General features: G+C 42.6%; 1 protein-coding gene across 2 annotated transcripts; it reads right to left on the bottom strand.

The window, feature by feature from the left end:
- Positions 1 to 19466: 19466 nt before the first annotated feature.
- On the bottom strand, positions 19467 to 48189 carry LOC149435825 (sodium-dependent phosphate transport protein 2B-like). 2 transcript variants are annotated; one of them, XM_089662390.1, is made up of 14 exons: positions 47974 to 48189; positions 44559 to 44591; positions 38418 to 38523; positions 35767 to 35904; positions 35524 to 35652; positions 34970 to 35113; positions 33037 to 33148; positions 30814 to 31009; positions 30626 to 30712; positions 29011 to 29125; positions 25531 to 25698; positions 24848 to 24964; positions 24625 to 24749; positions 19467 to 22012 (listed from the first exon to the last, which is right to left on the bottom strand). In XM_089662390.1, the coding sequence occupies exons 2-14, from the start codon at positions 44568 to 44570 to the stop codon at positions 21440 to 21442; spliced, it is 2022 nt and encodes a 673-aa protein (XP_089518516.1). In that variant the 5' UTR covers positions 44571 to 44591; positions 47974 to 48189; the 3' UTR covers positions 19467 to 21439. The 2 variants fall into 2 exon arrangements, with proteins under 2 accessions (XP_089518516.1, XP_089518517.1); XM_089662391.1 differs by lacking the exon at positions 44559 to 44591.
- Positions 48190 to 69915: the final 21726 nt, after the last annotated feature.

The following is a 69915-nucleotide window of genomic DNA, read 5'->3' as shown; positions in this document are numbered from 1 at the left end:
GATGCCTGCACCCACAGGCCCCGTGTGGGGTCTGTGCGATGCCTGCACCCACAGGCCCCGTGTGTGGTCTGTGCGATGCCTGCACCCACAGGCCCCGTGTGGGGTCTGTGCGATGCCTGCACCCACAGGCCCCGTGTGGGGTCTGTGCGATGCCTGCACCCACAGGCCCCGTGAGGGGTCTGTGCGATGCCTGCACCCACAGGCCCCGTGAGGGGTCTGTGCGATGCCTGCACCCACAGGCCCCGTGAGGGGTCTGTGCGATGCCTGCACCCACAGGCCCCGAGAGGGGTCTGTGCGATGCCTGCACCCACAGGCCCCGAGAGGGGTCTGTGCGATGCCTGCACCCACAGGCCCCGAGAGGGGTCTGTGCGATGCCTGCACCCACAGGCCCCGAGAGGGGTCTGTGCGATGCCTGCACCCACAGGCCCCGAGAGGGGTCTGTGCGATGCCTGCACCCACAGGCCCCGAGAGGGGTCTGTGCGATGCCTGCACCCACAGGCCCCGAGAGGGGTCTGTGCGATGCCTGCACCCACAGGCCCCGTGTGGGGTCTGTGCGAAGCCTGCACCCACAGGCCCCGAGAGGGGTCTGTGCGATGCCTGCACCCACAGGCCCCGTGTGGGGTCTGTGCGAAGCCTGCACCCACAGGCCCCGAGAGGGGTCTGTGCGAAGCCCCGTGTGGGTCCTGAAGCCCGCCCCCTCAGGCCCCGTGAGGGTCCTGAAGCCCGCCCCCTCAGGCCCCGTGAGCGTCCTGAAGCCCGCCCCCTCAGGCCCCGTGAGCGTCCTGAAGCCCGCCCCCTCAGGCCCCGTGAGCGTCCTGAAGCCCGCCCCCTCAGGCCCCGTGAGCGTCCTGAAGCCCGCCCCCTCAGGCCCCGTGAGCGTCCTGAAGCCCGCCCCCTCAGGCCCCGTGAGCGCCCTGAAGCCCGTCCCCTCAGGCCCCGTGAGCGTCCTGAAGCCCGCCCCCTCAGGCCCCGAGAGGGTCCTCTGCGATTCCCGAACCCACAGGCCCCGAGAGGGTCCTCTGCGATGCCCGAACCCACAGGCCCCGAGAGGGTCCTCTGCGATGCCCGAACCCACAGGCCCCGAGAGGGTCCTCTGCGATGCCCGCACCCACAGGCCCCGAGAGGGTCCTCTGCGATGCCCGCACCCACAGTCCCCGAGAGGGTCCTCTGCGATGCCCGCACCCACAGGCCCCGAGAGGGTCCTCTGCGATGCCCGCACCCACAGGCCCCGAGAGGGTCCTCCGCGATGCCCGCACCCACAGGCCCCGAGAGGGTCCTCCGCGATGCCCGCACCCACAGGCCCCGAGAGGGTCCTCCGCGATGCCCGCACCCACAGGCCCCGAGAGGGTCCTCCGCGATGCCCGCACCCACAGGCCCCGAGAGGGTCCTCCGCGATGCCCGCACCCACAGGCCCCGAGAGGGTCCTCCGCGATGCCCGCACCCACAGGCCCCGAGAGGGTCCTCTGCGATGCCTGCAGCGTTAGAGATCATGTGGGTCCCAATGCCGTTGTAGCGGCAAGATGAGTTCCCCCACGATGAGTGTGTCTCTGATACATCTGCGCATGTCATGGTTTTCGGCAGCAGTAGACGATCGCCGATCACCATCCATAGCACAGAACTACCACATTTAAGAAATTATTAGACCCCAGTGGTGGAGGTGGGGCTTAGTGTTGTGGTAGGTGTGGCAAAGCAGCAAGTCAGAATGAAGTCAAAGCCATATGCCCAGTGTGGTGCTGGGATATCTACTACCGATTACATTGTACTAGGCCCCACAGTCGGCTTGTCTGTGGACATCGGCGATTTGACAGCTTTGGTCAATAGGTGATTTATTAACCAATCACTGCACTATGGCAGATATATTGCTACAGGGCGGCTGCTCTGCGCAAAATCACATGAATAGACGCGATTTTGCAGTTCTGGGTACAGAACAGCCCCGTCCGAAGCGCCAGCTCTCATCTTCTGCAGGGAGAACCATACAGGGCGCTCCCAGTAATTCTACTGTCTTTTCCCGCCTCCGTTCCGCAATCCGTTCCCATCCACCCAGAGACCAGATCAACCCCCGCTCATATGTTCGTGGCTCCTCCTACCTGTGCAGGCTTCGTAGTCCATTGGTCTGTCTGTATGACACTCCACTACGCCACATACGTGTTGATCCCAGCAGTGTCAGCACTCCACTGAGCGAAAGCGACGCAGAGCCCTGAAAGACACTGATTGGTTGCTAGGGACGTGACGTCATTAGCAACACATACCACGCCCCTTTCCACACGTAAAGTAACGCCCATTTCCCTACGTCAAGCCACGCCCCTGCCGAGTGTATTAGGCCACGCCCCTTACCCTTGCTTGCCCGTTTGTGCTGACTATCTGTAAAATCATTGTAATTGTAGATGATCAGTGTGTCACCAATAGTGCCGCTGATCTGAATAGGAGGGAGGGACTGCTAATGACTGCTCCTCCTTTTCAGTCAGCACAGCACTGTAACCCGCCCCTTTCCCAGCCCGCCATATTTGACTCTTAAGACGCTGGTCTCCAAAGTGTGGCTGGAGGGAGAGTAAACAGGAAGTGCAGGATCCCTAGAAGGAGTAAACGAATCACAGCACTGTACACAAGGAGCTCTGTACAGACAGCTGACAATCATCATCAACACACTGACATGTTACCTGCAGCATCTTCAAGAAGGCCGCTGATCAGTGTGTTCCCCCTTCCAGCCTGCAGTGTGCAGCTCAGGTAATGATCACTGATTAGGGAACATCTCCCCTGGCTCTTGTCCCGCTGGGTTCCTTGTTTCTGTGTGTACACTAGCACTGCACACCGGAGGGGGACTACCGATCAGGAGACTTGTGGAAGACGCTGCAGCTGGCATTCCATGTGAGGGGGTCACACATCTCTACTGATGACCTTCAGCTGTTTATGATCAGAGTCCTGTGTGAGCCCTCCATGATTTATTTCATGCTTTCCTTTATGTTGCCTTTGCACGATTTAGACTGGTCAGGCTGGCAGCTTCACATATGTGTTAACCATTTACTGCCCTCCAAAATGTACTTGAGCAATTGACCGAAAGATAGAAATTTCAACTGCTGCGGATTTCTGCCACTTTTTTGTATTTTGTAAAACTGTCCACATATGCGCTGACTGGTGTTTTTCTAACACTGGGAGAACACCGGTCACTGCTAGGACACACTTGCAGCATGCTTGCAGTCTCCCGCGCCGTGTCCGCAGCCCCTGGCCGTCTCCCGCGCCGTGTCCGCAGCCCCTGGCGGTTTCCCGCGCCATGTCCGCAGCCCCTGGCGGTTTCCCGCGCCGTGTCCGCAGCCCCTGGCGGTTTCCCGCGCCGTGTCCGCAGCCCCTGGCGGTCTCCCGCGCCGTGTCCGCAGCCCCTGGCGGTCTCCCGCGCCGTGTCCGCAGCCCCTGGCGGTCTCCCGCGCCGTGTCCGCAGCCCCTGGCGGTCTCCCGCGCCGTGTCCGCAGCCCCTGGCGGTCTCCCGCGCCGTGTCCGCAGCCTCTGAATGTCTCCTATACTGTAACATGTCCGTAGTCCCTGACCATCTCTTGTACCGTGTCCGCAGCCTCTGAATGTCTCCTATATCACAGTATGTTGCAGTTCTGACCTGTGAAACTCCTAGGTCGGATCACTAGCGCAGTAGCCAGCTATACACTGTGCAGAAAGTGGCTGTGTAAGGGAATCCAATTTTAGCTATCTGCTTTGTAGGGAGGAGGAGATCTGTTGCATATACTCTGGCTCTGCCCTGTCATCAGTGACCCCTGTTTGCGACTCTGATGAACCCTGTACACTGCTCTTCTGAACACTGTCCTCTGCCCTATGGGCCCCTGTACATTGCCCTACTGATTCCTATACACTCTTCTGCTGACTTTCCATCCTTTTGCCCTTCTGCCCCGTCCTCTGCCCTGCTGACCCCTGTACAGTAACCTGCAAACTGCTGACCGTTTCTTCTGCCCTGCTAACATTTTTTACTGCACCCCCACATCAGACCAGCTACATCCGGCCCTGCTGCAGACTGGAGCTTCACTTCACAGGAAACGTGGCTTCTTGTTTTTTACGTTATTTAAAAAATGTTGGAATGGAGGTCATGTTGAGTGGAGCTCCAGTCTGCAGCCATTGGTTGTTTGTTACATTAAAGTTCTTTAAAAAAAAAAAAAAAAGTGGACTGGAGGTCATGTGTTTCCTGTTGAAAGTGGAGCGCCAGTCTGCAGTCAGACCCTCTTGGGTTAACGAAAACGTACACTAGTGGCTACACATGTGTGGGCTTCAGGGACACCACTTCCGGGGTAGCTGTGTTTTTCTGGTTTTGACTTGTGCTGTTACCATGGAGACTTAAAGGATGCTGTACAGGGGCTCAGAGAAGAAGAGCTCAACATCCCATATAGCCAGTCTAGAATACCATTGCAGACATCTGCCTGAGCCTCTCATTCACATTAGGATCCATTCACACTTCATCATGTTAATGACTGCAGGTCTCCGGGTTATGATTCTGAGGCATAGAAATAACCTGGACTTACTGAGGATGCAGTTGCTTTGTTCCTTCGCTGTCATCCAGTTTAACCACTTGCCTGCCGGGCACTTCTGGGTCAATCAAAGGGTTAACTATGTGCTGTTTTACTATGCGTGCTGTGTGTTTTACTAGGGAAGCATGCTGCTTTGTATTGCTCTGCTATGCAGAGCAATACAAAGCAGCATGTTTGTACTGACGGGTGAGACCTGTGTTGTTTACATACAGACCTCTCACCTGTCAGTGTTTCTTGGTGATCGCCAGGTGCTGGTGGGGAATCTCCGTCCAGGACCCGGTGATCGACAATTGTAGCTGCCAATGGCGGCGCAGGTAGGGTGTGGCGCACGTGCATGCCCCCTACCCAGAAATTCAAAATCACGTATATATACGTGATTTTGCGCAGCCCTGCAGCAGTAGTTTTGCTTAAGGGCGGCGGGGAAGCCGTTAACAGACCCTCATCAAATGTATGAGGTTTCTTTTGATATTTCCAATTTAATGAATAGATATGCACCACTGTAACCATCAAAAACCATTCCTTTGGTAAAGCAAAAGGAGAATGATATTTATGAAGCACCCTAAGACAGATATAAGTATATAGGTTAGGGGTCAATGTAGTAAAATAAAGGTGCTGTGTTGTCCCAAGTGAATGGCAGTAGTGTTTTCAAATTTCCATGTGTGTAACTTGAAATTTATCATCCAGAATGTTTCTGTGGCCAACTGATGTTACAATCATTTCTACAGACTGCATTATACTGAACACGTTTATGGTTTTTAATGTCATGGAAGGACAATCCCACAAGGTTTGAAAAAGAGTGTGAAGAACATCTCAGGTAAGACTTTAAGAATGAAGACAGGTAAGTATGTAGCCTACGTAAGATCACCGAGCCAATAATTATTTGCAGCAGATTGTGGTAAATGTCATCTCCAGCAATTGCCACCCAGAATAGCATTTTAATCTTCCGTTAACATATACCTCTATGATTCTCCACCAACTCTAAACCACCTTGAGGACCAATACCAAAATGTCAGTAGTTTCCATCAGTCACCAGAAAAAATGTCAGTATCCTTAACATCTGCCAGCAGTCAGCAACAACATTTTAGCATCTTTAACATCTTCCAGCAGTCTCCATCAGTCACCAGCAAAATCTCTGCATTGTTAACATCTGCCAGCAGTCTCCAACCATCGCCAGCAAAATTTCAGCATCCTTAACATCTTCCAGCAGTCATCAGTCACCAGCAAAATCTCAGTATCCATAACATCTTCCAGCAGTCATCAGTCACCAGCCAGATCTCAGTATCCATAACATTTTCCAGCAGTCATCAGTCACCAGCAAAATCTCAGTATCCATAACATCTTGGCAACCTCTGGGAACATGCCAGCACCCACAAAAACTCTAAGCAAGATTTGAATAGTCCCTAAAAATCCTATGTCAACACAGCACTGCTTCTAGGGACAAGCCAGCAACAATTTTATACATGTTAGTGATTACATCAACAATTTACTGGCTGCCTGGCTGTGCAGAGTAATGTAGTATAGTGTAGTGTAGCAATGTGTAGTGTAGAACAGAGCATAGTAGTGAAACGTAGAGTAGTGTAGTATACTGTAGAGGAGTAGAGTAGTGTGGTACAGTTGTGTAGAGTAGAGAAGTGTGGAATAAAGTAGAGTAGTGTAGAGAAGAGTAGAACAGAATAGAGTATTTGCAGTATAGTGTAGAGTTATATGCAGTAGAGAAGTGTAAAGTAGAGTAGTAAAGAGTAGAGCAGAGTATTGTAGTGTAGAGTAATGTAAAGTAGTGTAGGACCTGGCCAGAAAGGGATTACTTTGACGCAGTAGGCCAGCTTAAATATGTATTGCAATGCATGCAAACTAAAAATCCCCGTTTGTATTCAGAAGTTACTAGAAAGGGCATATATTGGTGTCTATTGTATGGTGCAGCTCTGTGACCAGATCTGAACCTGTAGCTCTCCTACACTATATCCAGTGAAGTACACTATAAGTAAGTATTTTGAATTGTGCAGAACAGATTAAGGACTGGGCAGAAAGGGATTACTGTGATGCATTTGGTCATCTTAAACATGTATGGCAATGTATGTGAACTAAAAATCCCTGTTTTTATGCATAGTTTGATAGGCTGTATAGCAGTGTTCAGAGGGTGCTTTAACAAATGTTAGTGCTAACATGCAGTCACATCCTTTTATGATTTGAGAAAATGTCTATCTTATTTCTATTGTATGGATTTCCTAGAGGGCAGCACACTTAGTTTGTCTGCATGAGGTACCCCAGTAAACTTCATACTGGACTCAAAGCATCCGGTATGGATTTTGGGTGGACTTTTATGCAAATGCTTTATCATGCTTGCCATAGAACATGCTACAGCTAAAGTGACATTTACAAGAAAATAAATGGTACAGTTCAAATTGCTGGCATTTTCCTTTTAAAGAAAATAACACAGCACACAAACCACTCCAAAGTTCCCCATAATACTTAACAGACCCTAAAGGGTCTGCTATGTACAGTGAAGGAAATAAGCATTTGATCCCCTGTTGATTTTGAATGTTTGCCCAATCACAAAGAAATGATCAGTTTAAAAATCGAATGGTAGGTGTATTGTAACACTGAGAGACAGAATAGCAACAAAAAAATTCAAAAGAAATGCATGTCTAACAAATGATGCACTGATTTGCATGTTCATTAGGGAAATAAGTATTTGACCCCCTACCATTCAACAGGATTTCTGGCTACCAGGTGTCTTTCATAGAGGTAACAAGCTGAGATTAGAAGCAGTCTCTTAAAAGGAGTTTTGCTAATCTCATTTTGTTGCCTGTATAAAAGACACCTGTCCACAGGAGCAATCAAACAATCAGATTCCAAACTCTCCACCATGGCAAAGACCAAAGAGCTGTCCAAGGATGTCAGGGACAAGATTGTAGACCTATACAAGGCTGGACTGGGCTACCAAATTATCGCCAAGCAGCTTAGTGAGAAGGTGACAACAGTTGGTGCAATCATTCGCAAATGGAAGGAACACAAAACAATTGTCAGTCTCCCTAGGTCTGGTGCACCATACAAGATCTCACCTTGTGGAGTGTCAATGATCATGGGAACAGTGAGGAATCATCCCAGAACTACACGTGAGGATCTTGTCAATGATCTCCAGGCAACTGGGACCACAGTCACCAAGAAAACAATTGGTAACACACTACGCCGACAAGGATTGAAATCCTGCAGTGCCCGCAATGTCCATCTGCTCAAGAAAGCACATGTCCAGGCCCATCTGAAGTTTGCCACTGAACATCTGAATGATGCAGAACAGGACTGGTTGAAAGTGTTGTGGTCAGATGAGACCAAAATCGAGCATCAACTCGACTCGCTGTGTTTGGAGGAGGAATGCTGCCTATGACTCCAAGAAAACCATCCCAACTGTCAAACATGGTGGTAGAAACATTCTGCTTTGGGGGTGTTTTTCTGCTAAGAGGACAGGACAACTATACCACATCAAAGGGACGAGGCAATGTACCGTCAAATCTTGGGTGAGAACCTTCTTCCCTCAGCCAGGGCATTGAAAATGGGTCGTGGATGGACCCATTCCAGCATGACAATGACCCAAAACACACGTCCAAGGCAACAAAAGAGTGGCTCAAGAAGAACCACATTAAGGTCCTGGAGTTGCCTAGTCAGTCTCCAGACCTTAATCTGATTGAAAATCTGTGGAGGGAGCTGAAAGTTTGAGTTGCCAAACATCAGCCACCAAACCTTAAGGACTTGGAGAGGATCTGCCAAGAGGAGTGGGCCAAAATCCTTCCTGAGATGTGTGTAAACCTGGTGGCCAACTCCAGGAAACGTTTGACCTCTGTGATTGCCAACAAGGGATTTGCCACCAAGTACGAAGTCATGTTTTGTGAAGGGGATCAAATACTTATTTCCCTCATGAACATGCAAATCCGTGCATAATTTGTTAGATATGCATTTCTTTTGAATTTTTTGCTTTTCTGTTTCTGTTACAATACACTTCCCATTCGTTTTTAGACTGATCATTTCTTTGTGAGTGGGCAAACTTCAAAATCAGCAGGTCATCCAATACTTATTTCCTTCACTGTAGATCAGGGGATTAGACCTACAGATATCAGTTGTTTGTTTACATGCAGGGCTTTTTTTTCTCAGAATAGGTGCAGGAATTCCCCACCTTTTGAGTCACCCCTTGTCTACACTCCCAAGCACCGTCCCTTGGTTCCACCTCCTACCCACCTCCCAGTACTGCCCCTTTTAGAGAATACAGAACCAAGTATAATTTTTTGGTGCTACGTAATTTGAATGTAATGTGTCAATGATAACATAACAAGAAAAGCAGTAAAATACAGTAGACCCCTTGCAGCCAGCAACAATTAATCCCCCACTCAATAGACCCCCCCCAGCAACAATGGACCCCCCACAACAAAATACCACCCCAGTATTTATAGACCCCCAGCAACAACAACAGATCTCCCAGCAGCTAGAAACAATAGACTCCTCCCTCAACAGGAGATTTCACCCAGCAACAACTGACCCTCCAGCAACAATAGTCCCCAATGCATAAATACATTCCTATCAGTAACAATAGATCCCCTAGCAGCCAACATCAACAGACACTCCAGCATACCTCAGCACTCCTTGCCATTACATACATTCAGTGCTGGAACTGTGTTCCCGCTTAAAAAATCCCTATTTACCTGTTAAGGCCAGTTGTGGCAGAAGTGTGTGACAATACAAGTCCCAGCTGACACTCATGACTTAGATCAGGGGATTAGACCTCCAGGCGTCAGATGTTTGTTTACATGTTTAGGCAAGTTGTGGCTGGAGAGTGTGGGACTACAAGTCCCAGGCCGTACTCAGTATTTTGATCAGGGGATTACACCTACAGGTAGCAGCTGTTTACATATATAGGCCACCTGTGGCTGGAGAGTGCGAGACTACAAGTCCCAGCCAGGACTCACTACTTACTGGCCTCCAGGCTGTGCAGCTCCGGTGTCCCAGCAGTGGTGAGATCTTCGGCTCGTAGATTGACCAAACAGATTTTGGCTGGTAAGTTCATCAGGATCACCCAAGTGCTGTGACGTGTGAAGGGCTGGCTGATTGTGTATAACTCTGATCAGTTATCCAGGTCCTCACTCTGTATGTTGGTACATTTATCAGACAAATACAAATCTGTATTACCAATTTTAAGATCTGTAACACTTTTTCATCAGCTATTACCAGCTTTACATGACAGTTTTTAAAGCCTATTCACAGTAATTTTTTTTAGTTTTGGACATAATAGGGAAAGTTAAAGTGTATCTACTACCAATCTTTATTTTTTCTAGTTGGAATAGAGTGGAGAAGGTTAGATTCCCTGTCAGGTTTTTACTGCTGTCTGGGGCTCTACTAGAGAGATTTCCCTTCACTTCCTGTCCTGGGGACACCTTCTCCTCCTTCTCCTTCTCTCCTTCTCCCCTTATCCTTTTTTTTTTTTTTTTTTTTTTTTTTTTTTTTTTACTAGACAGGAAGTGAGGGAAAATCTACAACATGGAAACAGACCGCAATAAAAATCTGACAGGGGTTCTAGCACTCTCCTACGTAATTAAAAAAAAAAAAAAAAAATCATTTTTGCTACTGTCTATTTGGCTAGCTCTCACTTCCTCACACAGTAAACTGTGTCACCTGAATAGTAGGTGAGGGGAAGTCTCTCTAACAGTGGCCCATATAGCAGTAAGTCATCGGTCATACCGTTGCGATTTGTGTGCAATTTCAGCGCCATTTCTGAAGACTTTATTGCTACTTTTGCAACAATTTCTTGCAATTAGCAGTGCAATTTCCATTATATTCTATGTATGTGAAATCTCAACAAAACTGTAGAAAAAGTAATGCAAGAACTACTTTAGAAATTGCACTGCAGCAAATCGCAAACATGAAGACACTGACATTCTCTAGATGCGATTTCAATTCCCAAATCACACCGGTATATCTGGGCACTAAGGTGAGCGTGCACACCTGATGGTGAAGGAGCACAGTGGTGTAGTATACTGAAGATATATTGAGAAGTGGGATTATCTTATGTACTTGGATACAACACATAGGAATGGACTCACTGTCTTTGGACTTTTTTATTATTTATTTCAGGTACTTATATAGCGCTGTCAATTTACACAGCACTTTACATATATATTGTACATTCACATCAGTCCCTAACCCTCAAGGGGTGTACAATCTAAGGTCCCTAACTTACATTCATACATATATTAGGGCCAATTTAGATAGGAGCCAAGTAACCTACCAGCATGTTTTGGAGTGTAGGAGGAAACCAGAGTACCCAGAGGAAACCCACAGGGAGAACATGCAAACTGCAGGCAGGTGGTGACGTGGTTGGGATTTGAACCAGCGACCCTAGCACTGCCAGGCAAAAATGCTAACCATTTAGCCACTGTGTTGCCCCTTTTTAACTATATGTGCTATATACATTTATTTTCTACTTATTCTAGCACACCTTTTGTTTTTATTTGCATGTGTGTTAGTAGGACAGCACGTGTTTATTTATGTGTCTTCGATTTACGTATACATACGTATGCTTTATATAGTAGGGTGGCACTATGTTGATATACATACTTTTGCATAACTGGTATTAGTGATTATATTGTGTCACATTGTTATACTGTGCTAGTAGGGCAGCAAGTTGTTTGTTAGTTTTCAGTGAAACTTCACTCACAGCCACCTGAAATTTTAAGGGACATTTTTAAACTGCGACTGTGCCTCCATTTTTAATATTTCAGAGACATACTATACATCAAAATGTAGGTGTGGTTCTTGTGATTATCACAATATAAAGCTTTTCACTGTAGGATTTATAAACTTTTTTTAAAACTACAACCATTTGAAGATGGCAACCGCCAGTGAAGTTAGCAAGTTGGAGCAGTGTGTTTATAAAAGCTCGTCTCAGCTTGCTCTGACTGAGTGAGTTGCCATAGCAACCGAAGGTGAGTCACCAGGCAGCTGAGTCACCAAGGCTGGACTGTGAGCTGCAAAATACAAGTTGAAATGCATTTCTCACTCTATCAGGCTTGCCATGTGCACTGCTTACATTTCATCAATCACTTGGTTAGGGTTGGATGCAAGAACACTTTACACAATTTCCCCAGAAATTGTAGATTTTTCTTATTCCGTTTCTTATTAAGTGTTCTTGCATAGCAAGAGCACTTATTGTTATCTCACAAGTATATTCTTATTCTTATTATAGCCAAATTTGCCACGCTAACTCCTCCCACAGTTTTTACACTACAAAGACAAAAAGTAATATATCAAAACGTGCGGATTGTTCCCGATCGGATTGCTGTTACTTTGTGGAACATTTCGCCAAATGGTTCACGAAATATCGCGGTTTTTGTGGTGAAATTTTCCCATAGGAATGAATGGAGCAACTAGAGTGGCAGCAGAGAAAAGCTACAGTGTGGAAGGAAAAATCAGAACATGATTTCTAAACTGCCATCACTCTGTCATTTTCAAGCCCACCTACACAAATCTTATATCAAAACGTTCAGCTATCCCTGCTGTCACTAAAAATGTTCACGGCTAAGCCATAGTCCTGATAGTTTTCACAATATGACCATTTGTTTGCAACTCACCCCTCCCATTGACTTTCAGTGAAACTTCACTCACAGCCACCTGAAATTTGAAGGGACATTTTTAAACTGCGACTGTACCTTCATTTTTAATATTTCAGAGACATACTATACATCAAAATGTAGCTGTGGTTCTTGTGACTCTCACAATATCAAGCTCTTCGCAGTAGCATTTATACTTTTAAAACTACAAGTGTGTGAAGATGGCAATCGCCAGTTAAGTTGGCAAGTTGGAGCAGTGTGTTTACAAAAGCCTGTCAGCTTCCTGTCACTGAGTGAGTTGCTATAGCAACCAAACATGACTCACGAGGCAGCTGAGTCACCAAGTTGAAATGCATTTCTCACTCTATCAGGCTTGCCATGTGCACTGCTTACATTTCATCAATCATTTGGTTAGGGTTGGATGCAAGAACACTTCACACAATTTCCCCAGAAATTGTAGATTTTCTAGTTTTTTTATGTTTTACATAGCTATGCTTGCAAAAGGGGCCAGACTGATGTGATCTAGCAAGCTTTAGCTTTTTGACTAAAGTTCCACTTTACCAAGGAAGATTGCTATAGCACCATGCAAAGCAGAGCAGCCTTACCTTACCTTTCATCAATTTACATTGCTGGATCTTTCTTTAATAATAAAGGCTGAAAGGGTGTGCACAGTGAAAATATAATTTGTATATAAAATGAAAGAGACAGAAACTCTCCCTGTTATTATTCATAATTGTTCAGCGATTAATAACAGTCACATTTTAATGGTGTTAACTAATTATGTAGTAATGCAAAAAGATTGCTCCGTGATTTGGCTTGAACCCAACACCTTTAAAACGTGTAAAAAATATAAAATATATGAGCCGCACTCCAAAACGTAGTCCTTCCTTCTGATTTCTCTCTCTTACGGTGATGTCAGGTGGAGACATCAATGTATGCAGTTTCATTCTTTGATAAATGATATACAGAAAGAAGAGCTGGGTTTTGGAGTAGGGCCTATTTTTTTTTTTTTTTAGACTTTTGAGTAAGTGGAGATGGGGTGTGGTAGCCAGCACCTGAGTCGTCTCTATGGGATGAAAGGAGCAAGTCTGGAGCACAGCCATGGGTTTAGGTATGTTACATTTAAAATGAGGCTGTTATTAATTTTTGAGCAAAACAAACAAGAAAATGGCAGACTCGATGGCCAAATTGCTCTTTTTTTTCTGCCATCACTCTAACATAATATTTCTAGAAAAGAAAACATTTTTGAATAACTGTTTATTTTTATAAAATGAATTGTGGTTGATCTGTAACTGCAAGGCATTTTGTTGCAGCATCCCTTCTGCAGACTACATTTTAAATTAAAATATTTAATATACCACCATAAAAAGTCAGTACTGTATTTAAAGGAGATCTATAGCCACAGTATACAATTTAATTTTATAACATCAGCATTGTATTTGAAACACAAACAATAATTATTTCTACCAATCCAATATAATCTTATTTGAAAACTCTCCTTTTATGCTGTGAGTTCTGCCTGTCTATTGGTCATCTCTTTCCATAACTGCCACAGATCTGGTGAGCTTGTTCCATCATCCAACCAAATAGGTTGACATTGAAATTTCTCAAATCAACCATTCTTCATCTAGTCACTGACATTGTTCAGTTCACACATGTTGAGGCCCAGTTCACCAAACCTATTAGCAAACACATCTTCAGCATAATCCAGTCATCAGAGCCTACTGAAGTGTCCGCCTTCTGCAGGCTAAGCCACTGCTTCACTTGTATTTGGCCCTCATTCATCAAGGGGCACTTGTCATAGTTGCCATTTGCTATTGCAGCCTAGAGAAGAATTAACCCTTACCAACAAGTGCTTCTGCCAACCCCTAAAACCTCTTGCTTAAAATCTGCATCACTGACCTTGTGTTCTAAAGGGGTACTGCTCAAGTTAAATACTGCTTAAAAGGGTAGTACCTGTCCTTGCATTAATCCTTCAGGGGCTTCCACCTAGGAGATCTGAATTCTTGTAGTGCACCAACTGGGCCCCATCGAGCGGGCAGAATATCTTTCACTGCAGTTAAATGGACATTAAACTTCCTAATTAAAGAGCTCTTTCCTTACCTCAGACTTGAACCTTGTGAACAGCTTCTTAGGGCCCAAAGTGAGCTAGCCTTTAGTAGTCTTCCTTTGCTCATTGGGGACAGAAACATCTCAGAGCTGAGGTTCTTGGTTAAATTCTGAATTTCAGGACATCCAGAACTGGTTGAGATTCTTGCTGTGTGTGTTGACCTTTGCTTAAAGCCATGGTAGTGATAACTGCTATTATTTCTATACCTATCACTTTATGCTGTTTTACTGAGCTCACATACAACTCAAACATAAACAAATATAATTTCACTCTAACTTGTGTGTGTCTATTTTCTGGTAATAAACAGAGAGTTTTTCCTGGCCAGACGTGTACGGTGGTGTCAGCAGGGGTTGGGCTTATAGAGTGGAGTCAAGAGAGCGACAGGGAACCCAAAAATTCAGCGACTCCTAAGGGAGCAGTGCTACACTTCCACCCACACTCTGATGACGGAGACAGGGAGGTGTTGTTTGCAGTGATTCTGGACTCTGTAGTGGTAATCTCTCACAAAATCAGTGACGTTTTTCTCCTCCAGTGCATTAGATCATATTGATAGCTATGGCCTTGGTGCTACTGCAGCAGCACAGACTCGCTCCAACACTGCCGTGAGCTCTGGAAACCGCAGCATCTCTGACTCAATGGCACCCTCAGTCACCTCTCTTACCCCATGTATGACTGCCCTGAGCCCTGGACTCTCCTTCCTTTTTCTCCTTTTTGCAGCACACTGTCCTCCTGGGACTTGTAGTCCCATACAGTTCTCCACTTAATAGAGGCTGTCTCCTGGGGACTACATCCCCACAGTTCCAAGAGGCTCCCAGTAGTATTTCATAGTCCCCAGGCTGTGCTGCAGTCAATCATAATTTCCTCTGTACACTGGATGGGGGTGGCTCTCCTCCAGTGGCTGTGGCTGCACTAGCAGCCTTATGACAGTGCCTGTGTCCTCTGGCCAGTTCTCTCTTGTTTGTGTTCTGTCACCCTCATATATGAGCAGTCTGTTCCCTGTATAAAGATATCTTTGTACAACTGCCAGACTGGAGTCTACCTCTTCCCAACCAGCCACTCTTCCCTTCACTTGCAGCCAAGTGGAGGTGACAGCTATTGTGTGATATGCCACAGCCTGGACTGTGCGATTGTGGCTTCAGAATACTACGTACCCGGCGCTATATATATATATATATATATATATATATATATATATATATATATATTTTTTTTTTTGTTTTGTTTTATTTTCCCTTCATTATTATTTATTTATTATATATTTATATTTCATTGTTAATTATACAAACTATAACTTACCTTAAAATGCCTCTAATTTCTGCCAAGAATATTATTTGTTTATATTGGTACTTGGAAGAGAAAGCAAAAACAATGACACTTTGGCACTAAGCTCTGACATAATTCCTGTGATAATAAGGCTCCTGTGTTTTTTTTAAAGCTGAACCCCAGGCAAACAGCTAACTACTCAGATGAAACATATATAGAGGAGTTGTTTTACTTGTCATAGTATTTGTATTTCTGTTAGCCACCAGTTCTGGGATTTACACAGCCCTTCCACACAGCCAGATGGATGACAGCACTCTGTTAGTGTTGTAGTCTGTAGAAGGGATATAGTGAGTATATTGAGGTCATTTGTTTGCTAATTCTGCTCTAATCTTTTGTTAGCATTCTTCTTGCCAGCCTATCTGTATGCAGCACCCCTGAGCAGCTCCCAGTTCTGCCACTTCCTCTTCCAGTCTGAGTGCTGCTGTATTTGGGATTCCAAGTGGCTGAAATCAAGTGAAATTGAGAAACTTACAGTAGCTGCATTTAAAAATACATTTATAAATCTATTAATGAATACAGTGTTTATGGTTTTTTATCTCCTAGATTGTAAACTCTAATGAGCAGGGCCCTCTGTTTCCTCTTGTATCAAATTGTATTGTAACTGTAATGTCTACCTTCATTTTGTAAAGCACTGCGCAAACTGTTGGCGCTATATATATCCTGTATAATAATAATAATTATCTTCTTACAACGGGTAAAAAGCAACATAACTGACTTGCATTGGGTGAAGAAACTGTCAGACAAGTGTTTGTACAAAATGACTCAGCTCAAGACCCTGAAACAACCCTCATCCCCCATCTCTACACCTATGTACATGCATTTTCAAGAGGTGGACCCCATGACACTGCAGACTCATAAATTCACTTTACTGAACATAGCACATGTAGCACCCCTCAAGTTTAGTTAGGGGGAGCTAGTTAGTTTTTTATGCAGAGGCTGAGCCTGGGATAAATCAGCCAGGTTACTCTGGGTCCGGTCTGGGAGATCTGCAGGTCAGTTCCCTGATACCTCCTGCTCTAGAAGCTGGAGAAGTTTCTAGAAGGCAGTGGGTGTATGTGAGTAGGGGCTGATCTGCATACTCAGGGGACTCTGACCAATCCCCAAGCAAGAGGCTTGGCATGGGTTCAGGGAGGCCCTTACATATGAGAGAGCTTGATCAGGAGGGGGACAGTGTCAGGTGGAAGATGGAGTGAAGGCTGGACTGTGGAGCCTGGGAGGGGGCCCAGGGACTGTGCCTGCCTACAGGCAGATGCTGTAAAGGAGGATCTCTCTGCCTCATCATCCCCTGAGAGATGACTACCTGTGGAGCAGAGAAGGAGCCAGCTCAGTGCAAGGCCTGAAGGCAGCCGCCAACCTATCGAGCTCACAGGAGAGACAGAGTGAGTAATCCTACACCCTGTGGGCCAGATAAGGGGAGAGGGCAGTCATGCAGAAAACCCTACTAGAATCTCATCTGGGGCTGCTTTGCTTAGTGGTAGTTGTAGCTGGCCAGCTGAGACCAGTCCTAGGTTGTTAATATGGTTCACATATATGTGTATACCAAACCTGCCAATAACCTCAGTACAGTATATATGTGCATATGTTAAAGCCAAAAGCAGAATTATTGCTGTGATTTATGTCTTTGATTGTTATATGACATTTATATATTCATTGTGTTAGCAGAAGCAGAAAAGGAAAATATGCCTTTAAGAGTTAGTATAAGGTGATCCAATCACAGACAGCCTCACACTGTACAGAGCCTTAACCAATCCCAGCCAGTTTCACATTTATGTCTGTGTAAAACTCCCTGCTAGGATTTTCTAGAGACACATGCTCACCAGACAGAAGAGGAAACAGACAAAGTTCCAATCAGAAAAGCTTTATGGAAAGAGAGAAGGCCAAATAGGTATTTAATGCACTTGTGTTTTCCTCTATTGTTTAACAGTGCAGGTAGATCTGTGTGTAAAAACTGTTGTGTGTGTGTTTACTTGTAGTTCCACCGAACTTACGAATTTATCGAATTTACGAACTTACGAATCAAGTCACTGTAGAGTAATCATAATCTAACGAATTTATCAATCTATCGAATCAACCCAATGTAATGCGAATTAAACCATTGTAATCTGAAACAAAACAAGCCATTGTAAGCAGTGTTATATGAAGAAGATAGAAGTTAACTAAAGTATTCGGTGTGCTCTTTAAACCTACTGCATCCATAGAGCGGCATTGGAGGAATTACAGAGTAAAGTCAGTCTAATCAAACAAAGAAACAGCAATTGCATAATTTTTCTAATGCCACAGCGCACAAGGCACCAAAGGGTGCTGCGCCTGCCACAGTAGTTTCTGAGTTCCCTTGCCCAGGGATACCCACAGTCAGCTGGGTGAAGAGACAGATTCATCTGGGGTCTGAGGTGGTAAACCAGAAGGGCTGGAGAGCTCTTCAAAGGAGATACCTTTTGTCTACAGACTTGTACATAGTTGCTAAGGAGTTTGTCCTCAAAGTTCACAATTCCTTTGGGCATCTCATACACCCCCAAACCCCATCCAAGTTCTAAAACCCCTTAGTAAACAGTTCTTGAGCTTGGTTTTGATGTTTTATTAACGCCAGTGTGCAGGGGTGTAAGAAAATGCATGTTGCTTAGCTGTGCAGAGCTGTAGGGGACCCAAAACTCAGCAACTCCTAAGGGGGTAGTGCTACACACATACCACACAGACTTTTTCCTCCAATTCAACTTTCATTTGAGGTGTATTATTTGCCCAACTCATTGAATGCAATGCAGGCTCTGGGCAGTTGATATCTCAAAACTACAGATAATCACAATCAAACTTTTTGGAAAATGCGTTGTAGTCAATGGTTCAGGCCATGATGTTGTTTTTTTAAGAAATCCATTTGGGCTTTAGATGGTTCCTGAGGATTACTGGAAGTGGTTCTAAAGCTAAAACATTTTTTAAACTTAATGCCTACCCTGCAATAAGGTAAAAACATGTTGCCACTTGCTGTTCCCTCTCCCACCCTTCCCACAACCAGCAGTGCTTTCTCTCTTCTCTTCTTGCCATTGGCTCCTGCTGCTGTCAGTCACAGCCTGTGAGCAGAGAGTGGGGGTTGGGCTGAGCCGTGTTGTGTTTGTCTATGGATGCACAAAGCCTGACTCGGGAGTGCATCTGCAAATATACCCCCATAGCAAGTGGCTTGCTATGGGGGCATACAGAGAAGAAGAGTAGCTGAGAGCACTGGCAGGAGACCCTAGGAGAGAAGGTTCAGGGTCGCTCTGTGCAACACCATTGGACAAAGCAAGTGAGTATAACATGTTTATTATTTAATTTAAAAAAAAATAGCCTTTAGAAACATTTTAGGTTCTTTACCACTATCCTGGAATTGTTGTTGTGCCAAAACACAACTCTTTACTAGCCTGATTATTTTATGTCTTTTTTTTTTTTTTTCATTTCACAGAAAATAGAAAATAGACAGTGAAAAAATGTAGAATAAAAAGCATCTGTACACAAATTGTGATCAGATACAAATTTCCTGTACAAATGTCTCAATCAATTACATGGCTTTCACAATAAATTCTTGTATTTTGCCTAATATATTTGTTTCCTTTTGATTGTCAGTTCCATCTCGAGTCCATAATGCAGTATTTTCCTGGAATACCTCAACATTATGGCCACTAGATTGAACTGACAATCACAGGAAATAAACATATTAGTCAAAATACAGGGATTTATCAGGACTGTGCAATTGCAAGTGAAGATCACTGGAGTAGTGGAGTCTACTTCAGTGGTTTCCAGTCTCCGGGGGCATTGGCCAGGTATGGTATATACATTCTGTAGTTTACATTGATCCCAGCTGTATAAAAGATCTATACCTGTAAAGTCATTTAATATGATGCACACAGTTGAAATTATTTACCATAATGCTGTTATTTGAAACCACTTAGGACATTGTTGTAATATAGAATATTTATTAGGCATTGGAAAACAACATTATCTTACAATTTTTACATTACCCTGGCAGTACCTCAATGCCAAGGGCAGAAGTAATATAAGGCACATGTCCTTCATTGAACATCACATTCAAAATATTTGCTGGAGCTATATACATGATCAGAACGAGACTGAAGTATTCTTATGTACACAGTACACATTAAATTATGCAGGAAGAATTTAAGACTCATTGTTGCTCTCTTATATTGTTCTTCCTGATATAAGCTGAAAAAATTCATTAAAACATAGATTCTGCTACCCTATATAATTTTCAGTAGCTCAGAGAAGGCCTTTCACCTAAAATGGACCTCCAGCCAAAAATGTTCTATTTTTGAGTAGCATAGGGTAGCGTAAAGCAGGCCATACAACCATGGATTGCTGGAAAGGAAATCGATTGTCCTACACAGTCAGTGTTGATGGGGGAATCCCGCCCGCAGCGCTATTGTGTTCTGCTGGCAGGGAGCCTTCCCTCTCGGCAGAAAACAATGATTATTTCTAGTGGCTATAGCCGCTGACAGTAATCACATGTAAAAAATCTGACAGGCTGGTTGTACCCAAGTCAGTTGATGGATCGACTTGGATACAACCAGCCTGCCCATTGGTGGAACACATTTCTGCTGAACCAACCAAGATACATGTATGGCCAGCTTTGGAATCTCTGATAGGCTGTCCCTATTTGGATGACTCATCATCACTTTCTGTCCTTGAGGCAGTTGTCACTAATGCAGAAAGTTATAGCAAATCTAAAATTCTACAATTGTCATCAGGACAGGAGTAAAAGGTAATTTCCCATGTCTGCCTCTTGGACAGGAAAAAAGCAAAAATATAATTAATGCTGACACAATGTTCACAATGGGGATGGTTCTGGCTTGACAACCATTTAAAAAAAACATCTCTATCTATGGAAAAAGGAGGGTAGATGTGTCTTTGCCCTATGTATTGCTGCCAGACCTTTGCCAGCAATGCAACCAGTCAAATCCTATTGTTATGAGTTGATGGATAAGGAACTCACAAGTAGGACTAAACTTCTGATGGACTTTCAGTAGATAAACAGGCATGGATATTCAAATAAAAGAGCTACCAAGAAACAAAAACTCACCACAGCAGCAAACTCACTCCGATTTAGACATTGCTTTTTAAGATGATTCCTCTTTTCCCACAGAAGGATTCCTTCTTTGTTCACATTAGAGAAAAAAATATATATATATATATTTATTTTCTAGGAGGGGCTAATGGGTTGAATCACCCAACATCTTTTTAGATCTCTTTGAGACTTTCAGAGATCTTTAAAGCCAACCATAGAAGGGTCAGATCTTGGCTGGTTCAGTTGAGTGTACACAAGATGATCGATTGATCAACTTGGGCACAACCAGCTTGTCGAATTTTCCATGCGATTAATGCTAGCAGCTATAATAGCCACTAGCAGTAGCCACTGTGTTCTGGCAAGTATGGCTCCCCTGCCCCCCACCCAGAGAACACAATGGCTCCATGGGAATCAAGCAAATGTCCTTCCTGCAACCCATGGTTGCAGGAAAGAAAATCACTCCATCTATGGCTGGCTTTAAAAAGTGTGATATTTCAACGCATTTGCTTGTTATGTAAGTTTGCATATCTATGATGTCACTCTCTCATCAGACTCCCCAATTATTTGCCTATTCTAGTTAATAAACAATGGTTCATAGAGATGTGACATTATTATAAGTATATGTAATGATTGCAGCACTTTAACAGCATTAAGTTGACACCAAGAGATAGAAGTTAGAACTTGCTTCACTTAGAACAGAGAATACGAGTTATTTTTTGGATGCTTCGTGATGGGCACAGCCACTCCTAGCATAAGATAAAAAGTAATTTTTATCATGTCATTAATAAATATGAAAGGATAATGATAGTCTATACAGTTCTCATGGTGGACCCTCCTTGTATTTGTCCTACAAGGAAGTAAGACTCAGATTTTTCCCTTGTTCTTTGTTATCGATACTTGGCAGTTCATCACTCAAGTCCACCACATTCTCATGACATTCCAAGGCCTTTGGCTTGTCGAAAGACAACTCTTCGTCTTCATTGGGTTGGCAGCAACTACAACATTTACACTTGCAGCAGCAACAACATCGGCGACCACAGAAGAGAGCAGCGTGCATCATCCAAGAATCCCATGGTCTTAGAGAATGCATCCACTTGGGAAGGAAGTCCCATGTCTTCAGAAAGTTTGGCAACACACGTGGAAATTTGGCTTGCAAAACGTTGATGACAATGATGACAACTATCAAAAACACAATAGGGACACAGACTCCCACAAGTATCTGCCATCCAGCAATTGACAAGCCAAACACTGCTAGAGGTAGCAAGAAAAAGCACATAATCAAATAAATGATGGCAAACCATCTGTATTTGGCTGTTTTGTTTCCCAGGCCTTTTGCTAGACGAATAGGTATTCTCGTGAAGGGAATGGGGTAAAAAAGTAGGATCCCGGATATATTGAAGAAAAAGTGGCATAATGCAATCTGCAAAGAGAAAATGCAACAGTTATTTTAGGTAGATTTAAACCCTAAATCAACATAAGAATTAGCAAAATACAACATATTATGCTCCTTTTCTTGGGTGTAGATATGCATTATGCAAGCATTTGGTCAGTATTATTCAAGAAGCAATAAAAGGGAGGTTTACTAAAACTTGGACCACTCAGAATCTGGTGCAGCTGTGCATAGTAGCCAATCAGTATCTATCTTCAACTTGGTCAACTAAGCTTTGAAAATAAAACCTGGAAGCTGATTGGTTTCTGCGGACAGCTGCACCAGATTTTGCATGCTCCAGTTTTAGTAAATAACCCCCAAAGTACCCAATCAGATATCACTTTATTGATGCCATAAAGGAACTATTTTGATAGGTTAAAATGACTGCTGTATTGTGCACTACATATTAGCTCAAAGGTCATTGTAAGAACAGAATTTATAAAAAAAGAGCATTTGCAAATCAGTTAATCTGGTAGGAAAATGAATGTCTTTTCTCGGTCAGCCTTAAAAATAAATGGTCGTAAAGTCGTTTTTCACTGGGTTAACCCAAGTTTGCATGTGCAGACACTGACAGAACTCCTATTAGCACCTTGTTCATATAGATTGGGATGGGATATTCCGTTAAATATAAAAGTACTAATAGAAGCCGGTGGAAAAAACAATGGATATTTTGCGAACTCTTTATTACTGATCCCTGGAGGACAAGGAAATCTTTATAAAGCAAGGATCGGTTTTTTGTAACAGGAAAATCCCCCTTCACTCTAATGGTAACTGATTCATTGGTGGATCTACAAATTGTTAATGTGTGTGTATTTATGTCAGCGCTGGTAGCCCTTTGTGTGTTGTTTTTATGAAACCATCTAACTCTTAAGATTTTGCAATTTTTTTTCCTTCTACCTCAAGCACAAGGAAAAAAAATTTCTATTGCAGCAATATTGTGTTCCCTGTCGACAGAACACAATGATACTGCTAGCAGCTATAGCCACCAGCAGTTATTGCATGAAAAAAATCTGACAGGTTGGTTGTACGGAAGTTGATAGATGGGTCAACTTCAGTACAACTAACCTGTCCACAGATTGATCAAATCTCGGCCGATCCCCGCCGAACTGGTTAAGATTTGATCCATCTATGGCTAACTTTACTTAAATCTCTCTAGCATCCTTTTCACATGAGCTGCTGGGGGAAATAAACACAGAAATACAGCCGCTCAGGGCTTTACCCATGCCATGGTGGTGATGCTTTGCCATCGCAAATTTAAACATCATATATTATTCAGCGGGTCATTCTGCCACTGTGCACAACCCGTTCAAGGGAATGGGGTCATGCCACAACCACAACTGCCCTGCAACCACATTCAGTGCAGTGTGGTGGGTCAGCATTTTGAAGGTTAAAGCAAGCGGTTCGGATGCAACATAGCACCTTCTCCCTGTCTGTCAAATGTTTTCTGAAAAGCAATCCAGAGAAGATCGCTTTTTAGAGGTAAAGCAGTGTAGCTACACGTGGGAATGAGCCCTTTGAACTAGTTACATAGTTAGTCTGGCTGAAAAAAGACAAAAGGTTCATCCATTTCAACCATTAAAAATAAAAAGAAAAGAAGTTATAATCCTATACCCACAGTAGATCCAGAGGAAGGCAAAAAACCCAGCAAAGCATGATCCAATTTGCTCCTGCTGGGAAAAAAAATACTTCCTGATCCCCCGAGAGGCAAGCGGATATTCCCTGGATCAACTTTACCTATAAATGTTAGTATCCAGTTATATTCTGTGTATCTAAGAAAGAATCCAGGCCTTGCTTTAAAAATGGTCTGGATTCTTAGACACAGTTCTTTTAGAGGTGTATTGCATGGTGTCATATCTTTTATAGTAAAATGCCCTTCATCAGCTGGAGATTAAACTTCTCTTCTTCAAACTTAGTTTATCAACATGTAGTTTGGGTCAAAAATATACAGGCTAAACTGAGAACAGTCATCGGGACCTTTATAACAGACCTCTATGAGCTAAAAGCAGGAATCAGCCAGTTGTAATTTTACAAATGTAATTAACATACTGGATGGGAAGAAAATTGTGCTGCAATCTTTCAAAGTTTGTCGAATTGTAATTAAAAACTCTTCACAAAACAAAAAATTTTCCATAGGACCTACACTAATACACCAAATGATGTTCACCAGAAATCTTATACTTCATTTATTTTTCTAGATGAAGCAAAATAAATATCATGGATCTTTTTGAGGGAAACAAAAGTTATAAAAGACTAAAGCCTAGTATACACGATCAAAAAATTGTACAAAAAATACCGCTTTTGAAGCAATCGTACAATAATCTGACCGTTAGTACATCGCTTTCGTCTGAAATTATTTGAAGGGACAAACACGAAATTTTTTCTTGTACGATACCAGACTGTATTTTCGTTTAATCAGTACAGTTTTTATCCAAAAATACATTACATCACTTTGAATTTTCTGTCTGTCGTACAAGAATTTTTATAAAGTTAGTAACCTCTTCACTTTCAATATGAGATTAGCATGCAAAAACAGCAAAAAAACAAAAACGGACAATCTTTCGTCCAATATTCTCATTGTGTGTACGGAGCTTTAGAAGACAAACCTGCACAGAGTTGTATAACGTATCCCCAGGACTGGCCAAGGCAGCTAGTAGAGCAGTTGTTGTAGTTCCAATGTTAGACCCAAGCGTCAGGGGATAAGCTCTCTCTATGCTAATCACGCCAATGCCTACAAGGTGACAAGCCAAATGTTAGACAATGATGATAGCCACCCAGTGATGACTTTCCCAACAACATACACAACTTCTGAACATATATGAACCATACCAATGAGTGGAGTCATTGCAGATGTGAAGACAGAGCTGCTCTGTACAATGAATGTCATTCCAGCTCCAACCAAAATTGCCAAGTAACCCGTCAACCATGAGAATGGGAAAGGGAAATCTGTGTAATGACAATAAATTAGTTATGACACAATGGCATGCCTAGCACTCTAAAATAGGTACATGTACTGTATATCAGCAGCATGATGTTGTAGCAATCTAGGACAAGTATGTAAAAAGTGTGGCCGGGGGAGAGGTAGTAGGGTAGTATGCTCCTAAAACAGGCCTACAAAGGACAAGGGAACTAATTAGAGGAATCATCATGGAGCTGCAGCAGCTCAGAATAGCAAAGAGTTCTCCTTTCTTATTTATGATCATATAGACTTGCATTAGAGAGACCAATGTACAAATATGATGCTTTTTTTGTTTAAGACCATTGGCACTGGATTTAGTCAACAGTGCCAGTAATGGGCAGTATATTCTGAAATGTTCATTATATGCAGTATAATGAAAGGGCAGTATATGATGGAATAAATAAATAAATAAATGTTCAACAGAGTAAATAGGAAGCCAGCGTTTGCAAGCACAATACACTGTGTGAGCCCTGTGAGGTCCTGAGTGAGGCAGACTCTAGCCAGAGGATATCACGGCAATGCAGGAAGAACACAACATCAATGAGATTATTACCAGTGTTAATGATCTTCTTGATGACCACTGATACTTGTCCCTTCAGCATTGAGTTCAGGAGCTTGACAATTAGGATCAGGCAAACACAAAGCACTAGTAGTGACAGCGCCAAGAGGATAAGTCCGACTGCCAGGTCTGGGAGATCTGAGTTGGCAAACAGGTGTGCACCTAAACAATAGAATATAGAACAATGAAGGTGCTGGTTTATTTGATTTCTACATCAATATACAGTGCTCAGCATAAATGAGTACGCCCAAACAGATTTGTCAGAAAATCTTTACTTTCCTTTCAGAATCAACATTTTCTATGGGACACTATACTACAAAATACTCCCACAAAGGCAGACCATTGATCGCAAACAGGATTTGTTAATTTTGCGCACACAAAATAGTATTTTTCTTAACAAATTCATTCGAGACCATGTTGCAAAAATGAATATACAGCAATGAAAGTCTTAGGAGCAAAGCTAAATTTTAGACAACAAAATCCTAATTAACAAGCATTCAACTACAGGTGAGTCTAATTATTCATAAATAGGTGTCCAGCAGACATTTGATTATAAAAGGGCGTTACTTAGCAAAGAAAACCCCTTCCCATTTCGTGCTGTCAGCAATGGCACCACATAATAAAGAAATGTCACAACGCCTGAGAAAGAAAATAATTTCTTTACACAAGAAATGTGAAGGCTACAAGAACCAAAGCTTTGCTTATCAGTCAGAATACTGTAGCAAAAGTAATACAAAAATTTAACGAAGATGGAACTGCAACCATCTCAAAGAGACATCCAGGCCGTCCACAGAAGTTAACACCTCGACAGGAGCGTCTTCTGATGAGAAGGCCTGAAGAAAATCGCCATGTAAGTTCACTGCAGTTAGCTAAAGAAGTAGAAAGCCAAACTGGGGTGATTGTTTCCTGTGACACAATATGGCGTACACTGCAGAGGAATGACATGCAGGGGTGTTGTCCATGAAGGAAGCCTCTTCTAAAGCCCATGCACAAAAAAGTCTGCCTAGAATTTGCCGGGGCCCATGCTGAACATGAAGAAAACTACTGGGACTCTGGAATGATGAGACCAAGATAAATGTTTTTGGAACTGATGGCTTCAAAACTGTATGGTGTCGCAAAGGTGAGGAGTACAAAGAAAAATGCATGGTGCCTACAGTGAAACATGGTGGTGGCAGTGTCCTTCTGTGGGGCTGCATGAGTGCTGCTGGTGTCAGGGAGCTGCATTTCATTGATGGTATCATGAATTTACAGATTTACTGCTCTATATCGAATGCAAAGATGCTACCATCACTCCATGCCCTTGGTCGTCGTGCACTTTTCCAACATGAAAATGATCTAAAATACACATCTAAGGCCACTGTTACATTTCTGAGGAAGAACAGGGTGAAAGTGATTCAGTGGCCAAGTATGTCTCCTGATCTGAACCCAATCGAACACCTATGGGGAATTCTAAAGAAACAAGTTGAGCATCACTCTCCATCCAGCATCCAGGCTCTAAAAGAGGTAATTCTTGAAGAATGGAAAAAGATAGATGTTGCAATATGTCGCAAACTTATTCATTTCATGCCTAGAAGACTTGGTGTTGTGCTTACAAATCATGGAGGTCATACAAAATACTAGATGGAGTAGTTTTTGTTGTGGGGTGTATTCATTTTTGCATCAACTAATTTGAGTAAAACTGAAAATTTTTGTTATCTAAGTTATATTAATAACCTTACTTTCATGTAAAGAGCTAAACAAATGTTCCATAAAACTCAGTTTTGGCAAAAGTTTGGAAATTGTTCTTGTGTTCATTGAGATATTGATTAAAATCTTACTTTTCAAAAGGGGTGAATTCATTTATGCTGACCACTGTACATCAGGGCCAGATCTAGGGGGGTGCTGGGGTGGGCTGTGCTCCCCATATTTTAGTTGTGTTCCCCCAGGACTCTGAGAGTGCATCCACTGATCCATGAGCCAGTCTGCGGCATACATTTGATGTAAGGAGGCACACTGATGGGGACATCTGATATAAGGGGTCACTCTGATGGGAACAATTGATGTAAGGGAGAAATCTGATGGGGATGCTCATGCAAGGGTGTGCTCTGATGAGGACACCTGATGTAAGGGGAGGCTCTGATTGGGGTATCAGATGTAGGGGGGTACTGTGATGGGGACCCTGATGTAAGTGGGTGCTCTGATGAGGACACCTGATGTAAGGGGGGCTCTGATTGGGGTATCAGATGTAAGGGGGTACTGTGATGGGGACCCTGATGTAAGGGGGTACTGTGATGGGGGCCCTGATGTAAGGGGACACTCTGATGAGGACCCTCATGCAAGGGGATACTCATAATGTAAAGAGGGACTCTTTATAGGGAAATCTGAAGGGAGCACACTTATCCTTACTAGTGTTTCCCAGGTTGTGACACTGTGACAGACTGTTAGTGACTCACACACAGTGTTAGCATTATTCCTCCTGACTTTTTTTTACGGCACCCTGAGATCAGATAGGATAAATTTGGCCCTGATATACTGGTAGCAGTGGTCTTTTATCCTGTGTGCAGCAAGACAATGACTCAAAAAGGGACCCAGTGGCCACAAACATCCCTTAAGGCCAAACCTTGAGGCCTTGAACCGTGATGTTCCTCATAATCTACAGACAAGGAAAGCTTGGGTTGTTATTATTTCAGGCTCATTTATGCAGGTTGTGGTATAACGACCAGGGATCTTTAATTATAACATCAAGATAGAAATTAAAATGAAGGTGGTGCAATGAGGAGTGAATAATTCTAAGAAAAAGTTGGCTCCCAGATTAGTATTCTTTTAGAAAAAAACTACAAGCTATTATTTTGCCTATTAGTTTTGCCTGCAGTATCAGCTAAAACAGAGCAACAGAAGACATAGATCTCAGATGTCTCATTGTGCTTTTATATTCATAGCTGTTATTCTTGTAAATGTTTTATTTTGTGCTAAGTGGCTCTTTAATTTAAACATGTTCTAAGAAACATAGGGGTTTTTTTCTACTAAAGCTGGAGAGTGCAAAATCTGGTGCAACTCTGCATAGAAACCAATCAACATCCAGATTTGATTGCCAAAGTTTGACGGACCAAGCTGAGGTTAGAAGCTGATTGGCTACCATGCACAGCTGCACCAAATTCTGAATGCACCCAGTTTAGTAAATCACCCCCATAGAGTCATCACCATTGCCGATCTATTAAAAAAAAAAGGAAAGCAAAAAATTCCTATCTTCATTGTTCTAGGTTAGTGACAATGGCAATCACCAAGTATTGAGAAAGATGGTCAGCAAGCAGCTAGCATTTCCAGGTCAACAATGGCAGCCTCTCCTAACAGGTTTTCTCTTGAGATTTCAATTAATTTTTATTTACGTGTTTTGCTCATTCCAATTGCAAAGCGCCTTTTGAAGGAGACAAGGAACTCCACGTGAGGTCTGGCAGTTTGAGCTCTATGATCTGAATAACATGAATAAGTACTTACAACTGGCCTTGACTTGCTCCTGGATCTCTGTCCATGTCACATTGTTTTCATCCGTCCAGCAGAGTTTGTCAGCAGTGCAGTTTTCTGGGCTGGACACTGAAGCATTTATCCACATCTGTGTAGAATAGCAAACATGCACATTCATATAGTGTTTTCTAACCTTGTCTTTCCTCAATGCCCCAATATCTTTCTACAAATGCAGAAATGTAACTGCAAGCGGCATTTTGGCTAGCCACTTGATGTGTAGCCACCCCATTAATGGTACATTTACACTCACTGGCTACTTTATTAGGTACACTTGTTCAATTGTTTGGTAACACAAATTACTAATCAGCCAATCATTTGGGAGCAACTCAATGCATTTAGGCATGTAGACATGGTGAAGACAACTTGCTGAAGTTCAAACCAAGCATCAGAACTGGGAAAAAAGAGGATTTAAGTGACTTTGAACATGGCATGGTTGTTGGTGCCAGACGGGCTGGTCTGCGTATTTCAAAAACTGCTGATCTACTGGGATTTTCATGCACAACCATCTCTAGAGTTTACAGAGAATGGTCCAGAAAAGACAAAATATCCAATGTGTGGCAATTGTGTGGAAAAAAATGCCTTGTTGATGTCAGAGGTCAGAGGAGAATGGGCAGACTTGCTGCAACATTCAGATGGTAGGGTCAGAATTTGGTGTAAACAACACAAAATAATGGATCCATCCTGCCTTGTATGAATGGTTCAGGCTGGTGGTGTAATGGTGTGGGGGATATTTTCTTGGCACTAGCAAGGTGTAACTAATAAAGTGGCTGGTAAGTTTATATCTTAGGTGACCATTTATGTTGTGAAAAGTGCGTATTACCACTGAGTTACAAAGATTTGTATTTAAAGTGGAACTTTACCCATAAAGAAATAATGTTCTTTAGCAAGGAACATACATTCCACATTAATAATTATACTAACAAAATTAGTGGGTGCTGTAAATTGCCTCCAGCATTGTTTCTTCTTGCTGGAGGCTGCCATTTTGTTAAAACTCAGAACCCCTGAGCTGCAGTAAATCTTTAGGTTGTCAGCAGACCGGCCTCTACATTTCTAGCACAAAATACAGTAAGAGTGTAAGAGTAAGAGTATATTTCTGAAGTTTAAAAAGTATAGACACGTATTTTTAATGTTTTACATAACTATACCTGCAAAAGGGACCAGCCTGACATAATCAAGCAATGTTTTGACAAAAGTTCCACTTTCAAATAATTTATGGTTTTCTCCATGTAAGATTGCAGGAGAATATGTGTGGCCACTGTCTACAGCAGTCCCTGTGACTTAGAATAGTGCAGCTACCAAAAATCCCAGATCAGAGCAACATAACAATCACAATCTATATTGTGGGTGGTACTTAGTGGGTGGAGCATGGTTTCCTTAGCCCTTCCCAAGAGGAGTAGGAGCCCATTTTAAACAGAAATTGGAACTAATAAAAGTAAGAAAAGTATAGTTTCAGGAAAACCACAATTTTAGCTGCATGACATATCATTTTCTGAATGGCTACAGTTCAGATTTAGAATGCCCCTGGACCATGGACAGTATCATGAATGCTAGCTCTGCTGATACATATCTGACATCACAGGCACTTTACCTTCTTTCCACAATCTCTTTTAATCAGACTCTTGTTCTGAGCAGCTGGATCCCCATAGGCAATTTCCTGTATGACTTTCTTGTCAAGCTGCAATATAGAGATGTCATATTTAGCATAACCTGTTTTTGTTGACTGATTAAACATTAGGAATCTGAAAGTAGGTGGCAAAAGCCTACAATTATTTATACCTGGATGATTCCTTTGGTGAGAGGCTCTGTGATAACCTTCAGCATATCTGGGGCATCCTCTCCAGACTGTAAGTTGAAGGACTCCACAATGGCATTGGTGAGATAGTACAGGTATCCTGATGCTATTTCAATGGGTAGCAAGATCAGCACTGATAGCCAGTTAAAGAAATCATGGACAGTAGCTCCAGCAAATGCCCTATTATGGGGAAAAGGTGGGAGCTATTAAATGAAATTCCAGCTTATGACATATTATTGGCAGGTAATTTAGATGTCAGTCAGTTTATATGTGTTATGCAGTTTAAGTTTTAAGCACATTTATGGAGGATTTGAATTAATCAGCTAAAGCTACCAGTGACACACTGTTGATCAATATTAATATATTTCTAGTTTGTGAGAGGTAAAATCTTGAGCAGAAAGGTATCTATGCTTCCTAACCTTTCATAATAAAGGAGAACTGATACCGTCCCTGCAGGACAAGCAAACGCAGGGAGGGAGAGCTTGAGTAGATAAAAGCATATCTAAACCCAAACACACAAATGTAATATTTTGCAGTTTACTGGTGCCTAATTGTGGGGACAGCATTAGCTTTATTTTTTACTATTTTCCTTTATCTTCACCTGGTGATCAAGCCAGTAAGTCTGTTATTTTTTAATTTAACAGACCAAGTTGTCCAGCAGAAATGGCAGTTAGAGGGTTAGACAAACCATTTAACACTGACAGGGTGCTTACAATGGTCAGATTTTATGTAAAATATTTTTCCCAAAAGCAAATTAAAAAAAAAACTCTTGCTTTAACTGCTTAAAAAGTGTTAGCTGGAGTTTGACTTTAATTTGTTTGTCAAGTCCATCTAAATCTGCTAGTTGGTGGGCAATGCTGCTGTCAAAAGGTATCTCCATTGCTCCTCCACGCAGACTGGAGACACCCTAAGGCAGGAAGTGAGTTACTGGATGGAAAATTCAAAAAACCTCCTGCGCTTAAATGGAATCCTACCCTCAAAAAGCTGCTAACACTAAACTTATACCCGAATAAGTGAATAATCAATTAAAATAAACAGTGTAGCGCTAATAAATAATATATATATATATATATATAAATATCCAGTGAATAAGTGATTACAATAAACAAACTCAATATACACCCCCTAGGTATATATATCCGGAATGATAAACAAAGAAATAAATAATAGTGTCATGCGTGAATTCCCTCGTGGGGAATATCCAGTGCAAAAAGTGACAAATACAATCTTAATACAATATAGTGACAAAAGAACATACGGTGCTCAAAATAGGTGAACCAATATTCAATTGCAAAAAGTCCAAACAATATAATAATAATAATAATGCAATGCTTTGTGGTGGTCTTCCCACTCCACTCTTCATGCAAAAGTAATGTGCAGTGTGCGTGATTCACACGTGCCAATCCTTTAACGGCCAAAATGCCCCCTCACCTCCTTACTTGGACCCCACAGGGCCAGCACGCTTTAAGGATCAAACGATCCTATCAGAATGGATTCCTCTCTGGATTTCACCTCCAGCGTCCACCAGACTAGCAGCCAGCTCTACTGGCACAGATCAAAATAATCCCAGCAATAGAGCTGCAGAGAATACAGATCAACACGATGGTCTATGGAGCGATTCTTCTTCCCATACTGCATCCCACAGCCATCTCCTCCCCAGGTAAGTGAGACTCACCCAACCATCCACAGCTTTACTACCTTTTTATTCACTGCTTCCAAACAGCCCTCCATGTTATCCTATGTGTCCATGCACACAGAGACTTTTAGAAGCTTTTATTAGCAGTACCATTTACCAACCGGAAGAAAAACCCAGGGCCAGCGCGTCCAGAAGCAGCAGTGTTTTGGCAGAAAAAATGCCTGACATGCCTAAACACGTCTAAACGCTAGACGCGTTTAGCGATTGAGTGTTAATTCATTTCAATGGCCACAAAAAGACTACTTTCACACTGAGAGGTTTTTGAAGTGTTTTTGCCTGAAAAGCTCAAGAAAAATGCTTCCCTATGTATGTGAATGTACAGTATATCTATTGTATGTTTTCACACTGAGGCGTTGCGCTTGCGGGGCGGTGTAAAAACTCCTGCTTGCAGCATCTTTGGGGCATGGGGCTTGATTAAGGATAGTCACATCCTGCCTTGACTTTTACCTCTGTAGGTTCACTTTATCAGATGGTCAGTCTCATAGTCATGGAAAAGGATCAGATACTGTACCTTCTAAATTCATTCCGGTCACCAGACTGCATCAATGCTACAATGGTATTTGTGACTGATGTGCCAATGTTGGCTCCCATGATGATTGGAATGGCTGTCCTGACCGTTAGAACTGCAAAAACAGAAACATATGACTCTGGTATTAATATTATAGTGTAAACAGGAACACAGTGGAGAAAATAATGTTTGTGCCTTGTCACAGCACTGATGCAATTTTTTCACCTATGAATAATAAGCGGAACTCGAGACACACAGCTAAATACACAGTTAAAATTTTTTTTTTATCTGCCTACCAAAGTTTTTTCATCTCTGTGCAACCAGTCTAGTAATTTGCATACTACACAGCCAGGTAGATGACACACATTTTCTGGTTGAGTATGTTTTGCCGAAAAGTGGACTTGAAGGCTCGCAGGGGTCACAATGGCTACCTCTCCCATGCTCCAGGGGGCCCTGTGCCCCCGTAACATTAGGTTTTACATTGTATTGCTGGGGAAAAGTGCTTGCTGCGTCACCCTGTGTAGGTAATTCAGTAAACTCAGAGGACCAGAGCCCACCAGGCAGGGGCCCGCTCAGGCCTGTCTGAGGCCCTCTGAGTTTCCAGCTTCACCTACACAGGGTTACGGGGCAAGCCTTTTTCCCCAGTAGTGTAGTCTCTGCTCAGCACCCCTGGCCCAGCCCAGTACCCCAGACCCCTCCGTGCGGGCAGGCAGGCCACACTCTAAGCTGCTGGGTGAAAGTGGTGGGCTGGTATGTGAATCTGGAAGTCAGAGCCCCCCTCACATGGACTGGGCCCTCTGAGTTTCTTCTTTTACCATGGCTCAGTGTAGCCTGCCTGCCTGCCCCCGCCTTGTGCGCACGTACCGTAGGCAGCAGGTGAGAGAGAAGAGAGACAGCCACCACACAGTCACAGAGCATTCTTGTGTAAGTGGCACTGGTGTGCAATGGGAGTCTATTGGCGTTAGATGGAGGCGGCTGGTGGCAGTGGAGGGGACCCCAGGTCAAGTTTTACATCAGGGTCCACAAGCTTCAAGCTATGCCTTTTACCCCTCCATCTTCAGCCATCTCACTGGATATTGAACCAACATCATCACTTCTGGCCATTGAACTTTAAAAGAAACGTTTACGTTTTTTTTTTTTTTTTTTTTTTAGAAATCATACTTACCTAGGTAGAAGCAGCATCGGTCCAATGCAACATTCTGTCCCCCAATGGCTGTAAGACTGAGAACTGAGCGATCAAAGACTTCTGTTCTCTATGAACAGATAGCTGGTGGTTGTCAGTCACTGCTCTCTGCTCTACCCCGCCAGCACTCATTGGAGTGCTGAGCTGAGGGGGCAGGAGTGGCTCGCTCAGGCTCTCAGCAGATTGCTGAGAAGCTGAGCCAGGTGCCACTCCAGACATCTGGGTGGATCCCAACTATAAAGTTGGGATTTTTCCTCAACCTGGACCAGTTGAGTCACATCAGCTGACAGTGGACTTTAGCCCACTGTCGGCTGAAAACAGGTCACACGAGTGCAGAACGAACTACACTCCTGTGATCCACAGGAAAAGTACACCCAAACAAGCAATGCCAAACCGTAAAGTAGGAAAGTGAACTTCCTAACTAACAGAGAAGTGCATCTCATATGAATGGCAGGCAAAAATGAGCAATATTTTGTTAGGTAATACAGTTCATATATATGTAATGAAATACTGTAACTGTTTGTCTTTCGTCCCACTTTAAAGTTCCTGAACTTGACCAGGTCAATGTGGCATAAATGATTTCACTATAGATATTGTCAATGTGAATAAGACAAATGATATCGTTACAACAATAGAAAACCAACTGTTGTGGCTGACAACTGGGATGTGAAGCAATGATTAAAGGAATGATCTACTCTACAAAAGTAGGGACACACACATATCTGTGTTCTATAATTAAGAATTCATACTCACGTCCAGATGACACCATGCTGACCACAATAGATGTGGATGTACTTGAGCTCTGTACAAGGACAGTCACCAGGACACCAATCACCAGTCCAGCAACAGGATTGGAGAGAACAGAGTGGTTCTTGAAAATATCTCCTGCTGCTTTGCCTAAAATAAATGAATCAAAGTCAGTGAACTAGTTAGTTGATTAGTTAGTTGGTTAATGCAAAACATTACAATCTCAGTCCAACCAAAATCTTCAAAGTGTAACCTAACTATAAAATCCGACAAGAAGAGTATGACCACCTTATGGAGGGAATATTTCGTCCCTCCATCCAGTATCAAAACCAAACTTTTTTAAACTCAAGAATAAATATCATGTAATGCAATCTACCACTCCTTAGGTTCTGTGCACAGGAAGTGGTGTAGTAAACCTGAATGCAACTCTGGAAGAGCAGCAATGGAAGAATATACTCTAAGTCACCCCCCCCTTTACTTCCCCCTTTCACACCTATATTGAGATGACCTGTGAATTATAACATGCTGCAAATAGTTAGAATAGACTAGCACCTACTTACCTCCAACTAATTGAAAGGCCGAGCTTAACACATCCAGCGAACACACAAAGAAGTACAACAATACCACTAAGAGGATAAACCGACCGATCGCCTTTAGAACAGACAAGACACGTTGTTTTGTGTTCATTTCTAAAAAAAAGAAGGCACTTTGTTTGTTGTCCACAGTGAATGAAGCCCAACCTTCACCAAGAGCAGTGCTATAACAATCAAGGCAATAACAGCAAAAGGCATTGGTACACCTACCTGACCACTTTGGTCCAGTACTTTTAAGTTCTGGCATGTCCCATGGATCAAACTGATTTTCTTTTTCAGATGCGTCTTGGCAGAGTGTCACAGTGGAGTAACTCGGTGGTAAGTTCGTATTAGCTAAACTAATGTTGTCTGAAAAACATATATGAATAAGTGTATGTCAAGAAAATACCATTGTGTGAATCTGCAACATTATTAAAGTTTGCTTTTCTTTTGGATACAAAAACATGTGATTGCTTATTTTATTAATTTGTATTATTACATTGTTATCAGTTTATCAATGCATGTTAATGTTTTAAAAAATCTTGTTTATATAATGGCTTTTAATTATATATGTACACAGTGGTGTATTTTGGTTTTGTGCTGCCCTAGGCAAGACTAAAATCGGGCACCCCCCAACTAAATTTGTCCTACCCCTTCCTGTTTAAAATCCACCTCTTCAGGACAGTAGCATGATGAAGGGCAGTATGACATGGGGGGGGGGGGCGTGGGACAGGAGGGGGGCAGCGTGATGGGGGGCTGCAGGACAGGTGGGGGGTAGCATGGCGGAGGGAGGGCAGCATGATGGGGGGGGAAGTGTGATGCGTGGGGACAGTGTGACAGAGAGCAGCATGGTGGGGGACAGCATGATCGGTGGGGAGGCAGGGGGACAGGTGGAAGGCAGCATGACTGGGGGGCACGGGAAAGGAGGGGGGCAGTGGGATAGAAAGAGGATCAGCGGGACAGGAGGAGTGCAGCAGAACAGGTGAGGTGCAGTGGGACAGATGAGGGGTAGTAGGACATGTTGGGGACAGCGGGACAGGAGGGGGGGCAGAGGAACAGGTGTGGGGCAGGGTGACAGGTGGGGGCAGTGTGCCAGGTAACAGAATGAAGGATGAAAAAGGATGGAGGGAGTGAAGTGTGACAGGTGGGGGCAGTGTGGCAGGTAACAGAATGAAGGAGGAAAAAGGACGGAGGGAGTGAAGTGTGACAGGTGGGGGGCAATGTGTCGGGGGGCAATGAGACAGGAGTGGGGAAGCACCAGTCCTCCAAGCTCTTACCTGTCCAGCAGCGGCTCCTCCAGATGGTGTCAGGATAACTCCAAAAAGGTTGCCTGTGTCCCATCTCCCCCAGGATCTCCAGCGGTGGCTGCAAAAGAGCAGGGGACTCCTCCACCCTGACCTTGTCCTCTTCTTCTTCCTCCTCCACGGGTCTTCCACTGGTACCTCTTGGCCATCCTGCACATCCTGGTGCACACTGACAGTGGGCCCCGGCCCAGACACTCTCTCAGCGCACTCCAGGGATCCACCCACCACTCCACCCTCCTGTGCAGCCGATCCCTTGGCCTGGGTGACCCTACTTGTGTGCCAGCTTGACTGTACCCCCACCCATGGTAGCCCTGCCACAGACACACAGTGTCCCTTCTGCCTGGGGGATGACGCCGCCCCCCTGTAAACTGCCACCAATAGCAGATACACCCCTGTATCTACATGGAGTGGCCATATTTGTCCATACATGTCCCTAACGTTACATAAAAGGGAAAAGCTATATAGGATTTTTAAGTAAGTAAAAAAGGTAAGCAGAAATTTTGAAAAAAATCTGTTATGTGTGAATGGGAAGGCAAAACAGGTATAAAGTAGGTTTTATCCCAATTTGGCTGCACATGTGGAAAAAAACTTTATAGACCAATTCCAGGGCTGGATATTTTATACTAGGACTTATATAAATATGCATATACCATACCTGGTGGACACCCCTGGAAGCTGAAAATCACTGAAATAGACACCTGCCACTCCACCCGCTACTTTTCCAAATAAATGCAAAGCATTCTCTGATTGGATGAGTTGGAGAGTGTGATGTCATTGCCCTGCCTCATCCAGTCAGAGAAAGCATTGCATTCATTATGAAAAAATGAAAAGCATTCTCTAAACGACGCCCGTGCCGAGCAGCCAACCCCCTGTGCTGAGAATACATCAGGTCAGTCGCTCAGCATGGGATCCAGAAGCAAGTAGAGATCACTGAAGTAGCGGGTGTCTACTTTAGTGAATTCCAACTTCCAGGGGCATCCACCAGGTATGGTATATGCATAGTTACATTTGTTCTATACTATGTCAAATATTTCCATGTAGTAATGTGTGTTATATATGTGTAGTAATTTGAGAAATGCAATCTACAACGTTTCATACAGTAACAAATTTAAAAACCCTGTCAAATATCTGGATTTATACCAATATAGAAAATGCTGTATGTAAGATAATGAAAGATTTCAGTAGCTTTCTTCTTTACAATGACAAATTTTAGACTATTTGAAATATTAGGAACCTGTCAAAAACGACTTGTGTCTAATGTGACCTTAAGTCATAACCTTGGTGTAGTTTAGTTTTGGAAAAACAGCAACCAGCTCTATGTAAAAAAAACATTGCTTGAGGCCTGCTATGCAATGGAGGAAGTAACAGTGATTCTCAATTAGTTTACAGCAGGGCAGGCACTCACAACACATGATTATGGCTGTATTACTTAACAGGTCAGATAATTTGTATATTGACACTCACTCTGTTAATAGGTTATATATAGAGATCAAGATGGCCTGGTCATTGGAATTCCCAGAAAGGTTTTGTTTAAACTGGAGTTCTTCTTTACAATAACACTTTGTTCCAGGTACTTACCAGGTGGAGGGAATGTATTGCCATTCAGGGATATATTTGTCTGTTTTTTGACATCTTCTACATCATCTGCAATATGGTTCTGGAATTCCGGAAAGGGAGCCATTTTCTGGAAACAATACAGTTCACAAGTGAAAATGATGACAGGAGTTTTTAGATCAGAAACATACAAACTTTCTATCAGTAGGATGCAGAGACCCAGCAGCTTTTAGTCAAAGATCACATTCACCATTAAGAAGCTTATTCAATAAAGCAGCATCCAAGCAATAATGGTGCGCAAACAACAAGTACCTTGTGGTCCAATTGCATTTCACCACTTATTAGTATGAAGCTGGAAGAACAATTGTGATTGCTTGTTGTACATGCCCTTTGCTCATCATTTTATTGAAGAAGAGCTCTACAGATTTAACATATACAGTCAGGTCCATAAATATTGGGACATCAACACAATTCTAACATTTGTGGCTTTATACACCACCACAATGGATTTGAAATGAAACGAACAAGATGTGCTTTAACTGCATACTGTCAGCTTTAATTTGAGGGTATTTACATCCAAATCAGGTGAACGGTGTAGGAATTACAACAGTTTGCATATGTGACTCCCACTTGTTAAGGGACCAAAAGTAATGGGACAGAATAATAATCATAAATCAAACTTTCACTTTTTAATACTTGGTTGCAAATCCTTTGCAGTCAATTACAGCCTGAAGTCTGGAACGCATAGACATCACCAGACGCTGGGTTTCATCCCTGGTGATGCTCTGCCAGGCCTCTACTGCACCTATCTTCAGTTCCTGCTTGTTCTTGGGGCATTTTCCCTTCAGTTTTGTCTTCAGCAAGTGAAATGCATGCTCAATCGGATTCAGGTCAGGTGATTGACTTGGCCATTGCATAACATTCCACTTCTTTCCCTTAAAAACTCTTTGCTTTCTTTTGCAGTATGCTTTGGGTCATTGTCCATCTGCACTGTGAAGCGGCATCCAATGAGTTCTGAAGCATTTGGCTGAATATGAGCAGATAATATTGCCCGAAACACTTCAGAATTCATCCTGCTGCTTTTGTCAGCAGTCACATCATCAGTAAATACAAGAGAACCAGTTCCATTGGCAGCCATACATGCCCACGCCATGACACTACCACCACTATGCTTCACTGATGAGGTGGTATGCTTAGGATCATGAGCAGTTCCTTTCCTTCTCCATACTCTTCTCTTCCCATCACTCTGGTACAAGTTGATCTTGGTCTCATCTGTCCATAGGATGTTGTTCCAGAACTGTGAAGCCTTTTTTAGATGTCGTTTGGCAAACTCTAATCTGGCCTTCCTGTTTTTGAGGTTCACCAATGGTTTCCATCTTGTGGTGAACCCTCTGTATTCACTCTGGTGAAGTCTTCTCTTGATTGTTGACTTTGACACCTACCTCCTGGACAGTGTTCTTGATCTGGCCAACTGTTGTGAAGGGTGTTTTCTTCACCAGGGAAAGAATTCTTCGGTCATCCACCACAGTTGTTTTCCGTGGTCTTCCGGGTCTTTTGGTGTTGCTGAGCTCACCGGTGCGTTCCTTCTTTTTAAGAATGTTCCAAACAGTTGTTTTGGCCACGCTTAATGTTTTTGCTATCTCTCTGATGGGTTTGTTTTGTTTTTTCAGCCTAATGATGGCTTGCTTCACTGATAGTGACAGCTCTTTGGATCTCATCTTGAGAATTGACAGCAACAGATTCCAAATGCAAATATCACACTTGAAATGAACTCTGGACCTTTTATCTGCTTATTGTAATTGGGATAATGAGGGAATAACACACACCTGGCCATGGAACAGCTGAGAAGCCAATTGTCCCATTACTTTTGGTCCCTTAACAAGTGGGAGGCACATATGCAAACTGTTGTAATTCATACACCGTTCACCTGATTTGGATGTAAATACCCTCAAATTAAAGCTGACAGTCTGCAGTTAAAGCCCATCTTGTTCGTTTCATTTCAAATCCATTGTGGTCGTGTATAGAACCAAAAATGTTAGAATTGTGTTGATGTCCCAATATTTATGGACCTGACTGTAAGTGGCCATTTCCTCCTTGAACCATGGAATCCAACCATTACAGGTAGTAACTGAATCTCTGCACATACACTCATCTGTCATTTTATTAGGTACACCTGTTCAATTGCTTGGTAACACAAATTGTCAATCACATGTCAGACACTCAATGCATTTAGACATGTAGATGTGGTGAAGATGACTTGCTGAAGTTCAAACCGAGCATCAGAATGTGGAAGAAAGGGGATTTAAGTGACTTTGGACATGGCATGGTTGTTGGTGGCAGACGAGCTGGTCTGTGTATTTCAAAAACTGCTGATCTACTGGGATTTTCACACACAACCATCTCTAGGGTTTACAAAAAATGGTCCAAAAAAGAGAAAATATCCAGTGAGTGGCAGTTGTGCGGCCGAAAATACCTTGTTGATGTCAGAGGTCAGTGGAGAACGGGCTGACTGGTTGCTGTGACTTTCAGATAGTAGGGTCAGAATTTGGAGTAAACAACATGAAAGCATGAATCCATCTTGCCTTGAATCAGTGGTTCAGGCTGATGCTGGTGGTGGTGGTGTAATGGTGTGAGGGATATTTTCTTGCCACTAGTGAGGTGTAACTAAGTGAGTATAGTGGAGCAATATTTCTGTGTGGTTTTTTTTGTTACCATAGACAACGCTCTACTTTATGTTTTCACATTTTTAATTTACATACATTTACTTTCACAAGTATTTTTTCTTCCACAGAGAGGAATTTCAGAGGGAGTCTTTTCCTCCACAAATCTCATTCTGAAATTCCCACTGATGTTCGTGTGTTTGTTTTACTGGCACAGAACTCTAAAGAACATCAGGTAATGTGATGTCATTTGTACAATGTTTGGATTCTCTCAAAGAAGACTTTGTATCAGAAAGTTAATGAGTTCTGGACACACAATGAGCTATAGATCATTCTGATTTATTGACTTGTCACACAGTGTTCATGGTGTCACTGTGTCTTTCTCAACAGCCTCTGATCTATCAATGTGTGTGTACTAAGATACAGAGACATAACTGTGCTTGTAGAACTTTATTTTCCATGTATTGATCAGTGGCTTTAATTTTAACCTGATTTCTTTTTGCATTAGCACATCATTAACCGGTTCATCTTCAAGAACATGTGAACTATTAGAATTCACAAACTTTCCCCACCAAGGGTGGTCCAAACATTTTCTCTCTAGACTGGGAAGTGTAAGATTTGTCTAGGCAACCAATATTGGGCATTACTGAGTATCTGAAATATTGCATGATTACTGCATGGCAAGATTCTATGACGTAGGAATATCTCTGCACAACTAAGCAGTATTTCTTCCCATTTTTATGGATAATTGGCCCGATGTATGTTTCTTAATAATGTTCTTGCTGGTCAGAAACTAGGTTCGAAAAGATTTCTTTTTTTTTTTTGGAGAAAGGTTATACAGAAACCTCTGGTGAACTACATAATTGTTCTAGACACCAGCAATAAAAACCAGCCTGTTCTTAGCTTCTAATGCATACATTCCCAGAAATTTTGGAGCCACCACTCATGTTTTGTCTATATGTAAGTAGCCTAGTCAAAGAAACAAAATACTTTTTTTATAAATACATGAAATACACCTATTTATTACATAGAAGGAGTTGTATGGACAGAAGTGTATGTGCTCACAGAAAATGCACCATTAAAGTAATAAATCAGAAAAGGAGACACATAATCTAAATTTGGCCAAATGAGTGAGAAAATAATGATACAAAACAAGAGTGATATGCTTCTGAGGTCTATGGCCTATTCAAATATTGATACTGGGTCTTGTGCAGTCACTAGGCTCATTGCATGTGTTATTCTATATCCTATGATGTGCTCACAGATTTTCCAAACAAGGGAGAGAATTGTATGAAGGACAATGCCAAGACCTGCCTATATAGTCATACACTGAACCTTTTCTGTCATCATTGTTTATCCTGTGCCATTTCCATCAAATCATTCCTACTCAACCTGCCGGTTCACTTATTTATAATTGCCATCTCCACCTCAATTCTTTTTTACCTGGGATGCAATTACAGCACCTTGCAGAAGTACATGGGAAAAATGTTACTGTACTCCATGCAATAAATCACTCGGCTATACAGGATATTTGGTTTAAGATTGAGTAGTTAATTGTTTGGGTTGGACAACAACTCTCATTACAATCAGGTGATCACTATAAAATAGCTGGGAGTGGAAGTTTAGTGAGTACCAACATCAGCTCTGAGTTTTGACAATTTATAGAGCAGAGCTGAGAAAATGTATTCTCACATACGTAGACTTTATACACTCACCGGCCACTTTATTAGGTACACCCGTTCAATTGCTTGGTAAGACAAATTGAAAATCAGCCAATCACATGGCAGCAACTCAATGCATTTTGGCATCTAGATGTGGGGAAAACAACTTGCTGAAGTTCACACCAAGCATCAGAATGGGGGAGAAAAGAGGATTTAGGTGACTTTAAACAAGGCATGGTTGTTGGTGTCAGATGGGATGGTCTGAGTATTTCAAAAACTGCTGATCTACTGGGATTTTCACGCACAACCATCTCTAGGGTTTACAAAAAATGGTCCGAAAAAGAGAAAATATCCAGTGAGTGGCAGTTGTGTGGATTAAAATGTCTTGTTGATGTCAGAGGCCAGTGGAGAATGGGCAGACTGGTTGCTCCGACATTCAGATGGTAGGGTTAGAATTTGGCATAAACAACATGAAGGCATGGATCCACCCTGCCTTGTATCAACAGTTCAGGCTGGTGGTAGTTGTGTAATGGTGCAGGGGATATTTTCTTGCCACTAGCAAGATGTACCTAATAAACTGGTGAGTGTGTGTGTGTGTGTATATATATATATATATATATAGATAGATAGATAGATAGTAGATAGATATATAGATATCTGGCAGCACTAGGGTCGTTGGTTTGAATCCCAGCCATGGCACCTCCTGCCTGGAGTTTGCATATTCTCCCTGTGGCTGCGTGGGTTTCCTCTGGGTGCTCCAGGTTCCTCCCACACTCCAAAGACATTCTGCTAGGTTAATTGGCTCCTGTCTAAATTGTCCCTAGTATGTATGTATGAATGTAAGTTAGGGACCTTAGATTGTACACCCCTTGAGGGTTAGAGACTGATGTGAATGTACAATATATATGTAAAGTGCTGCATAAATTGACAGTGCTATATATGTACCTGAAATAAATAAAAATATATATGTTATATTATACACAATTTCCTAATGTCTGCTAGGGGTTCCTACACTTTGCATATTGCCTAAGTACTGAAGAATAAGCTTGGTAACATTGCTGTGCCTGTGTATGATACAACCACCACTTTTCATTGCTAAATGGTTACACAAATTCAGTATCAAGCTTGATAAAGGACAAGGATGCCTGAAACATTGTTGCAATTCATTCACACATAACGGGAACACGTTAAGCTCTCTGTGCTGCAACCCTTCTGGTTTTCTGTTTCTTCTGGTGATCACCAAGGACACACCTGCTTGCTGTTCACCCTCTTACACTAAGTATTGGAAGAAATGAGTATCTGCTGTATATGACCAATATGCTTTTCCTTGTGCTTGGCTCCTCGGTTTTTCCAGCCATGACACTGTAGAATCAAATAAATTCTTCGGTTATCAATTTTTTTTACCCTAAATGCTGCAGTTGTCGCTTACTTCATGAATTCATTTTTATTAACAAATTGTCACATATATGGCCAGTCCATGTTCAACGTAAGGATGGGCACTGCCTCCATGTACTTGATAGGTATATTTTAGATCACATTGTAGATGCTAGGTTCATTGTTCACTTAGGTAATAGTTTTAAGCATTTAAAAATACAAAGATTATAACACTGCAACATATAAAAATGAACAGCACCACTGCACCAGCAAAGCAAGTGTAGAAATGATTGAAGCTTCCATCTAAAGCAATATTCACCTGAGCAATATGGCCCATGTGTGGAGCTTCCTACATAGAACTCATTCAGCATAGTCCCTTCACCAGAGAGAAGCAAAGCAAACTCCAGCAATACAAGCAATGCTCTCTGCAAAACAGAACCTCTATCCTTCACCATTACACTCTAAAGTACCTTTTTATCCATGTTTATGGCTGGAGACAAGCACTGGAAGGCAAATGAAATAAATGTGGAATATATTTAATGAAATGATCATTTTTAGTATAAGCAAATTCTATTTGCAGCAAACCTAATATTGTAAAGGAAACCTGCCATTTCCTATTGCCCTAGACATTCACTCTTGTCTCCCAGTCTAGTTTCTTGATTTATCACTGGTTCTGTTGCCAAATGTGTCTAAACTGCAATCCCAGTTCGTTTCTAGATCCTAACCTTTAAAAAATGTGTCCACAGTTTAGAAGATTTAATGTAATCACATCCTAATTTTTTGAAACATTATTTTAAGTTTTTACTAATTAAGGCTTTCAAAGTAAAAATGACTTTATCACAACCCACCCTACCTGTCTGAGACAAGGCTTTTTCTAGAGGTAGCCATCATATGTTCACCCTCAATCCAACACTATACCGCATCTATGTCAGGCTTGTACTTGTCAGTTAGGCCTAGTTCTGGCATTGACAGCAGGCATTTGAGGGGGTTTCTAATGCTCCTCAAACTCCTATGCAAATGATACTATGGGCAGCACACAGTGCTGTTCACATTATCAAAACATAAAGCGTTAGCATCACATCGCTTCAAAATTGAAGCCTCATGTTGAGTCTGGAGGAGTTTGAAGCTTTCCAACGCCTCCCATTCAAGTCTTTGGTGATGCCCCACAAACTCACCAGCATGCATTTGCAGTGAGGTTGCGGCGCATTAATAACATTACAGTTTATTATAGGCGTTTGTGGTTTATGCCTATAAAACGCTTCAAAACTGCACATAGGGCATTTGAGGAGTGTTTTTAATGCTTGTAAAATGCTCATTAATGCCTATGTAATGCTCATACTAACTCTATAGGAGTGTTTGTTAAGAGTTAGAAATTTAGTCAAGTGTGAACAAGCCCTAAAGCTAAACAAGTGTTCCTGAAGCAGTAGATAGTTGGGAGCAGGGGCGGACTGACAACTCATGGGGCCCCCGGGCAATAGGGGATCATGGGGTCCCTATGTCCTTGCCCAAACTCAAAAAAGCCTATGAAAAAGGTACCAGGGGCATCTCATGGGGCCCCCTACTGACCCCGGGCCCCACGGACAGTGCCCGAGTTTCCAAATGGTCAGTCCGCCCCTGGTTGGGAGCAAGATGACAGCTGCTTTCAGCAGATATTATTAGTAAAAAACACATTTATGTTTAATGTGTTAAAATTTGGCCACAAAAACCGTCAGGAAACAATTATAGAGATGACAATGGTGACCTCTTTTTGAACTGCTAGTTGTCTTGATGTCATAGTCATCCTCTGGCATCACTATCTTCACTGACCAAGTACTTCCAGGTAAATGACTCAAAATATTTCAAAGCAAAAGACAGCCAGGAAACTAGCATTTTCAGGAGGAGGTAGTCAGCCATGGGCATCTCTGTATGGCTTTTGACATATTTGTCATATTTTCTTGCTTAAAACATATTTTGATTTTCCACAATCTACAGCCGTCCCATTCTATGACAAGATTTCCTGGAAGTTATTTTTAAATGTTGGGAGCTATACACCAATTTATTTAAAAGTATAGTCACATAACTATAAAGTATATTACAACAGCAGTAAATGTTATCAGCAGGGGTAATAAATCTGCCAACAATTGCCTTTGGTCTGGTCTGATGACTTGTTAAACATTCTTCATCTCCTGTGCATTTGCCTGAGCAGGAAATTAAATGAGCCCCAAAAGTTTAACTGGGTAAACTTTAGAAAGTTTTAGAAAAAAAAAACTAAAGGACTAAAACTGCAGTTCACATCATAGGTGAATTAAATAAACAGTGGCCTTGTCTACTGCTCTGAAGCACATCAGGAATGTGGAAAATGAGAACACTGGGGCAGATAGCAGAACGAGACAACAGGTTCATGCTAGGCAGGGACAATTTAAATACAATCACTTCAAATCCTTTATACTAATTTGCTTAACATATTAGTGTGGCAATTGCCAAACAAAATGTGAGCACACTGCACCAGCCAAATTTACTGATGTTTCAATCATCGCTAAATAATTAGAAGCCAAGAACTACATTTAAAAGTGATACATTAAAAAGTATTTATTTTAATGTTAATTTATAGAGTACAACTGTTCATGGGAACTTATGATTATGTAAGAGCTGTCAGAGCAAATAAAATTGTTGAATTTGATTGATTGACGGATTGATTGATTGATAGGGGTTACCACTGCCTACAGGTTGCTTTGTGCTTTTATCAGCAAGGCAACAATATTTGTGCTTGGCTTGTCATTAAAATCGAACTGCAACATGCACAATAAGTATAATTAGTATTTAATTATTTGGCACAAACTAAATAGAAGTTTATACCAAGGAAAACACATAAAAAGGACTAAAATATAACTGATATCCAGGAATAGTGCATGAAAATCTGCCTGAATTTGGACATTGAACAATTGAATAAAAACTGTCATATGTTTAGTTCCAAATACATTTTAATATTTTGTGCTGTTGAAGAGATATGTGACAAAAAAGAAACAAAACAAAAATGAAACATTCTCTATATAGATAATATAGTAAATCACATTGGTCTTTTAGAAAAGTATGTAACAATGTACCAGTGGTGCAATGTTCCTTGCATTTATTTTAAAGTATTATATGCTTTTATTTATTAAGTGGATATCCAATGATGCACCATACTCAATTCATAACATGAATCTATAAAAATATGGTTAAATCACAACTGATAACCAGGGACAGTACTTTTTTAAAAAACTATTATTGACAGAAATGTGCCTGATTCCAAAACACTGATCCACTGGGGTATAAAAAGTGATAAATATGTCAAAATATATTTTAATATTTTGTGCTGTTGCAGATGTGTGCAGCATAAAAAAATTAAATAACGTTTATATAGATGATATGTGGTCTTCTAAAACAGTGTGGCAGGAATGCAGTGCCCCTGGAAATTATTTTAAAACATTTTTATCTATGCTTTTTATTTATTATGCTGACATCAAATAAAGCACCATACTCAAATCATAACCTGAATAAATGTAAAAGGACTGAATTATGAATGATATCCAGGGACAAGGCTATTTATAAAAACTTTTCTTCATGAAAATATGCCTGATGAACACAGATCAGCTTGAAAATGCCAACTATTAAATTTTTAGTTTCAAAATACATTTTAATATGTTGTGGTGCTGAAGAAGTGTTTGGGATTAAAAAAGCATAAAATACGAAAAAAAACAAACTGAAATACTCTTTATATAGATGATTTTCAAAACATTTATCTATGCTTTATTTATTATGCTGACATCAAATCAAGTGCTAGAATCAATTCATTCACGATTCAATGAAAGTAAAAAGCTCATGTACAGGCAAAGGCTATAATTATTGTAATAAGTGATGTCTTACCTTTTGATCCTGTGGTAGAAGCAGGGAAAGGAGAGGTGCAGTGCTGGGTGTTGAGATGCAGGTACCAAAGATTTCAGCACTTATATACAGGATGAGAGGTGTACCTACACACCCAGACCACACTATGCCATCCCTCCCCTTTACCCTTCAGCACTGCCTTCCCTACCTGACTCCCTAAACCCAATCTTCCCAATCAGCACTTTCCAATCAGAAAGATGATAAGTCACTTGCTCCCTCTGACTTATCAGTGTGTGCTCCATGCTGATCCCAGGGAGGCTGGCTCATCCAGCACCTGACAGCAGAATTTCCCTGTATAAGGGAGGGTTGCCTGGCTCACCATGTGAACACTAATACTGTACTGAACACACATGCTGAGCTGTGCAATACCTGAGCTGCTGCACAGGAACCCAGACTCCCATTACAAAAAAAGATAAAGGAAATCAATACACCTGAGATTACCTGTCCATGTCAAAGTTATCTATGCTACCTGGTCTTGGACCTGTCAAAGAAACTGGGTTAGGAGACTTAGGGATGGCTCAGCAAGGTCTTTGGATTTCCTTGAATAAATCATGTAACAAAAAGTAATCATATAATTGAAATAGAATGATACCTGTTGTATAATACAAGCCATTTCCAGGACATGAAGAATTGCTAGTAGAAATATTGTTGGTTTTCCACGATAATCAGAAGAAAATGAATGTGTGTGTTATGTTTAAAGGTAAATTTTGCATTTAAAGAAGGACTCCAGGATTCGAAGATCTCTGCCTCTGGGTGGGGTGAGTGTAATAACCTGCTTTCCACTTGCTTCATTACATTGTCCTCTATTCAGAAATTCTCAAAGGTCTTCTTTGTGCTGCAATGCGGTGGTCTGAGTAACCCTATAGATATCTATGGGGCTGACAACCAATTCTGGTTGGCTGCAGAGTAATCCTAATCCTGGAGTTCTTCTTTAAACCCAGATGAACATCAAAGCTTATGAAATATACTGTATAGCTGGGGTGAACTATACTGCTGCACCACTGTCTCTGCTAAAGCATATTTATTTTAACATCTTCTAAATCATACAAAAAAATTGTACAAGCTGTTTTCACCTATAAAGATACATGAATCATAAAAACATAAAATTAAGATGCATGGGCATCACAGTGGCTAAATGGTTAGCAGTTTCTGCCTGGCAGTACTAAGGTTGTTGGTTCAAATGCCAGACACAGCACCACCTGCCTGGAGTTTGCATGTTCTCCCTGTGCCTGCGTGGGTTTCCTCTGGGTACTCTGGTTTCCTCCCAAACTCCAAAGACATGCTGGTAGGTTAATTGGATCCTGTCTAAATTAGCAGCAGTATGTCTACGTATGAATGTAAGTTAGGGACCTTAGATTGTAAGCCCCTTGAGGGTTAGGGACTGATGTGAATGTACAATATATGTTCAATAAAATAGGTGCAGAGCTAGAACAAGGTATACAACATTAATGCGTATATGAAATAGAAATAAATAAATAAAGTGCAATATATATATATATATATATATATATAAAGTGCAAGGTATAGTATCACCACATGGTGACTGTAATAGTGAAAAAATGTCCCAACTAATATTGCAAAACATGAGGATCTCATAAGATCACAATCAACGTGTATGGGTATCTGATCTGGGGGTGACAGATGATGTGTCGGAATAAACAAAGTGCGCACTCACCAGAAGCGTGCTTTAAACACGCATTTGAGATTAATCCTGTCTCATGAGGTATAATCTGGTCATTTCCTCCCAGGTCTGGCCAGGTTCCTATACACCACTAGGTCCTTGAACAGGTGTCACAGCGTCTGGTCACATCTGTGTTAGATTCTCTGGGTCCCTTGGTATGTATCACAGCCTGAGGTCACCTCTAAAATAGGCTCTGCGAATGACGGCACTCACAGGGAGAGCCCAATAAGAGACACCACATAGTGTGATACTGTTTAAGGGATAGCTTTATTCCACAGAAAAACAGGTGTATAAAATGATAAAATAATAAGGACACTGACCATAAAATTCAGGATGGCCACCAGCGGTGGCGTGACGTCTAGATGCTGTAGCCCTCTGACGCGTTTCGTGCTATGCACTTATTCATAGGGTGCAGGCTTACCCAGAGGACCCAGAGAATCTAACACAGATGTGACCAGATGCTGTGGCACCTGTTCAAGGACCTAGTGGTGTATAGGAACCTGGCCTGACCTGGGAGGAGATGACCTGATTATACCTGATGAGACAGGATTAATCTCAAATGCGTGTTTAAAGCGCGCTTCTGGTGAGTGCGCACTTTGCTTATTCAAACACATCATCTGTCACCCCCGGATCAGATACCCATACACGCTGATTGTGATCTTATGAGATCCTCATGTTTTGCAATATTATTTGGGACATTTTTGACTATTACAGTCACTATGTGGTGATACTATACCTTGCACCTTATATATATTAATGCACATATATATATATATATATATAATCACTTTATTTATATATTTATTTCTATTTCATATACGCATTAATGTTGTATACCTTGTTCTAGCACTGCACCTATTTTATTGAATACTTTGGAAGGTTTTCTTGGTTGCCTTTTGGTGTTCTAGCGGCTGTCTTTTTAGGTAGCGCTCGCTGATATCTCCTTGTTTATATAATATATATGTAAAGCGCTGTGTAAATTGATGGTGCTATATAAATACCTGAAATAAATAAATTGATATCAGAAGAAATTATATTGTTGCAATAGGTTAAAATAAATTGTATTTAGAAAAGGATACATACCATAATGTATTTTTTATCAGGGCGTTCATCATTTCTACCATGCTTACTGAATTGCTGTAGCTGTTCTTGTGTAGCTTTGGGGGTTATTAAAAATGGCCCTCCCCAATCAGAGCCAGAACTTTCACTAATTGGAAAAGTGGAATGGATAACAAAGTTGGCAGTGCCTCCACCCAGAACAGGGCCTCTGTGAAAAGAGGGGATTCCCTTCTTGGGCAATTAAGCAGAAATACAATCAAAGTAATTGGGAGCAGATAATCTACTTCAACCAGCATATAACGTCAACCACAAGTATTCACACACTTCAAAGACATGCTGGTAGGTTAAATGGCTCCTCTCTAAATTGGCCCTAGTATGTGTATGTATGAATGTGAGTTAGGGACTAAATATTGTAGACTACTGAGGACAGTGTATAGTATATATATGTATACGCATAATAGTATATATATATATATATATATATATATATATATATATATATACAGTCATGGCCGAAATTGTTGGCACCCTTGATATTTTTCCTGAAAATCAAGTATTTCACACAAAAAAGGTATTGCATTAACACATGTTTTGCTATACACATGTTTATTCCCTTTGTATGTATTGGAACAAATATAAAACAGAGGCAGAAAAGCAAATATGACATAATGTCACACAAAACCCCAAAAATGGGCTGGACAAAAGTATTGGCACCCTTAACTTAATATTTGGTTGCACACCCTTTGGAAAACATAACTGAAATCAGTCGCTTCCTATAACCATCAATAAGCTTCTGACACCTCTCACCCGGAATTTTGGACCACTCTTCCTTTGCAAACAGCTCCAGGTCTCTCTTATTGGAAGGACACCTTTTCCCAACAGCAATTTTAAGATCTCTCCACAGGTGTTCAATGGGATTTAGATCTGGGCTCATTGCTGGCCACTTCAGAACTCTCCAGCGCTTCTTTGCCATCCATTTCTGAGTGCTTTTTGACGTATGTTTGGGGTCATTGTCCTGCTGGAAGACCCAGGATCTTGGACGCAAACCCAGCTTTCTGACACTGGGCCCTACAGTGCGACCCAAAATCCTTTGGTAATCCTCAGATTTCATGATGCCTTGCACACAGTCAAGGCACCCAGTGCCAGAGGCAGCAAAACAACCCCAAAACATCATTGAACCTCCACCATATTTTACCGTAGGTACTGTGTTTTGTTCTTTGTAGGCCTCATTCCGTTTTCGGTAAACAGTAGAATGATGTGCTTTACCGAAAAGCTCTATCTTGGTCTCATCTGTCCACAAGACGTTTTCCCAGAAGGCTTTTGGCTTACTCAAGTACATTTTGGCAAACTGTAGTCTTGCTTTTTTATGTCTCTGTGTCAGCAGTGGGGTCCTCCTGGGTCTCCTGCCATAGCGTTTCATTTCATTTAAATGTCGACGGATAGTTCGCGCTGACACTGATGCTCCCTGAGCCTGCAGGACAGCTTGAATGTCTTTGGAACATGTTTGGGGCTGCTTATCCACCATCCGGACTATTCTGCGTTGCAATCTTTCATCAATTTTCCTCATCCGTCCACGACCAGGGAGATTAGCTACAGTGCCATGGGTTGCAAACTTCTTGATAATGTTGCGCACTGTGGACAAAGGCAAATCTAGTTCTCTGGAGATGGACTTGTAACCTTGAGATTGTTGATATTTTGCCACAATTTTGGTTCTCAGGTCCTCAGACAGTTCTCGTCTCCTCTTTCTGTTGTCCATGCTTAGTGTGGCACAGACAGACACACAATGCAAAGGTTAAGTGAACGTCTCTCCTTTTTATCTGCTTTCAGGTGTGATTTCTATATTGCCCACACCTGTTACTTGCCCCAGGTGAGTTTACAGGAGCATCACATGCTTGTAACATTCTTATTTATCCGCAGTTGTGAAAGGGTGCCAATACTTTTGTCCAGCCCATTTTTGGAGGTTTGTGTGACATTATGTCGAATTTGCTTTCTTTCCTCCCTTTTTTTGTTTTGTCCCAATACACACAAAGGGAATAAACATGTGTATAGCAAAACATGTGTTAATGCAATACGTTTCGTGAGAAATACATGATTTCCTGGAGAAATATCAAGGGTGCCAACAATTTCGGCCATGACTGTATATAGCATTTTGTAAATTGACATCGATATATGTGGTGATATCAAAACGCTTCCTAACTTGTTTTGTAACACGGCAACAAATGGCAGCACAAGGCTGCACACACTGTCACAGGAAGTGCTGACCTTCATAAGTCAGTGTGCCAAAAGACATCATTCTGTGTACATCGGAAGCTGTGCATCTGGTGCTATTCTGACCACATGCATTACCACGTCTGTTATTTCATCATGGACAGCAAGTCAAAACAAAGAGCAAATGTGAAATTCTGTGCGAAACTGGGCAAATCTGCCACAGAGACGCTTGACCTGATTCTGCAAGTTTACAGCGATGCTGCAATGAGTCTTTTGAGGTGTTTTGAATGACACGCACGCTTGAGTGGAAGAACATCACTGGAATATGACAAGAGATCAGGAAGGCCTGCAACAAGCTCAACCCCCCCCAAAATTTCCTCTTCCTGAAGATGAAGATCCAGTTCAAAGGTTGCCGTTTTGACAACATTGACGATATTGAGTGATTTGCCCAGTTTCACATAGAATTTTACATTTGCTCTTTGTTCTAACTTGCTGCCCATGAAGAAATAGCAGACGTGGTAATTCAGGTGGTCAGAATAGCACCAGATGCACAGCTCCCGATTGTAAACAGGACAATGTATTTTGACATACTGACTTATGAAGTTCAGTGCTTCCTGTGACTGTGCGTGCAGACTTGTGCTGTCATCTGTTAGTAAGTTACAAAACTGGTCTCAAAACCTCTTAATACCACCTCAAAAAAGTACCTGAAGTAAATAAATAAACAAACACCAGTATGGAAAGCATACAAACTTTATATAGGAAGAGATTAATAATGTGGTGTTTGTCTTGGTGTTGGAGTCCTGAAGACAAAATCTGCAGTGATGAGGAGACCCTCCAGGCATATAAAGTTGCAGAGCAGTAGCATGTACTCCTTTACGTAAATGTGATTTTTGTTTTGTACAACATTTACTAATTGTCAGATCTCTACTGGCTTTTGTTTGCCAACAAAGCAGTAGGGCCTATAAATGAAACATCCCTGCTAGCTTGTTTGTAAACAAATGGGCCGGCCATGACCCTATTTAGTTAATAATGTGACCTAGGATCCCTCCCACTGTGCTTACATTTCAGCAATGCTGGGGAGTTGTCATTTGTGATGGCTTTAGTTCCAGGGAAGCAATACTGAGGTGCTGGATCAACATTGTCGGGTGTCACTCATCGTAATTGGTGTGGATCAACATCATTGGACAACATATATGACATTAAAATTACAATATATTTTTCAATAATGGCTTTTTAGTTTTTTCGGTTTTTTTTTATATAAAATTGGTCCAGTTTGCTTTAATGGGAGAAAAAGGTCCTTACTGATCTTCTTAGGCAATTGGATATCCCTTGGATTAACAGCCCCAGGTGTTATTATTTATACATGTTAATAGCGAGTTATATTCTATGAGTTTAATCATGCATTTCACCTTTTTAAAACAATCAACTGAGCTAGAATTAGTTCTTAGGAAAGTCAGTTCAATATTTTACAGCTCTTACTGGCAGGTGGCACTTTTAGGGATGAGCAGGCGCATAGTGGGGCTTTTGACAAGACCACCCACATTGCCAATGTCCCTCTTTCCATCTGTGATTGGACTGTGCTGGCAATTGGTGAGAGTGGAGAGAGGGACATTACCACCATTTGGGAGAATACCCTTCTTATCAGAGGTGTGTCCAGTGGATGGATGGGCTGATGAGTAGTGTAGACCCCAGGGAGGCAGCCCTGGCCCAGGCAGGAGAAAGAGTGGAAGAGAGAGCCCATGCTGGGACTGTCTGATCACTTCTGCAAGACCCAGAAAGGGGTGAGTGACACTGCTGATCTGAGGCTCACCTGTTGCAGGCAGGTTCTGTGCTGCTCATATGGTTGCTAAATGTAGGAGACAAACTGTTAGGGGTTGTCATTGTTAATGGGGCAGCACAGTGCCTAAATGTTTAGCACTTCTGCCTGGCAGTACTAGGGTTGTTGGTTTGAATCCCAACGACAGCACCACCTGCCTGGAGTTTGCATGTTCTCTCTGTGCCTGCGTGGGTTTCCTCCGGTTTCCTCCCACACTCCAAAGACATGCTGCTAGGTAATTGGATCCTATCTAAATTGGCCCTAGTATGTGTATGTATGAATGTACGTTAGGGACCTTAGATTGCACACCCCTTGAGGGTTAGGGACTGATGTGAAAGTACAATATATGTAGAGCACTGCTTAAATTGACGACACTATATAAGTACCTGAAATAAATAAATAATATAATTTTTGGGTGACTACAGCTGCACACCAACCCAGTGAGAGACCACCCTACTACAATCCTAATCAAGTGGGACATCCACTGATATTGCTGTAATTACCATCACATTCAGAGACAGCCAGTCTGTATATGTACTGTATTCAAAGATGCTGCTCTGAACTCTGTACATCTGCAGGATGCTTTGGGGGTGCCATTAAAAATCAATGGCACTGCAAAAGATTTCAATTCAGTGCATGGAAAGTTTCAAGGTCAGTTTAAAGTATTAGGATTATATCCCTATCACAGATGGCTCGGTAAGCACTTGTAACAGGTATCTTTACTCTCGGCTCTCATTTGGGTTAAAACTCTCTGCTTCAGTGATAATGGTCACCAGGATAAATAAAGAGGGTGACTTTATTTACCAGAGACACGAAAACAAGATACGAGGGGCGTTCAAGTCAAACGGGAACTTTTAATTTTACAGGTATAAAAAGGTATGCTATTGTGGCGTTACTACATGCAATAGTACAGTAAGTGGCAAGTGTGTCCTATTACTAATAGGTGGTGCACATGTCATGGGCCAGTCCAGAGACCATTAGTCAAGATGGCAGACAACAGTGTTAATGCGTACATGGAACAGCATGTGGTGATGAAGTTTCTTGTAAGCGTAGCACTACCCCCTTGATGGTTGCTGTTGAATTTGGGTCCCCTTATAGTCCTGCACAGCCAATCAGTGAGCACCTTTCACACAGCGTTCATCCACAGACAGAAAATCAGGCCTTGAGAGTTGGTTTTGTTTTTTTACTTATGGGATTTGAACAGAGAAATGGTTAGCGGGGTATAGGACGCCCAATGGAATGGATTCTCTAGAACAACTTCCTGAACTATGTACAACTTCTTTAAGGCCTCACACAGTTACTGTTGGAGTGCTAGCCAGCAACTCCAGGTGTAGTACCCCAGATTAACTTCTCTTCCTCCCAGCAGTCTGTAGGTAGTCTTTCCTTTCCTGAGCAGGGGATCTGGCTGCTCTTGCCTTTAGTAGGTGCGCAGTCACTAGTAGGGGCTAATCTAATTTCCCACCAGAGTGCCCCTATCCGCTCAGGGGGTGTAGGTGTACTCACTCAGGTCCTCTCCTGCACAGCTTGTGAATGTCTGCAGTTATCAGGCTTGATAGCTGAACAGCTCCTTCTTGCCACACAGGGGATCCTCTCCCAGGGGAGCAGGGAGTTCTGAGTTTTCCTTCTCCCCAGATCCGGGCTCGCAGGCAGGCCCCATCCCAGTCTACCTCCTGGAAGCCCTCCTCCACCAGGCTCACATCTCTCTCCTCTTTATTCCACTGCACCGCTCTCCCACTCCTTCTCAAACACCTGCTACTGAGCAGACTCTAACATCTTTTAATGAGTCCAGCCCCTTGCCAAGTCTCCTGTTGGGGAATGGCTGAAGTCCCTAAACAAGTACAGCCAGCTACTCCTCAGATCCACCCACTGCCTCCAAGACCCTCCCTGAGAACCTCAGAGCAGGGGGAATTTCCAGAGAGTCTGGCCTACAGAGTCTGTCAGCCCTGACCCAAATTTGACCCCTCTGGCTATTACACCTGAGCTGATAGCAGCTCCTGACTAACCATTAGGGATTCTAACTCACCATAGTAGGGTGTTACATAAACAAAGGCATAAAACCCATGGATATCTAAAGAAGACCTCAAGCACAGTACAGTACGATGAGCCACAGTAAGACATTTGAATGGTGTAAACATTTAAAAGATGGCCATACACCTGTCAGTAATGATCCCGGCCCTGGTGGTTCCCAGCCCATAGTAGACATTCCTGTGAACATTCATAGTGTGGAATGCCTGATCCTGGATAATTGACGGTTAAATTGACTGGATAAATTGCACAAGAGACAAATCTTTCTGTGGGAATGGTGAACACAGTGAAGCAGGCTGTCCTAGGATGGTTCAGGCGTACTGACAATTCTTTCTATGCCGAAGCTTTCCAGGCAGTAGTTAAATGCTGGGAAAAGTGTATAAATGTAGCAGGGGAGTATGTTGAAAAATTGTTAATTTTTTATATAAACTCAAAAGTCCTGGTTTGACTTGAACACCCCTCATAACAGAACCTCTATTGGTGTATTCATGATGAAGCCCCTCCACATTCTGTATGGAAAGAATGAGTCTGATGATAGGGCACTTAGGCCTTGGGTTTGACATTTTTATAAAGCAAGATTCTGAATTAATTCAATCTGATAATATGGTATTCTTAAAGTACCAAAGGTTAGGCAGGTGTGGACTTTGCTCCAAATCACAAATTCCCAAGAAGATAGTACATAAGTAACCAGAGATGTCTATGTGGTAATTTGATCATCATTTTAATCAACTACTACAGTAAACTTGTAGCTGGAAAATCTTACACCAAGATTAAGTTGTAAAAGAATAGTGCTTGGAAAGGGTAAGCAGAAAGGTGTCATTGACTTAACCTGCATTTGCAACAGCTATGGCTAATCCTGAATATTGGTTTACTTAGCTGTTACTTTTCTACTTTTCAATTTAAATTCATTTTAAAAAAAATTATTTTCAGTGATTTTGTCTTTAATATTGTACAAATAAACAGTGGTTCCTGTTTTCCTTGTCAAGGAAAGTAATTGAACAATGGCCCTCAGCAGTATCAGTTTAGCTGGTTGTCCAGAAGCTCTTAGGAGCCCATTGCTGCCCTCTCACCCAGTACTGCCCATTGTCAAGCGCACCTGGTTTCTCTTACAGTTGCTGACTTGTATTCATCCACTTACACTACTTTTGTAAATGGTATCAGTGTGGTCACGTACAGGCTCTAGTTATCTCTGTAGAGTACTAACACACTTTCCTCTAGTTTATGGAAATCTGTCACATGGGCCTTCCCCTGACTGAGAACCATAACACATTTCCCTGCAGTAGAGCTGAGGATCAAAAGGATTAGTGGAGAGAGAAGAGCTTCTGTTTGCTGTTTGGGGGGGGGGGGTTGATGAAATGGATAGATTAGGTTCACTTTGTGAGCTCTGAGTAGTCAGGGGAGAGTTGCTACTAGATGTTCTAAAGTGCTGGGAAGGAGGTAAGTTATTTTTGGGTCACTCTGAAAAATGGGATTAGGTTAGTTGCAGTTGGGCTCTAAAGTTATTGAGGGGTGGGGACTGGCATACCTATTCCTCCAATGGCTAAGATTCTGTTGGGTAAATTGTACTGCATATAACTATTTATTGGATAGTTTTATATATTGGATGGTTTCCATAACACAAACCCACACCCACACTACCTTATTTACATCATGGTTGTTACTGCTGAACAATTCAGAATCTTGAATAGGGTTGGGTCCTTCTACAGAGTGGCTGTGTAAGCATCAATGGTGGGTAGGACTAGCCCTGGACACTCCTCATTGGTGAGGACTCTAAATCAGCTTTCATCAGGAACATAACAGGCCCTCTATTCCTTCAAAGAAACAAGGGCTGCACTGACAACATATCCACCCTATGATTATTTCCTGAATTATTTCCTGAAGTCAACATGAGCTTAGTACCAAACCACACAAATGATTTTTGGCAGCATGACTCTTGCTACCCAAATTGTCTGAGATTCTCAGATTTAGATCCTATAGAATACACCATGAGAGTCCGTAGTTTGAACATTATTTCTGCATTCCGCATTCAGAATTAGTAAAAAGAAATATACACGGGGCCCAAGTCTCAGCTCTTTCTTGTGTACTGTAGTTTACTGTAATATACTGTAGGTCAGATACTAGGAATGACATGCATGGTCTACTAAGATAAAAGGCTCTTGCATAACAAGCATTACTTTTACATAAGAGAAGAGTAGCAGAATAATAACATCACTGTTTTTACCATAGCATGAAAAGCACCATGCATTACTAAAGGCTGTAGTTAAGGAAAGCAGTCATTTTATGTAATCTAGGATATGACTAAATGGCACCTTAATTAAAGTGTACGTTAGAACAAAGTTAAAAAAAAAAAATGCAATACTTTTCTGTAAGACATGGACATTTCACCATGTTTTGTACCTTTAACGTAGATCTTCACCCGCTGAGTTAACATCCATTTTAACTGATTTACTTTATTTTTTAATAAAAATCTGTTGCCCTGCCCCCCATGCACATTTATCGCCCATGCAAATGACTTGTACAATACTTGCTGTGCCTCCTGGGATATGCATGTCACATATCCCAGGAGGCATAGCCCTTCATTCAGAAAGGATGAGAGGACATAGCTAGCGCAGCATCATAGGGAAGCATGCTAGCTGAACCTGAAATGGCCAGCAGGCCTCTTGATGGCGTCACAAGCAACATAACAGCTTGGTCCCGAGCGGTGGCAGCAGACAAGAGGTTCTCAGCGGGACAATGCTGGATCCTCTGGGTGGATGAGTATCTGAAATATGCACACCACACCACCTGGTAAGAAAGGGTAAAAAACAAATACATAAATGGGGGGGGGGGGCAGGTGAAGATCCACTTTAAAGATACTGCAGGGACAGAAAAATAACTCTTGATTTGGCAGAAATGCAGCGTGCTCCTAATTTCTTGTTTGGGCTGACAACACAGTGCCTTTTCTGTGCTAATATCTAAAACATGTTGTTAGTCCTGCCTGCTGGACTACAGAACTCCACTAATCTCTGTCTCTCTGTCCATCCCCACATGCATGCATTGATTTCTTGCACACATAACAATGCTGTTTCCTTGACTCCCAAGAGGCTTTCCACATACCATGTTTAGGGAAAGAGCTCTTGGTAGATGTAGTTCTGGTGGTATGCGTACTTTAGAAAAAAAACTCCCCTGTACCACATTTCACAAGCTTGATAATGATGTCAAAGGGTGTAAAGTAGTTGTTTCTCACTACTGGAACAAGGTAAAAATAATAATGCTGGAACATGCTCTAGAGGGGGAAAGAAGTGTTAATCACTACAGTACTGTATATCATAAATAATTGCTCTGCTTTTTAAAATTATTAATAAAATACTGTTTTCACCTTTTTTTTACATTACTGCTGGTCTCCTCCAGCCTTTTTCAGCCACATTCTCTCTATGTATAAGTGCTTCAGCATTGATAAACAATGTTGTTTAAGGCAGGCTTTGCAATGGTTACAACGGCCAAATGTGCCCACCCAACATGCCTTAACGCAGCGCTTGTACTCTCTATTGGGAGCACATGTGGAAGGGTGCCAATGTAGGAGAGCAAATAGAAGATAATTATCATCATATACCAGGAAGTACTTAAAGAAAGACCTTTACAGCATTATCACTAGGTATTGTTTTAAAGTGGTTCTAAAGGCTTAAAGTGATACTAAACACACATGACCTATCTAACATTATTCTTTATCTTTCTGTATGTGGATGATGGCACTGTAATTATTTAATTATTATTATTAAAAAATCTAAGTACCTTTTTTTCTAATCAATATACAGCTGTCACATGACCCTGCTCTTTCCCAGCCTGTCTGTAGAGAAACAGTTGTAGGAGGAGTTTTTTGTCCTCTGCTACTGGTCGCATGATCAAAGTAACAGCCTTTGGAATACCAAATAAAAATAAATAATAAATATCAATAAACTATTTTAAATTATCATACAAATATATCTTTGAAATGTATTATTTTTTGGTGATAACATGGTGTTGGTGGATTTCTGCCTGTCACAGGCGTTGTCACGCCCTTCAAGCCTGTATCTTAGACTAACAGGAAGATAAGCCTCCATCAATCAAGATATAATATCCCACCCCCATTGTGTTTAGCTGGTTAGTGGGCATGGAGGAGGAGGGAGGGAGCGGGCTGTCATTTACCACTGTGTATACAGTCACATGTGTGACTTTATATTCACATGAGCTTCTCAGATGTGAAAAGAAGAAAATGTTCAGAATATAAATACACTGAAAACTGAGCATGTGCACTAGCTGCCAACACTGCTCTTCAAAATTTCCAACTGCAGTGGGGATATGGACAGGAGGGGGAGAAAGAGAACAGCAGAATCAACCAGTTTTTTTTTGCAGAATACAGAAAATTAATCCCATTTAACTGAGTATGAAACGCATGTGATATAACATTTATTGCTAGTTTTTAATTATTTAGGTTTAATAAGTTGTTTTTTTTTTACCTAAAAAATTTTTTGTTATTGGGATCCCCCCGGCCCACTGTTATACTTACCTGAGCCCAGTCTTGATCCAACACTGCACGAGAGCTGCAGCCCTTTCATCACAGAACATGGAGGCAGCAGTGGGAGTCATTGGCACCTGCTGCTGTCAATCAAATCATGTGACAATGGAGCAGGACCAAGCTGCACTGTCTATGTCTATGGATGCAGACAGCACAGCTCAGGATCAATCCTACACAAGAAGCCCCTATGGTGGCACTCGTCGAAGAGGAGGAGACAGGAGCATTACAGGACACCAGAAAAGGAGAATTGGGGCTGCTTTGTGCAATATTATTGCACAGAGCAAGTAAGCAAGACATGTTTCTTATTTAAAAAAAAATACCTAAGATTAAGCTTTAGAATCACTTTAATGAAAGCTTCAGATTTCAAAGGATTAAAGGCAAGTTGTGAAAACATAATTAACATGTTAAAATTTATATGAGATTATTGTGATCACATTTAAATTTACCTTAATACTGTACCTTTGCTTGAATTGGCATTTTACTTTTGCAGAAGGAACTGGTACATCCATGGCTTTGAATTTCCCTGCATACTCTAAGTGGGTTATTGGTCTCAGGGATGATACACAGCTAGGAACCTTTAACAAGCTCAGTCTAGATGGGTGTGCTTACCAATGAGTTAGTCACAAAGTGCAAAGAGAAATCAAAGGATCAGTAATTTATCAATAATACCATATAGCTCACATCATTATCTGGATATCTTCAAATTTTATGGCAATGTTATCATGCACATCAGTAAAAGAACATTTGTTTCCCATGTCTTATATAATATTGATATACTAAATAAAGAAAACAAAGTTCTCCTGCACATAGGCAATTTGTGACCTAAAATATGTTATAGAATAAAATCCCTGGTGGGAGAGCCACAGTTGGTATGTACAGCTGACTATAGAAGTACTTGGCTGTACACAGCCACATTTGGGGACATGACTGATTCCCCAAATGCAGAATTTACACATTCAATAAATGTCACACCACATTCTTGTGTTTACATGTATGAAAGCATGAAGAAGAGTACAGCAGCACACATTCACTTCTATTGCTGACTGTGGGTACCCTATGTGGGGAAACATTTCGGGATTTTGCGATCCAGCATATTTTGAGCCTCAAAACTGTACATGAAGCTTTACATGTCTCAGAAGTTTACATTTCCTGTCTTTAAAAGTTCAGTTGTATCGCTTATAAATAACTCAGTAATAGTCTTTGTAGGGTAGATAAGGAATGAGCAGTAGAATCAATTTACTCTAAAGCCAAATATATATGTAGCGCTACCCCCCTTGAGTGCCGCTGGCTTGGGTCCCCCTTTCCTGCATAGCTACTCAACATGCATTTTCCACTTGTATCCAGACACAAAAAAACAGTCCATGGACTTTGTTTTTAAGTTTTATTAGGGAACTTAACTTGGATAGGGTAAAGGGGCTGTGGGATGCCCAACTTAATTGCAGAATAACAAACTGAGGACAATTTCCTTCTTAAAAATACTACAAAAATGTCAGAAGAATAATTGTGTTCACTGATGGGCACTTTTGGGCATTGACAGGCATCACTTCTAGGCATTGGCAGGCATCACTTATGGGCACTGAAGGGCAGTACTCATATATGGCATTGATAGGTGGCACTGATGGGCACTGATTAGCACTGTAATGCGGCACTGATTGGAACTTAGGCAGCACTGATGTCTTGGAAATTCGCTTTAATGAATTTCTCCTTACCGTGAGTACTCGCAGTTGGATGCGCAGAAATCCCCCATAAAGCTGTGCGAATCTCGCTTACCACGACTGCAGCCAAACTACACGATTCCTGCCCATCCAAATACTTTGGTTCTGTTGAATTTGTGGGTGATTGGAGCTCCGTTACCCTAGAATGATCACACGACACTCTAAGGCTGGTTGCAACTCACATAAGGGCCGGCTTTAGGCTCAGCTCTCTGTTTTTATTAAAAATACACACATGCCCCCCACATGAATAAAGTCAAACCCTCCCACCGAACAATACAATGGGGATTGCCTATACAGAGGATATACATTCCAATTGGAGCATAGCCTTTGCTATTATCTATCACTGGTCCTCCCCCATGAACCTTCTGAGGTCAGCAGACTTCCTCCCCTTCCCCCCTATGAGCCATCTGAGGTCATATTTCCTGTCCTACTAGCTTCTATTGGTATGTAAAATTCTCTGCACAAGCACTCCCTAAAAATATCAGTCTGTACCTGGATGGGCCCGATACGATCTTTATTAAAACACATCCATCCAAGATACAGTTTCAAGTTGGTAATGGGTTGTAAGATATGCATAAGCCTACACGTGGAGTTCACACCGCTTGCGCATTGCGTTATGAAGCCCACGTGGTACCATGCTGCTGATATGTGGATACAGGCCCACGGTCTACTGACAGCAGCATTCGCATGGAATGCCGTGGTGGTATACACGCCGGTCTATAAGCGCAGATCTGCCATCTCATCCATTACCAAGCTGAGTACTGTAATACATACATTGTACATGCGCATGGCCCAATTGCAGCCTTCAGAGCTTTAATTAAGCCACACGAGAGACATATGAATAACACGAATATATGACACATTTAAAGTTCGACCAACAATACAAAATTTCCATGACATTCCCTCCTGTTTTATCATATTCTCCTCGTGTCCCTTCTTGATCTTCTTCAGCTTGATGGGTGTAGTCTCAAACTTCAAAGAGTTCCTGTAGTTGTCCCTGAGAATAAAGCTCCACGGGGTACCTGAAACAACAAGACCCGACGCAGACTCGACGCAAACAGGCTTGATTGAAGCGATGATCCTCAAGAGCGTTGGAACCTTCACTACAGGAAGGCTCTTGCAAAAACCACAAACAGACTTGTGGTATGAATAAAGCTTGTGATCCCACGGTGGTCTGGGGAGATCCAGCAATAGATTCTCAAATTGCCCCTGCAGACGGGGCCACACAAGGCTGGTCTCGACCCAGACAGTTTTCCAAATCGCAGACACAAACAATGATGAGGCTTGAAGCTTGCTTGAAGGTCTTGGAGAATGTGGTCTTCAGAGAGATAAATTAGAGGGAAGCCAGGACGTAATCTGTAGAGAAGGTGGTTGGTTGGTGAGGTCTTCCCCCGATCAGTGGTTGGAGTGGGATCCCCGGAGCGGGCATGGAGATGTGGTCGTCTGCCCGAGCTTGGCTTACACGGTCGATGAGGCAACAGGAACATCTCACCGCGGCATATAAAAGGCAGATGAAAAAGAGAAGCATCAGGATATACACTCCCACTTCCTTCAACCAAGATCCGATGGAGAACAGGAAATCTCCCAATCCTCCCAAACCCTTGAACGGATTCCAACCCTCACTAGCTATAGCTCTAGCTTTTCCCTGTAGTTCACTAACTTTGTCCATATGGGCCTGGACCTTGTCATCGGTGTCTTCTATCCAAGTACAACAATCCTCTCCGATGAACTCACAGAACCCCCCTTTGGCGGCTAAAAGATAATCGAGGGCCATCTTCTCCTGAAGCACTAAAATTCCCATCTGCCGTTGTTCTTGGGCAATTTCTCTGACAGCCTCTACGGTCTCGTTAAACATACTATCCACGATGACAGAAAAATTGTTCAGGCGCTTCATAAGTTCTATTCCCCATCCTGTCCATGAGGGGAACCAAGCCCATGCCTGGTCGCCCTCAGAGAACAGCTCCCTGTGAACTCTCCCTGCCATCCTTACCTTCTTGTGGACCATCAACTCTTCATGGTCCATCACTACATAGGATGCGGGGACTAGCTTTATGAGGGCACACGAACCTTTCGCGTTCTGGGGAAATGTTCTATAGGCTGCCGAACCACACAGAAAATAGTATGGACCTGTCAGAGCAGAACAGGAGGAGTTCCTCGTTCGGCCTCTGGTACTGAGCAACAGTTGCACAGACTGGGGGATTGCTCCCTCAGTCTGCACATCACATCCGTCCTTCCAACACACGTGGTCTGGTCGGTCAGTGTGGTTACTCAGAAAGGAAGTCTGGTTAGTCAGATTGACAGTTATACCTCCCTCGCAGGTGGTAGTCCCAACAAACTTGTTACCTGTGCCAAAGCTGATGTTAAAGCACACCTGAGGGCTGCCTAGCTGCCCAGTTACCCATAATGGACTGACGAGGGCCCTACAGGAGCTAGAGCTAATATTGGTGCTGAAACTGATGTTACCTGCTAAAAATGTGTCATTAAGTTCTACCGATAAATGTCTACGTGGGGGCTGACCAGGGGTCCCTTGCTTTTTCATGCCGACGCGGATGTCATATAGGGCATGAACAGCGGCCATTGCGGACATGTGATGACTGGGTGGGGGCTTAGAGCATACCCAACAGTTGGTTTTGTTGGCGGTTCTGGCTAAACGTAGGTGCATTTTAAATAAAAGGTTGGGGTATCTGCCATCTTTTCCTCCGTTCACACACATGTAAGACATACAAACAAAAAGAAAAAGGAAAATGACACCCCTCATTCTCTGGTGTAGCTGAGAAGCTTCTTGCAGTGGCTTGCGTGCACCCAGTTGTCTCGTCCCTCGAGCTTGAGTGAGGTAGGTGTCGTCAGCTGGACTTGGTATGGTCCGGTGAACCGTGGCTCGAGTCCGGTTCTTTGATGTTTCTTTAGGACGACCCAATCACCTGGCTCAATAGAAAGAACACCTGTTATTGTATTTGGATCGGGGAGCGATTCGCGAACCCGATGGTGTATCTTCTGCAGCTCCCGTTGCAGAGATTGCACATAACCTGTAAGCTGTGAATGCAAAGACAACAACTGTTGAGGAAAGTACAACCCTGTTTTGGGAGGTCCCCCAAACAACACCTCGTAGGGTGACAGCCCATGTGGTTGCCGAGGGGCATTCCGGATGGAATAGAGGGCAATGGGGAGACACTCAGGCCAAGGTTTTTTGGTATCGGCCATGATTTTGGAGATCCTGTTTTTAAGGATTCCGTTGAGACGTTCAACCTTACCGCTACTCTCGGGGTGATATGGGGTGTGTAGCCGCTGACTCCAGTTCCACCAAAGAAATGCAGTCGTGTTCTTTGGAAGAGAGAGATTAGTAGTGGACAAAGAAGACATGTTAGCAAAAGAGGTGTTAGTATTGTTAGTCGTGTTGCAAAATTCAGCACTGTCATTGCTGTCCTCCCCCCCCTTCTCATCTTCCGACACAGGAAGAAGAGAAGCTGGGTTAAGAATAGTGCATCGTTTGATAGTGAGGTTAGTAGGGGTTAGGAGGGTTTTCCCCTGAGAGGGGTACCTTGCCTTGGATGTCCTGTTTTCGCAGGACCGTTCTTGCTGCACCGGTGTCAGTGAGGCAAGGGAGGGGATATTTTAATTCCTCTAGAAAAAGATGGATCTGGGCCGACACCGATTTGTCAACTTCCTATGAGAATTCATAGGAGTTACTTACCATGGTGGTCATAGGGGCGGAGGACTCATCAGGAATGAACTGCCACTGACCTTTAGGTAATTGGGGACAGCTCCTCCTCATGTGCCCCGTTTGGTGGCACTGGAAGCACCTGGGTGGGGGCCTATCCTTCCTGTGACCCAGATCCCTTGGTTTTTCGTGTGGGGTCTGGGACATAAGAACTTTGGCCTTGTCTTGTTTTCTTCTATCCATTTCCCTCTCTATTGCCGCAAGAGTGGAAAGGATAGCAGGGATAGACATCTCATTATATTCGGGTCGGGCCAGAACCAGCCTTTCCCGAATTTTAATATTGATGCCTTCCAAAAATTTGGCCCGCAACAGAATGTGCGTCGCGGTCACCTTTACCCCTTCAGTTGGAGCATCAGGTCCAACTTCCAGATCCGCATCCAGTGCCGTCTGCTTGAGACGGCGCCAGAAGCAGGCGCTTTCCTCATTAGGACCCTGGGTGAGCTTCATCATGTCCGTAGTAGAGGTAGCACCATACATTTCTGGAAGCTTTGCCTTTAGCTGTGTACAGAACTCTTTGCCCCCTGAAGTCATCTCCTCATGCGTGGTTATAGAGCACCCTGCAATCACTGTACTGGCCACTTCCATGCCCACCTTTGCCCGTAGGATCTGTGCACAATCTGACCCGCTCATACCATAGCTGAACTGGTTTTGTCCAAACATTCGAGCAAATCCTCTCGGGTTGACTCGATAGTCCGGGAGCTCAGCCAGAATAGTGCGGATCTCTGCCGGGGTGAAGGGGACATGCCAAACTACCCGTTCCCCTAAAGTCCGTTCCCCCTGTGCATTGGGAGGACCTTCAAATTGCTGCACCCTGACTGGATAGGCCTCGGTCCGGGAAGAGTGCAAGGGCTGACCCAGCATCATCGGTGGGCTTAGATTAACCACCTCGCTTACTGCACCTTCAGGTTTGAGGTCCCTCAGATCAGGGTATAGCTGGGGGGCAGGGGTCTGATCAGTGGTTCGTAGCGCTTTGATGCAATCCGCCCTGTTTTTTAACCGGGTGTCTATTCCCCTTGATTCACAGATAGTCTGCAAATCGGTTGTTGAGTAGGCTTCATAGTTGGAAACAGAAGGAGCTGGGGTGAAGCAGGGAGAAGGGAGAGGTAGAGGCAGAGGCTGAGGCATAGAGACAGAAGACACAGAAGGTATGTCAAGAGTGACGTCACTAACAGAAGAGACAGGTGCAGTTATACTTATCTCAGCCACTGTTGGTTGTTGGGGGACCCCAGCAGACCCTGATCCTGCCTGCCTTAGTAGAGTCAGCCCTGAAAGAGCTTCTTCCACCTCTGACACTGGATCCTCCTGTTTTATTCCCTCTGGAGGCCAGGTATACATCACCTGGTTCTTCCGGACAGACACCAGTTTATGTATGCCTTGCTTCCCTAATCGGATTGACCTGTGAAGCCATAGCTGTGCGATCTCTAGTTCTGACGCCTGCATCCGTGGTCCAAATTCAGAGATGAATTTTTCCCACCTCCATGCGTCAAATGTACCTTCCCGGGGAATTTCCCATCTGGTACCCTTCGACCATTTATTCCACCTTTTGAGGGGTTCTGTAGACTTCCCCCCCAAACTCACCTTCATCAGTTGTGCAGCTGTCCTTACCCTGAAGAGGGCTGGTTCCCCCTCTCTCTTCATGGACTGACTACTGCCCATCGTGACTAGTCACTGGTATATATCCCGCGTCCGGGTACCTGTTTACCCCCTGGAGCACTCGGTGGGATCCTACCGAGAGGCCTGATTCCACCACTTTCCCAGCACAGCGTAATTTATGTGATACTTATCGATCACCCGAAGCGCATCAAGTGGCGGTCAGACTGAGAGCACACCTCCCACTCCCACAGCGCAATTTGTGTGATCCTGACCACCCGAAGTGTTTGTGGTAACCAGGACTTCCCTGGACCGCCCACTCACACAGCGTAATTTATGTGGTTCTCATCACCCACTGTGTTTGGCAGGCCACACCGCACAATGATGAAAGTGGCTTTTCTCTCCCTGCACACAGTAGCTAACACAAGTCAAAACAAAAAGAGGGGTTCTTGGATGTTACTTAGGGGTCACTGGTTGGGCAGAAACCTGCTAACTGACCTTTAGGAAATTTGTGTAAAGAAAAAACTTTCCTAATACACACAGAAAAACCCTTTTTCAACCTGAAAAACTGTTAAAAAGGACAAAGTGGATCCTTATGAAAAACACAGGACGTTTCACAGTAAAACAATTACACAGAGGTAAACCGAAAAACTGCGCCAAAAGTAACCTTGTTGCTGACGCAAAAATCACTCCTATCAGCACCGCTAAACGATCTGCGCTACACACGCAATCTTTACTGCAACCACCTAGAACCGTTTACACAAAAAGTCTGCTGGACGTGAAACACGCGACACAGCAGCTTAAAACAAACCCGCTTTACAATAAGGAACTACTTTTAACAGGAAAAACACAAGAAAAACATAATCACTATACAAGAAATCTATGTGCAAAAACCCAGACTACACCGCGCTCATTAAATGTGGAACACGTGAGGGGAAAACTCGCTTAATACACTTTAAATTGGCTGGCAATACGCAAATTTAAAGCTAAAAGCAAACAAATGAAACTGTAAAAAATTTGGATTAAAAACACAATATGGGTCAAATGCATATAGGAAACTTCATGCACATTGCATAGAGATTACTGCACATTTGGTAGCCAACAAAATGGCCACCAAACAAAAGGAGTCCATGTGGTTTAGTCAAGAAAATGACCCCCCACAGAGGAGCACATGGCAGATACTAGAATGACCCCCCACAGGGAAACACACAGCAGACTCTAGCCTCAAAATTGCCTCTTACATAAAACAGACTTTTAGACAGAACATACACTGGACAATTACACAACAATATACAGCACACATACAACACAATTTGGGCACAATCACAGAACGGACATAAAACACCAACATATCACACTAACATGCACATGTAACAGAAAGGACCCCCTGCTGCATGCTTGCTGGGAGCAGTAGTACCACAAAACATTGTACAGACTACATACACACAGAGATCTTACAACAGTTAACAATTAACCTAAGCCTTTCAGCACTGTAATAATTACCTCACGTGGAGGGGGTAAAGCAATCACCACAGTACCTACAGCCCACAAATACTTACCTAACACTATGCAACAACT

This window comes from Staurois parvus, unplaced genomic scaffold, assembly GCF_062004578.1.
Source record: "Staurois parvus isolate SC_StPar_1 unplaced genomic scaffold, SC_StPar_1.0 ptg001464l, whole genome shotgun sequence".
NCBI classification, from domain to species: Eukaryota; Metazoa; Chordata; class Amphibia; order Anura; family Ranidae; genus Staurois; species Staurois parvus.
This window is presented reverse-complemented; position numbering and strand designations above follow the sequence as displayed.

Bases quoted from the DNA above. Each gene is read 5' to 3' on its own strand.
- LOC149435825 (XM_089662390.1), bottom strand. The intron at 35,653-35,766 runs GTAGGTGTACCA...TCTTTTTTTTAG, and splicing joins TACTGGACCAAAGTGGTCAG to AAATGAACACAAAACAACGT. The intron at 25,699-29,010 runs GTAAGTACTTAT...TCTATTGTTTAG, and splicing joins GGAGCAAGTCAAGGCCAGTT to GTGCACACCTGTTTGCCAAC.